The sequence below is a fragment of the Prinia subflava genome, chromosome 3, assembly GCF_021018805.1.
Source record: "Prinia subflava isolate CZ2003 ecotype Zambia chromosome 3, Cam_Psub_1.2, whole genome shotgun sequence".
Classification (NCBI taxonomy): domain Eukaryota; kingdom Metazoa; phylum Chordata; class Aves; order Passeriformes; family Cisticolidae; genus Prinia; species Prinia subflava.
The window spans coordinates 2848010-2920098 of record NC_086249.1 but is presented as its reverse complement, the minus strand read 5'-3'; positions in this window follow the sequence as shown (position 1 = coordinate 2920098).

Sequence of the window (72089 nt, the reverse complement as noted above, 5' to 3'; positions counted from 1 at the left end):
TGCGACATCGCTGAAAATGAAGTAGGACGTATGGTTCAGTTTAATCAAATTTCATGCTCTGTTGCCTCCTTCTTATGGCCTCTGTGCTAATTGATCAAGTTTTCAATTAAAGTCCTCCATCTTTGTTTTAATTCTTTGTTAAGGTTTTTATTCTATTACATGGTTTCATGAGATCTAACCTGTTTCAAGTGCAACCTGCCTCTGCTTTTCCAACTTTCTAGCTACAATAATTTAGCTATATACTGAAAATTTAGCTATATAGTTCATGTCATTTCACTTTTCTTATTATTAAAACCCTCAGTGGATTAGCTTCATCTGTTGGATTTAGACTTAAAATCCAAAAATTTGACTCATTTGTCAAGCCGATATTAGTTTACCTCATGAATTGTCATGGCTAAAAATCTCTCTGTATCTCAGCAGTTTCAGCCATCTTGCTTGGCCACAGTTAAGCAAATCGCTGTTCCTAAAGAAATATTGAAACAACTCTCACTAATAAATAGGGCTATGTCAGGCATGTGCAGAAAATTTTGCCTTATAGAGAGCAAGAACTTATCTTTAGCAAGAACTGATTCTGTTTTCATTTCTTTATTGTTTTTGTATGGATCAAGAAAATGATCCATACATTTTTACCATTAATATGGTTGATGTATATTGTTACGTGAGGTTGTTTACTCGTTCTCTAGCTCATACCACTGTTTCATCCCCTGAGTAATACTATATCAAGTGTTTTTTGAAATCCACTAACATGTTTGTTTTTAAAAATCAAATAATCTTTTGATTCAAATATTTTTTAAAAGGCCAAAGAAAATGTCCTGGCAGAATCCATACAACTACATTTTTTTTTTTCAGGGAGGCTTTGTTCAATTAGGGTTGGTTCATTTTAACTTGTGGACTTCTAACTTAAGCTGTAGTGCTTTCAATTCTGATAAAAATATAGACCAGATCATTCTCTGAAAAAAACCTGTGATAACTGTCAGCAATCTTAAAAGGTTTATGGTTTACACTCCTTGTGGTATGAAAAAATCTCACTTTATGATAATCTTCAAATAAAGTGTGAAAGCCTGTAAAACATTTTACATGCCTCTCCTTAAGATGCAAAATCATGTTTGCTTTCACCTCTGGGTGTTAAAACAGAGCTATTGTGTTGATAAGACTGACTGTAGCAGACCAACTCCAGAGTCACTGTGCTCATGTGTATGTATAGTATGCTTTATGCTGTAATATAAAGTCCTGTAGCTCTTAAACATTTCTCTCAGGCTGTGTTGAAGAGATGTGTTGTGGTTTAAGCCCAGCCAGCAACCAAATACCACACAACCACTCTCTCACTGCCCCACTCACTGGGTCAGGAGAGGACTGGAAGAGTAGAAATGAAAAAAAAGCATGGGTTGGGATAAAGACAGCTTCATAGAGAAAGCAAAAGCAAAGCAAGGGATTCATTCCCCACTTCCCATGGACAGGCAGGCAGGCAGCCATCCCCAGGAAAGCTGGGCTCCATCTCGTGTAACCGTGGCTAGCAGACGAACGCTCTGAACATTCCCCTTCCTGTCTTCCCCCAGCTTTCCACGCTGATCACGATGCCATAGGGTGTGGGGTATCCCTTGGGTCAGCTGGGATCAGCTGTCCTGGCTGTGTGCCTCTTGTGCAGCCCCAGCCCACTCTCTGGCAGGCTACAAGCAGCAGAAGAGGTCTTCACTCTTGGCAAGCAGCGATTTCATCTCTGCATTATCAAAGCTGTTTTCAGCACAAATCCAAAGCACAGCCTCATACCAGTTACTGTGGAGAAAATTAACCCTACTCCTGCCAAAACCAGCACAGCATGCTGCAACATTCTGTGCTTTGGAAATCTTGTCCTTTCATGTTGACTATTCTGGCAGTCACCCGGAGAAAACCTGGTCTGTCGGGAAGATTTGAGTTTTGGGAGTCAGGCAGAATGAGATAAGATCCTGCTTCTACCACAGGGAGTGCCAAAATTTCTGCTGATTTCAACATAGTCAGTGTTTCGTCCTTGCACCCAAGAGGAAAGCATTCATAGATGTTGGTATCCTCTGTGGCATCAGATCCTCTGTGATCCATTGGGTTTCTTTGGGCAAGCCCACTGACCACAATAAACAACAGAAGTATCTATATCACCAAAAATAGTTCTGTTTGTGGGGGCCCCCTTCAGACCACTGAGGCATCTTTTAGGGGTGGTAAGATTCATCTAGCTGGTAGCTGGTAATCAATAGTCAAGTACTGAATGCTTGAGAAAGTCACAATAACAGGGCAAATATACAGTGATGCCTCCCTGGCATGTTCTGCCTGCTTCCAGCAATCTGTAGCTTAACAAATTATTGGTTATAAACATTATTTTTGGATTTAACATACTTGGTGGAATAATTTCCATGAATTGGCCCAGTTGCTTTTTGAACTGGTAAGAAGAAATATTATTTAGAATAATCTTGGGCAATAAACTTCTCAGTTTAATTGTACTGCCTACAAAAATGCCTTCCATTTGTTTGTTTTCAGCCTGTCACCTGATAATGTCATTTTTTCCCCCTATTTCTTGTGCTCTGAAAAATCAAATAATTTCCTAATGATCCTCTCAATGTTATTGACATTTCTATTAATTTGTGTCAGATCTAGCCTTGGTTCTCTCTTTTCTCTGCAAAAGAGTCTTAATCTAGTTTTTTCTACATTGAACATTATTCTTGTCTGTGTGATACCTCATGTGAATGTTTTCTCACCCTTGTACAGCTTTTCTGAGCAGAAAGTCAGAACTGCAGGCAGTGTTGAGCTATGGGCACACCATGGGTTTATAAAAAGAAATAATTACATTTTCAGCCTGATACTGTATTAGTTTCCTGGTATTTCCACACATCCCCAGTGTTTTTCTTGGGCCAATTGATGTTTTTGTGGAATCAGCTGCTGTGACTGGGAGTTCTCACACTGGACACAGGGCATATAGTTCAGAGCCTGTCCTTGCACATATCAGGTTAAATTGTGTCTCCTGGTGCATCACTGCATATTCACTGACACTGCATTTTGGCTTTTATGTTATTCACCACTATGGTGCTACATTTCTGGGTGCTTTTACAGCATCCTTTCCTTTCGTCCTCTCACTCTTCCCTCCTCTTCTTTTTTGAGTACTTTTGAAAATATTTATTAAAAGCCCTTTAAGAGGAAGCTTGTTGAAAGCTTTTTGAAAGTCATTTCACTGTTGTGAAAAGCCTTTGAAAAGGCTTTGTACTCTCCATGCACGATTTCTACAAGTGGAATTACCTCAAATAGGCAAATGTTTCTGCCTGAATGTCTCCGCCCTTCACTTCTCTTCCGCAGAACAACGGGTCAATAATGCCCCTCTTTTGCAAGTTATTTTAGGGTTTTGGGGAGTATAGACCATACACATGCTAGCCATTAGTATTTTCTAATCTAGCTACTTCAGTAATGACTTACATGGTGAATGCTTGAAGGGAGCCATAGGAAGAACACAAGCTGTTCTTTAATTGCATCTGGCAGCCATAATAGTTAATAATTATAAAGCAAACATTGTCTATATTTGAAATATGCAACTACTACAGTGAAAGAAGATTATAATGTCTCTTTGCTTTTAAAAATCCCTCAAAGCCATTATGTTCTTTAATAAGCATATTCCGAAGTGTATTTTCTTATGCAAGTGGGCAATTCAAGAACTGCAGAGATGAATACACTGCATTATACATTTAAATCAAGAGTAAAATAAATTCAAAGACAATTGAAATTATTACTAAACTTAATAAAGCAAATTCCTGTATCCTTCCCATGGTTATTCAACACTGCTTAGCTTGCAAGAAGAAGAATAAAATAGTCCATTCTCCATCCTAACAAATAAAGATGGCAGGAATAAACATCTTTTATTGAATGCTTGATTATTTTAAGAAAACCTGCTTGTTTTTTAAAATGTATGTTCTGTTCTCTCTTGACATGGTGAGCCACAACACATAATAAATTTTAAACCAATTTTGTCTGCGAATGCACACAATCGATTTAAATAGCATTTACTTGCATTGGATTGTTTTAAGAGGACAGTAGCTCAGCAAGTAGGAAACTTTGTGAGCCTCCACTTGGTATCTGCTGAATGCTAGGCCAAACTGAGCTGAAACTGATCTGGTTTTCTCGTCCCAGCCTGAGTAAAGTAGAATGTTCAGCTATTTCAGAAACAGATTTGGAACTGGTCTGACATCCGGGTCATAACCTGGAGGGTGCTCCCCAGCACCCCTTATGTACCAGACGTAGCAGAGCCAGTGTGGATTATTTTCAGCCCTACCTTATTCCTTCACCCAGTCACATGTGAGCTGGAAAGTGCTCTGTGAGAGCCATCCACCCTACAAATCACAAACAAAGCTCTCGAGTCTTCTTTGGCAACCATTAGCATCAATATCACCTCTTCTGCAGATAGAGCTTGGACAAACTCCTAATTCTTTCTTACTTCCACCTTTAACTCTGCTATCACTCTGCATTCTGTGTATTCTAGATCATGTAGGCACTGTTTTCTGATCATGGTAAATCCAACATGCACAGATGGATTTACCTTTTGCTGGAAAACTATAATTTATTTACTCTATCACCTTTGCATTGTGCATGCTTCTCTTGCCCCTGGGATTCCTCCCTTCCTTGCAAAAGAATAACAGAAAGGTAATGATTAACCTTTCAGTGCCCTGGTGATGTTTAAGGGTTTGATTAACCGTGGCCAGAGTGCAGTGCCTGCAAGTCTCAGGTGACACAGAACGCAGAGTTGTAACAGCAAGTGCCATTCACACCAGCGACTTTGGATGTGGACAGGAAATCCCACTGCATTTAAGGTTAATACTCTCATTTGGTAAACACATTTGGCACTGGCTACCCTAAGTTATCTATTTATGGTGACTCTTTTAAGCCTATTTACCACTAGTAAACTACCAGAAGAAACCATGATTCTTTTTAACAGCTGAAGGATACACTTGTAATCTCTGTTTCAGAAGCTGCTGTGGGACACAGCCTCATAGCTGTTTCTTCTTCAATCCAGCTGGATTCTGCTAAGCTGATTGTTGCTGTATTAAAAGACAAAAATTGCTGTTCTTAAATTTAGGTTTTATTGAATTTAATCATTCTATTTTTAAAGCTGCACTTCAGTTAATAGTCCAAACAGATCAATATTTATAACCGGAGTTGTGGAAATGAAATACATTAATAGGTAAAATATATACACTTGTATTTTCACATAAAACTTAATTAATCTGATGTGATTTGTACACTTTTTAATTGGAGTTATCAGCTAAGGAAAATAAAGTATCTCCCTCTCCCTGAAAAACAGGAGAAATTCTGGTCGTTTCCAAAGAATAGATACCAGATTCTGATTTAGTAGTGTTGTTTCATAAGTTAATTCAGCTCAATTTCTTCAAGCAATGCCTTCAATTTAAAGAAGGGAAAGACCAGTACCATGCCTTTAGGTACTGGTATCAGTAAAGATGGTCCTTCTGGTAAGGGTTGGCAAAGAGTCAGCTGAAGGTACAGTAACTTCCTTTCAAAAATGAGATCTTGTGCAGTACATGAGAAAATAACCCTAAGCACCCATAAGACTGAATTAGCTGCAGATTGGTTCTGGAGTTAGTTAGGTCAACCCCAGCTCTGCATCCTTTGCATGGTGCTCTTCCAAGATGTACGAAAACTAATCTAGAACAAAATTGCCCTTGATATGTTTGTGTAGTCACCCTCTCCTTTAAGATATGTAAAGGTCTTCCATAGACATGATAAAACTATCATTTATTTTAGACTTTGCAGTCTAAAATAAATGCATATTTGCCATATGCACATGTTTATGGAGAGTGTTCTTACTCTTTTTGTTAGGTAGATAAGAGTAAATTTCTGTAATCTTTCTATTCTTCTTTTTTTTTTTTTGACTCCTGGAACAAATTTGTCTAGTCTGTAGGCTGCCTTATTTAGGCCAAGGATAGCTGGATCCCAGATGCATCCCTTGCTGTCCCAGACTGTCAGAGTTCTCTCTGTGTCTTGGAAAAGAGAATTCAGGGGCACAGTGTCAGGTCATCAACCCTAGTTTTATACAGTCAAAAAATCTCCTATTGAGTGTAAAATGTGCTAGGGATGAGGATCTGGTCCCATAAATAAAATATCTCTATTCTATACAACCAGAGTTATATAAAACCACATCTCATTTGCTTTTGTGTCTAGGAAAGCAAACATGTCCTGTTTTTTTTCTCCACCTGAGTTGTTAGATCAAGAACGTGGCACTAGTAGCTGCCATGTTGTACCTGTCTTTATAAACTAGGCAGTCAACATGGATCTTTTCCTAAATCACAAGCATAGGTGTCTTCATGGAAAGATTTAATTTCTTCCTAACTGTTTCAGATGCTGTTTGATCCATGTTAGACTGGTTTCACACACACACACAAATTAAAATTAATTTCCAAAAATAGTTGTCAGCAAGAGAATCCCTCCCTTTTCACCTATCCTCAAAATTTGTTATTAAAAACAGCTGAGCAGCTAATGAAGATGAAACAAATCTCTGAGACCACTTCTGAGAATACATTTGTAAAGCAGAAATTTAGACAAGCTCTTTCATGAAGGAGTATGCAGGGACCTGCTGCTGTAACAAAAAATGAAAAGTATCCATGCTTGTCTCATGCCTGTAGACTATCAGTTCCCCCTATGCAAAAAGGAATATGGACATCACTCCTTCCCTCCTTGTTTTCCTTTAGCAGTAAAGCACTGGCATCTTATTAAGTAATTAAGTTTTAGATTTCCTATGCAGGAAAAATCTTTCTCAAATTTACTCTCAACTCAAATTCATTTCTGAAAAAGCCATGTCTGGGATGCTGGTAGAAGGCTGGACGCTGTAAGCCTTTTTGCAGTTCTGAATTGTGCAGCTGGTGTTGTCAATTCAGTTTAGACAATTTTAAAATACCTGAGAATCCCTGGGGGAAGTTGTTTCGTGGTTCAGTAGGCTTGGCAGGGGTGGCAGTCCCGTCCAGGTTGCCAAATTCCTTTTGCTTACTCATGGGGAAAGCGATGCCCATGTGTGAAGTGTAGCACTTGATTTAAACTAAAAGAGGGTAAGCATAGATTAGACATTCAGAAGAAATTCTTTACTGTGAGGGTGATGAGGCACTGGCACAGGTTTTCCAGAGAAGCCCTGGATGCCCTATGCCTGGGAATGTTCAAGGCCAGCTTGGCTGGCATTTTGAGCAACCTGCTCTAGTGAAATCTGTCCCTGCTCATTGCAGGGGAATTGGAACTAGGTAATCTTTAAAGCCCCTTTCAACCCAAATCATTCTATGATTTTTCCCACCAATGGCTAGATAAACAGTAGTTACAGACCAAACTCTGCATGGAACTTCTCCCTGTGGCAAGCTTTGCCTCTAGGACTATCCACCCAACGCATCCTTTGCAAATCTCCTCTGTTTTGTCTCCATTTCTCGGTCGAACACAGAAACCCAAATGTCTTGTAATCTTGCAGTTTTCAAGATTTCATTTTCAGCTCTTATGTTTTCTTCAGGAAAGCCTGACTCTGCTGTCTCCACTTTTAATTCTTTATTTCCATTGTGTTTAAATCCAGAGAGAAACTGGTAGTACCTGTGGATTTCAGTGTGACTCTTATATGGCAAATGGGACAGAGAGGAATCGCATCTGTGTGTTTGGTCCTTCATGACTGTAACTGCTTGTTCCTAGAAATGAGGAACAGGTGCAAGAAATAAAGAGGCATGCAAGGGCCAAAATCTCCCTGTTCAGTGCAGGTTTCTGTGGGAAGTTTGCAGAGACTTGCAATGAACTGTTCTGTGCTTGGCTTTCTATCTTCTGGGATTCTTCAGCTACCCAGTGACATGGCAATCTGACCATGTGGCAAAATTTAGCTTTAGAAATTGAACTTTTGTAATTTTGCTTAAGTTTCCACCTTTTCTGGTTGCACAGTATCTGATCTTAGTGTAACCCAGTGCTGTATTATCTTTCCCAGCCTACGCTCTGACAGCTTTTAAAAGAGGCGTGAATTTTCTCTGTTATCTCTGTGGGATGTGTAATGCCCTACACCTAAAATTCAGCTTACTAACTATTTTGCTCCTGCTCCTTTCAGCTAATGGAGACAGCTAATAAGGTTCTTTTACTGTGTGTTCCCAGAATATGTTACATAGCCCGTGTTAGACTCTCTGCATAATTGATGCAGCTACTGGAAGGGTGGGAGTGAAAGAACAGGTTAGGAATTTCAGCTTATTTAATGAGCTGTTTTTACCTTTGTCTGACAAAGGAGGTAAAAGGAGACCCTATATCACAACTCCCTTCTGAAGATCAAGCCACCTACCTTGTTCTGGTTTGATTAGTCTGATCCAATGTTCCCATTTCTGGCTTCCAAAATTGAATTACCTATTTTTTCATGTGATTTTGCAGCACAGTGGTGACAGAAAATTGATTGTGCTGAAATCCTGAAATCCTGAATCCTCCATTTCAAAGTAAAGTAAAGGTAAGAGAAGGTGACTAATTAGAGACATTTTCTAAGAATGTTTGTTGAAGATGCCACAGATGTCACTGTTGCACAGGATCCTCTCACAGAATTTAAGTCCAAAGACTCAGAGACAACACCCACATTTCCCATACTGTAGGAACCTGAAGCTTTGTCTTGCCATATTAGACACTGGTCTTCACTTGGACTCCCTCAGGTGTGGTAATAAATAATACCATGAAACAATAAAATCATGAAACCAGGGCTACTGCTGCCCAGGAGGACTGTGCATGTGTGTGTGTACTCTTATTGCTGCAACCAAAAGAAATCACAGCAAACTTTATGACTCTCTAATCTAGTTATACTAGGTGTTAATACTGGGAAAAACTCAGGCCCCTATAGCCTTTTCACAGTGTGAACAAAGGCACAGTTTTCTATTTTCACGTCTCTTTTTTCTTTCTAAAGATACCCAGCCCAAAAATCAACTGGGTTTTAACTGACATAGGTTCCAATGTCACCACATAAATTGTAGTACTGTTTTCTGAGACGTGAAGATGTGTATTTTCTTTTTATTTTCAACAGTCTTCCTTTTCATGCAAACAATTGTCAGACATCCAAACTGAGAAAAAGGTTTCGAGTATGCTGTTCACACCTACCAGCAATTGGCTACTTCCAGTCAGTGTTAAGAGCTGAAAGTCTTCAGAGCTCACCTGACTCAGTCCCAGCTGACTGGTAGCCTAAGTAAATAATTTTATTTCAAGAGGTCTTGGAAGATTTGATTTCATCACCAATGTAAGGATTTCTGAGGGCATGCAGAACTCATATTCTTTTTACGCCAATCATAATTGCTTTCCAGGAGAATGAGATTTTGTATTTTGCTGTGTTACTTATAGCATGGTTTGGATGATTCAGAATGCAGAGTGTGCCTTTGTTTTTGACTTTTCTTGCTCAGAAATTCCCTTTGCAATGAGCTGCTTACTCTTATTGACTGTAATGGAAGGAAAACAGTCCTTGACACAGAAAGGAGTAATGGGAAAGGTCAGATGAATGAATCTCTGGAGCAGAAGCTGAGTGTGAGGAACAGGGTAAAGCAAGACACAAAGCCAGGACAAGGTGAGCATCCCAAGAGGGATCTGGCATCAGCCTGTAGCCTAATGCTGCTCTGTTTCAATTTCCAGACCAGGCATGATTATTTGAGCAAAAGAAAGAGATCCCACCAAACCCTGCTGTTGGTAGAGAGGCCTTTTGAGTCAAAGGTCTGACAGATGGTTCTCGCATCTTAAAGAGAAGGACTCAAAGTAGGAGCAAAGTGGCTTTTTTCATTCCTATAGTTCTTTCCAGATCCTAAAAAGCAAGTGAACATTTTCTACCCAGAGTGAGCATCCTCAGGGTAAGGAACTGACTGACTCAGCCATGTATCAACTTGCAATGTGTATATCCCTGCAATACAAGTCAACAGGCATTTGTTTCCTGTGCCATAAAAGACCAAGGAAACATATCATTATTATTACTATTAGTTTTATAGTCTTGTATTTTAGGCTTATATAGGGGGACTGTGAAGTTGTTGGGGTTTTTTTTAAGAAGGAACTGGCAAAGAAGATTAAGTGATCTAATAATTTGTAATAATGAGTACTGCATTTGTGGGTACTACAGGGTGTTATATTATGGCTTTTGGGACCATGCATGCATTTTATAGGGAAATAAATAAATAATCATTTGTGACTTCAAAATGTACCAGTCTTCAGCAGGGAAGGACAGAGAAATGAAGGTTGATTCAGAAGGGAACTGCCATTCCAATTTGCCATAATTTTAACAAGATCTGTTGAGTACTTACAGGAGAACAATGTGTAGTTAATACTTCACTTTAAGTACTGGATTGACTTTTTTCCTCTTTATTCTTGGATCCAATTATGAGCAATCTACAGAAATAATGAGAAATTATTGCAAGTTTTCCAAATTTCAGACCTTTTTTAAAGTGATAAGATGGAGCCCTACTTTTTAATACCTTTATATCTTTGTTCACTTTTCAAATCTGCATGAACTTCCCTATACAATTCACCTCTGAACTTACACAGTAAAATCTGATTTATTACTACAAATTATGGCCCCCTGGATATTGATTTACTCACACCAAATGATAATATATGCTAAGAGCAGTCCCATAGGGCATACTTGTACAGTAAAATGCAACCTAGATTTTTAAAGTCTGGACTTATAGCAATAAAAGGGGTTAATTTGAAAGGCTTTATAGAATTTAAGAACTATTATTATCCCCTATTTTGAGGAAAACTAGGTTGAATTATTCATCATGAAAATATTGTTGTAACTTTTGTTGGAAATGAGAGCTTGCTATTTACTTTGGATGTTAAAGAAGATTGTAAGTATTCTACCTTGCTTTCTGAGAAGCAGTAATTCACAAGAATAGCTAGTGATACTGCTCACAAAGGGGAGCTGAATCCTCTTTGGCCTTTAATAATGATAGGTCATATTGTGCCCCTGGCTGTAAAACAGGTCCTCACACTTCAGGAGGTACATTGCTGACCACTGGTGTGAAACTCAGCTTCCAGCTGGCATAGTTAGCTGTGTAAGAAGTGAGAGCAATTATAGAAATCTTTTAAGGGATTTTTCGGGGCCTTTTCTAGGCATGGAGGGCCCAACCTGTAATGCAGAGAATTTCTGGAGTTCTATGATGAGTGCCAGTCTAGATTCTTTGGTCCCAAAATTGCTCCTAAGACAGGCAGAAAATCCTAGCCTAATCTATGAAAATTATGTTGTCATGTTTCTAGTTCACACTAACAAGACATTTTTCCTTCAGTGAGGTTAGTAACACAGGCTGAGTAGCAAATCTGTATTCAGCTGCAGCAAGTTTTCTTCTCAGGAAAGAACCAAATTATATTCAGGTGTGGTACAAAACACATTGGGCTGATGTGGGAAAATCCCAGTGTTGCAGCCATGCTTCATCACGCGTGCTGCAGCCAGGGGAGTTCTGGGGGGTGAATCCTAATTACCCAGGGAGTGTTTTGCAGGACAGTGTCTGGCACTGCACCACCCCTCAACCACATCCCTACCTTTCAGGGTAAAAACTTACAATCAGAATGGTTTGGCTTGGAAGGCATGATCCAGTTTCAGCCCCCCTGCCTTGGGCAGGGACACCTTTCACTAGACCAGGTTGCTCCAAGCTCTGTCCAACCTGGCCCTGAACACTTCCAGGGATGGGACATCCACAACTTCTCCAGGCAGGCTGTGCTAGTGTCCCACCACCCTCACAGTGAACTTTCTTCTGGGTACACGAGCTGATGGAAAACCAGCACTGCAAAGGATCCTCTCATGTCAAAGTCAAGACTGGGGAGGGTGAGGTGCTCTAAGAGTTTGCCTGTCCTACGTTTGAGGCCTGGAAAAAACTGCTGAGGCAGACATTGTCTTTCTGATGGGTTGTGGGCTGAGTGCTCTGGAGCACATGTGCAGACAGCCTGCTCTAGAGAGGCAGGCCACCTCCAGAGGGACATGGGACAGTCTGCAATGCTTGGCTGGGGAGCTATGCCCTGCTCTCTGAGGGGGGAGGACCTTTAGCAGTGTGGGTGCAGCTTTTGATACTTCCCCAGATGCTAGGGTTCAGGTGTATGGAAGGTGTCCTAGCAAACCTTCTCGTTAGCACCACGGAGAACCACTCTAGTTTGGAGGAAAACTATTAACAACTGGGCAGATCCAAGGAGTGTCTGCCCCTGGTGGCTTTGTGTGATTTACATTTAGTTGCTTAACTGGTGCCTCATTGTAGCGTTTATCTGTATTTTTAAGAGTACATTGGTATTTTGTGGGTAAAGATTAGTTCACCGCATAGTTGCACTTGCACATGTCCTTCCCTCTTGAGAATTCCTTGTGGGATGTTAATTTTCCACTTCTAAGCTGTTATGTCACATTTTAAGAGAGAAGTATTATACAGGAACTGGTGGATACAGCCTCCAGGTGATGCATTTATCATTTTAAAGTGTAGAGAGCAAGGGCAATATTTGTTGAAAGTGCAAGATACAAGCCATTGAACAAGAAAATAGCAGTGGCACTTCCAGGGGGTAGACACACCAGAAATAAAAAGATTTTTGTGGCATCTCATACAAAGAACTGAGGGTCCTTGCCATTAGCTAACGCCCCCTCTTTCCAGGTGTCCAAAGAACAAGGGAGTCGGTGGGAATGGATATCACAAAGTAAGGACAAATGGCCAAACTCAGCTCTTCTGTATACTCAGAGTAATTTCATTCAGGCCAGGGGAAATATTCCTGTCAGTATTATTAGTAGCAACATTTGACTCCAACTTTGGAAAGCAATGTTAGTCTTTGACATAGTAAACATCCAGTTTTCTGTTTACCTTCTCCATGTTAATGTTCTAAAGTTTATACTGTAGTAAATAATATAATAGTACATTTTTATGAGATTGAGCAGACACTTTTACATTCAGTTATTAGCTATTTAGACATTGGTAAATGGGCTGTTCTCAGAGATGCTGATCTTTGGATATCCTTTTTCTCTCCAAATGCACATTTCAAACCTCATACCATTTCCCTTCTTAAATCTCGCCTTTTCAGCCTTTTTCACCCCTCGTTTTTATTTTTTCTTGCCTTTTTTTTTTTTTTTTTTTTTTTGCGTATGTGTTTTTGGGTTTGTGTTTGGTTTTTTTTTTAACTTAACAGAAGATTTTATTTGTATCTGCAGTTTTTCAGTGTGTTTGTTTTTGTTGGACATGGATATTTTATTAATGTTCAGATGCAGTGTTATTTATGATTCCTTATAATTCTTTCTCTCTTCCCTCAGAACACAGATCTGAATTAGTGGAAAGTAATATATAGGTAATTTTTTTTTGTGGTTTATGTGCTCAGTAGAGAGCTAGCACAGAGCCTTCCAGAAACTCTTGGCAGGACCCTGAGATGATCATCACAGATGAGTGGCTGATTGCAGAGCTGAATAAATCTGTGATTACATTACAATATAAGGGCCAGTTTCTGCAACCCCTTATTCATGCAGGCAATCCTAATGGAGGCAAAGTTAGGAAGGAGAAGAAAGCTGAAATCATCAAATTCCTTTCAAGCAGAAAAACCATCCTGTGGAGTGAAGGGGTTAATGCCTTGAAGTCTGCCTTCCCCCCACATTTCCCATCAGCTGTATACAAAGTGAAATGAAGAGAATAAATTTAATAGTTGCTAATGGCTTAAGCAGAAGCAACCCCTGTAAAATAGGCCCCAAAAATACAGAAGGTATTGCTGACTCATTCTGCAATTCAGAGGCTGTTTCTTCCAGTAATCTATTTAATTTTGAAAGACAAGTGAAAAGTTCCTCTACCAGGAATTGCTCCTACAGCTGGATATTTTAAGGCATGCCGACCTGAAACATTTATTTCAAAAAATATGTGTTCTGATGTTATGTTTTTGATGCCATAGGAAGTATAACTGCAATTAACACATTGCTATCATTACCTCTAGCCCAGCTTAAAACCACAGAGGTGTGACATGCTGAGTTCAGAAGGTGGAGGAATACATGATTAAAATGTAGGCACAAGAAAATATAGTGGATTGGGTAACATGCCTCCACCATTGCTTATTTCATTATTGAGAAAGGCATTTAAAAATCCACACTTAAACTGTGTTTTTAATAAAGCCTGCCCCTATGCAAAGCATTTAAGCTTGTGTCTATCTTGAAAGCTCTGGTCAAGTTGCACTGATATGAATAGAAAAGGCATATCCAAACCCATCTGAATGAAAGCAAATATGGGCAGATGCAAAGCCCACTGATACCCAAAGGGATGTATTTAGAGCTTTTGCCAAAATGGGATCATTAATTTGTTCATTCCACAGCTCTCTAATGTATTCCTAAACAAGGGCAGGGCAGTATTCAGGTGAAAAAAAATACAGGAGATGCAGTCTATGCCCTACCTGGCCTTAGACTTCTCACAGGGATTGGAAAAAGTCTTTGAAGCACCTTCCATCAGGAGAAGTATCTGTCATTTTCCCCCAATTTCTAGGCCTGTCCTGTATTATGGACAGTCTTTTTTCTCTCCAGGTTCTCTGCATTACTGGGGACTGTTTCCAGCACCCCTAACTGCTATCACTAACCAGCCCCACATGTGGGTTTAAGGGAGAAATTTCAGGATCATCTTTGGGGCCCATGACAGGTACTGAATAATCAGGAGATGGAAGGAGAGTGTAGGAAGACCAAGTTAGTTTAAAATTTCTACTTTTTTTTTTTTTTTTTTTTTTTTTTTTTTTTTTTTTTTTTTTTTTTTTACCAGGATCTGCATATACAAGAATGCAAAGGTTCACTTTCAGCTGTTAATGATGTTTTTTTCACTCATCCAGCACATAGCAGAGTTGCCCTGAGTGCACTGAAGAGTATGGCTCTCAGTATTTCCAGTGCTCTTTCATTTGAGAAGCAGGTCAGAAACAATTCCCACTGGACATTGGTCCAAGGGTTCAAGAGGGTTGTGTGTATTCAGGGATTTGTCCAATATATGTACCTAAGCCTGTGTTTCCAGTATTGGTCCTGCAAACTCTTATTGAAAACAATATAAAGCTTCCAGTCTGCTTTTTGAAGAGGAATTGAAGCAGACTTTTAGACATGCACATACTGAAGCAACAGAACAACAGGAAATTCAGGGGTTCAGGGCTGTGGTATAGATAAAGGGGTTTTTGGACCTGAGTACAGGGAGTTGAACAGCACACTTAAAGGAGTTTCACGCTGGAATGTTGCAGATCCTGTGACCTGTCCCAAGGTCTTGAACAAAGAGAAGTTATGAGATGCAGTCTGATTGAAAGCTATGCAAGTTAGTGATGGTCTGGCAGGCTCAAGACTGTGTTTACACACTACTTTGCATTTCTGTTCAAATATTGTCTCCCGAAGTTTTCAGTATTCCTGCAAAGCTACAGCAAAAGTGATGGTATATTTTCTGTAGGCTCCATGGCTCAATGGGAGAACCAGCTAGGCAGCCTGTCTGGTGTGAAGGGAATTCTGGCATGAATTGGAAAGGAAGAACGGGAAAATGTCACAGAAATAGTCTGTCCTTTGGGCTGGTGTAATTTTCTGTCACTGGCCAATAACTGGGGGAGGCTCAAGCAAAGATGACTTAGTGCCGTGCTTGATAAAATGCACTAATCTTGACCAAGGAAGTTCACCCAAATATTAATAAAAATGGAAAACTGTGAAATCAAGGCATTTCCGGGTGAGTAGGGAGGCCTCCTCTTCCTTCCCCCAATTTACCATCTGCCATTTCTGAGGCACAAATGACCAAAAATGGATACATGCATAAATTTCTGTTATCACAGCACCTGGCTTTATTTTCCCGTGAAATGGTAGGAGGAAAATTAATACAGAAACAGCATTCAGGTGAAAGCCACTGTAACAACAGCTATTCTTTGGGGTGTGTTGCATCCTAAGCTGATTTTTGCTAAATGTTTTCACTTGTGTATCACCTGTGTATCACTGAGAGGCATTCATGTCTACTGAATGATTTTGTCAACTGGTGCAGCCTGAAGCACCACAAGGCACTCTGAACTCTACCAGCAAAAGCTGATGTGTTCTCAGTGTAGGGGCATTGCACAAGACCCTTCCATCTCCCAAAAGACACCTACCCTGAAAGCCCCCAGGGCTTCTGGAGTTCCTGATGATTCTTCTTGATTTCATCTTTTTTGGGGAAAAAAAGAGGAGGTACAATTGAATACTGCACTGGAAAGGAAGATTTGTGTGGAAAAAATATGCTTCTAAATGTTTGGAAGGATAAAAATTACCTCCTTGTTTTGTGAGCTCCATGCAATAAATTCAGTCCAGGAATTAGTTATCCAAATTACCTCTTCCTTTTATCTAATGCAAAAAGCACTGTCACACTCTTAACTAATGTTTCATTTTTGTTTGTAAATGTGAAATTGGATACTTAATTAGGCCAATAATTATCCACACATTAGTGTGAACTTTTTGAAGTATAATGGTAACTTGTTAAATGTGTAATTATTACTGCTGATAATTAGTAACTTTTTTTTTTATGTGCATCACTGGTCCTGCAGAAAATATAATGTTTGCAGGACTGAATGGTAAAATTCAGGGGAATTTGCATCTCACAAAGCCTTGGCCCTCCTCAGCTAGAATTTTCCATGTCTTGGATACTCAGTTATACTCTACATTTCCAAGAAGCTGCAGTTTTGAATTTCCTGCTCTCTCAATAACTTCCTGTTGTTTTTGAAACAGGAAAATTGCATAATTTGTGTCATTATTATGAAAACATTTAACTCTCCTTTGATGCAACTAGTAATGTGTGAAATCCCTGCTTTTCTTTTCTTTGGAAGTTCAGATAGTAAGCATTTGATTCCACAGCTGAAATTCCCTGTGAGGAGGTTTATTTTTAAAGATCCAAGTTTGATTCATATTTTCCATTTCACTCCAGAATTTTGAATGACCAAATACTAAAGAAAACTTGAAGATTAAATATTAATTCCTGCTGAACACTTTAGAACTACTTCCCTAGCCTGACCTATTCGTTTTATTACCGTACAAGACTGTGTTACACATAAATTTTTATGTGTGTGTGTCCATATATATAAGAAGGTACCCATCTACATATGCTCCCTATATATACAATTTATATGCCCATTAAGTACAGAACTGTATGTTTTAGAAGACTGCGTCTTCACTATTATTCACTCAGAAGTTAAACATTTCAGAAGCTGAGGTAATCATAACTGTGGTCCTTTGCCTATGGCAGTCTTTTACAGGGTGATCATGCATTACTTCTCAAATAATGCATCCATGTGCAGCTTTATATTTTGAAAGATGCAGTATTTCAAACCCAGAAAATTGTCCAGACTCTCCCCCAGGAGCTTATCTTCCATGATTGGAAGTCAGTGAAAGGATTCTTACTGACAGCACGCAGAGCTCCACTCCTTAAGCCAGCCCATCCTCTGTGCAAAGGGAACTTTAACGTGGTACTTCAAACCCTGAATTGTCAAACTTTCCCTTCATTATTTCACAGGTATAGTAGCATTTACCTGAGTTTTATTTTGAACCATTTGTTGCATTTTTGAATAGAAATTATTTATGAAAAACATTTACTGGGACTGCTGATCAATTCTTTTCCAGTGATACAGAAGATTCCTATATCTCCTCATCTTTACTCAAAGGGGTCATAGTACAAAAAATTCTATCCAATTTATAGGGGAGGCTAAGATTTTTGATTTTTTTGACATACATTTTCTAAGGATACTTTTGATTCTAATTTTTTAAAAAAACCCAACTACAAAATTGTTCTAAATAAAAAATGTTTTTGTTGGGTTGATTTACCTTAGTCCTTAGTAGAAGTTGTAATTGAATCCTTTTATATACATAATTCTCTTTTCTGGGATTATCTTCACAGATGTAATCTTACTCATATTGTATTTTTGTAGTGTCTTCCGTTTCACCTAAAGAGAATCTCTTGTGTGCCAAAACCTGAGTATCCAGCTAGAGAGGTCCCAGTATTTGAAGCTACTTAGATCCAAGAAATAGTATAGACCCTTGGAAAAACACCAATTATAAATTTTGGATAAAGCTTCAAATTTGGATTGCTTATTTGAATGAAATTTAAAGGACCTCAGAGGTGACATCTAGATACAGTTGTTCCCTAACCAAGTGGCAAAGCAGATGAAAGGAAATAAAACCAAAAGAGAATGATCAAGAAGAGCAATGAAGAGCTAAATTGTTCCCTGTTGTATTAGAGTGGAAATAACTTCTGTCACTTTGATATGCAGCTTTGTAAATTGGGACTATCATGGCTGGTTCTGGTGTTTACACAGCACTTAACAGATAATTAAAATTGTCTACATGCAAGTATTTCAGCCATACATGGTATTTTTAATGGCAATACCTAGACATGCATATCAAAGCAGCATAAGACCACTTTTTGGTGCTTCATCTGTGCCAAGAAAGGATGTTTTCTTCAGTTTTCCATAACCCATTCTCTTTCCTCTGCTTTGAATGTATGAACTTGGAAGAGCAGAAGATGGAGCCATATTGGAATACCAAATACTGTATGTAGCCATTGGGCTGTATTTCTGGGTGTTGGTTTGTTTGTTTGTTTTCATTAAGGGTGATACACAAGCACAGAGGTAGTAGAACTTTTTTCTAACTCTTTCATCCGTGCCTGTTCTTTGGCTGGCTCACTCCTCTGGACAGCACTGTGCTTTAGGAGATTACTGCCTGTGCAAACTTGGCTGCAGGCAGAGCGCCCCATCACCACACTGAACTCAAGTTAATATATGCTGCCTCTTGGTAAACCTTGTTAATTTGAGTTCAGCACTGTGCTAACTTTAATTAAATGGCTTCTAATTCAGAGCTGGTTCATACCTTGGCTCCTATCCCCATTCATGGGAAGAGTCAGATTTGTCTGCCCATGGCGATACGACAAATCCCCACAGCTATTACTGAATTCTTTACTGAGTTGGTTCAACTTGGCACTGTAGCTGCAGTGGCCTGGCTTACTAGGATCAGTGTGAATGTTTATTTTCCATCAGATGTTTAGGAAATCAGGGAAATGTCCATTAAAATAGCTCATCCTTTATTCAGAAACATAAAGGAAAATATTGTATCTGTTTCACTTTTTACCTCCAGAAGCTACCAAAATAGCAAGACAAACTTTCTGATTAAATAATATAAACATAGGAGAAGAACAGCCAACAGTGTTATATAGTTAATAAAAGCATATTTTTATTTGGACTGGAAATAATGTAATTTTCCTTTCCTTTTCCTTTCAATTATCATTTCTGTTTTGAAATAAAGATGAGAGCAATCGACACCTGCCAAAAGAAAATGATGTGCCTGTTTATCATAAATTTCTTGTCAAGTCTAGGCAAGTGTAAAAATGCTAAATGTAACATTAATTGATCATTTTAACATACCAGAAATGTTAAATTGCTTCATATGATAAAAATTCTCATTTGTGCCATTCTCATTGTGTGTTTAGAATATCCTTTTCTAGGACAACTGCTTTACCATTGTTCAATGATCATGCAACAGAAATTAATTTCATATTTTCTTCATCATTACAAATTATTTTAATTACTTCTGCAAAAGGTAATTGGTACAATCATCAGAGGCTAGCAGATCATTTGGGAATGTTTATTTTGCCAATTTCTCTGTTCTTGAAATATCAATATTAAATTATTCTTTGTTACAAAAAAATATAAAAGAGTTGTAGTTTATGTGAGTGTTTTCTAGGAGAACCTGTGACCTCAGGGTTTGTAAGTTAATACATTTGTTTTGGTTACTAAATCTTAACTGGATGTTAATGCAACATTCCAAATACTGTAATCTGAAGGCTTTTGTAAAACCAATATTTTTGTATTGTACCACGGGACTGCAGTTATAAAATGAGAAAGCATACTGGGCTCAAAATATTGAAGTTCTTGGCCTCCTGCTGAGCATTTGATATCGAAATATACTTAGTTATAGACTTTGAAATTGATGCCCCTTTTCATTCTGGGTTGAATTTGCACCTTTGCTACAGTAATTTCACTTTGCATCTCTGCACATAATTATTGTGAGACTGATTCAACAGGGGAACAATAAAGACAGCGTTCTGCCTGAACATCAGACAGTGTTATTTTAATGGAACTTGAAAGTTTGAAGGACTAAAACAATAAACACTGCAAAATGCCCAAACCAGGACTTCAGGCAGTCATTTTTTTGGTCCTTTGTTACCTTTGCAGTATTTGGAGCTGTATTTCTGTAAAGTGAGGTGTAAGTGTAAAAGGCCTCTGTGATCACTCCTGCAGCAGAGCAAGGAATCCTGTATTAAGCATCCATCACCTGTAGCCTCCAAGCACTTAACTGCTGATACGGACACCTGAACAAGGAACTGCAGCAAGGGTGTAAGAAAGAGTTACATCTTCCTAATCCTAAACTCAGTATCAATTTCACTTTATGTATTTGCCCTGCTGAGAGCTCCTAATTAACTCCCAAGGCAAATGGACTCAGGAAAGTGACTGGCTCTTTTCATTCTGTGCTGAATCCTCACTGTCATAAGCAGCTACAATCTTTTGCTCTGTGAATGTGAGTATATTTTTAATGTTCATGTCAGTGCTGAAGTGCCCTCAAAACATTATTATAGGGCATTGGGATAATGAACATCTCAAGGAGACACTCACAAGCTGAGCAGATCCTTAGCCCTCTCAAAGTGTTGCAACTTGAGCACTTTGAGGACATGCTATTTTAGCAAGACTGAAAGTTGGGAGGGTTGTGCTGGTGGTCTCCCAGAAGACCTTTATTTCACTTTGGCAGCTATCTCAGAGAGCAGTTTGCACAGACTGTGCCCACAGGACAGTCAGACCCCAAGAATAGTCCTGTTGAGAGATTCGTTGGCATCAGGCAAGATCTTTCGATCAAGGTAAGAGCAGTGCATTCGTCACTCATTAAATTTTGGTCCCTTTGAAGCCAATAGGTGTCCTGCTGTCATCTTGCAGTGTGAAAGGTGTTTAAGTTCTGAATCTTCAGTAAGCTAAGTGTTTGAATCGGAAAGAATTCAAATTACTGTTCCACAGAAGTTGGTGGTCATATAGGATTAGTCTGGGGTTTTTTTTTGGGAGAGAGATTTTCCAAGATACTTAGGAAGTTACCCCCATTTCAGCTGGTTCTAGCTACTGAGTTTCTTATTTGTATAACAGCAGATCTCTCCCAATGTCCTTATAATGGTTCTTTTAATACAAGAACAAGAAAAGTGTACACAGAGGTCCAAGTCCCGCTACTTGGCACTGTCAATCCACTGACATCAAGATCTGCTGAAAAATCAAACCATGCACAGAGAGGTCTTCAAATTTGATCTATAATTAACTTTAAAAATTAAAAAAAAAAAGCCTGCCGGTTCAAATCCTCATGCTGCAAACTGACATCAGTAAACTGACATGCCAGCACTGATGTTGCCAGACTTTCATCAGTCACCAACCTGATTATCTCATGCATCGGCCTGCTGATGCCAGAGACATAAAATGAAATTCCAGACAGTGAAGTTTTTCAGTGCAGTGAAACCAGAGCCTTTCCAATTCTCATCAGATCACTTTCTTAGGACACATCACCTTTCAAAATTTAACTTTGATTTTATGACTTGGCTCACTAAGAGGGAAGAGTGGCCAATGTGATGGTGATGGATTTTTATACGAAGTCAGTATCACTTAAGGCTATCATTAACTCTCTCTCTCCCATCCCTTTAGACATTCAGGTTTCCTACAAATATTTCTCTGTGATATAGCTTCTTTAGATATTACCAGTCCTGATAATGTTCCACAAAACATGTTTCCAATTTCTTTTTCCTCAGCTTCAGAAATGTTGTCATCAACTTTCTATGGAAAAATATTGGGGGTGATATTCGTTTCAGGTATATCCCTGCACCAGCAGCTGTGATGTGTTGTGAAAGAGAGACTGGGTTGTTCCACTCACTGTGGGCCTTCATTTGGCCCTCTGACTCATAAGGAGCTTTTGATAGCATTGTTTTCAAATTGCAAACTTTCAAAAGTCCTCTTCTTTTCCTTCTTTTCCCAGTGCAATTTCTGTACACTGGCCTACTGATTTGGTCCTCTGCAATACTTTTCCCTCTGCATGAATAAGGGGTTTATATTGCTGTTGTATTTTCCCTGACTTTGCGTTGCTGTCTTCACTGCCCTTCACTTTGTTGAACCCATTTACATCTCTGTAAGCAGCGAGAGAGAAATAACACCCTTCAGTGCCCCATTTGCTCATCTCATTGCACAGGTGTAACAGACAAGATATGAGATTGTCAGGAATTAGGTCTGGCTCAAGCTACTCAGCCACTGAGTTATGCTTGCAATTTGAGGTTTAGAAAACATGGAAACCATCAATTTTCATTTTATGCTGTTGTGCAATGGTATGGAATAGCATAAAATCTTACTTTGATCCACAGTCACTACTTATTTCTGTGCTGTAGCAAATTCTGAGGCAATGTAAAATTAAATGCAAGTTTATAAGCCCTGAATTGGGCAGTATGTGGTCTTTGAGATACCAGGTTTAGCTGCAAACAATCCATGCTACTCTGTACGTATTCTTTTGCTTGCAAACAGTTCAGTCTTCTGTAGGTTCCCAGGCATAGGTTAGCACTGTGGGTGTGAAAAAGTTTTCACCTCAGCTGGCCATTCTTCCCTCATTACAAGGGCATTCATTTGCTCCCCTCAATTTCTGAGCTGTGCAAACAACAACCTGATAGAAAGGTGGGAGCCTGTTCACTGTGATGGTTTAGGAACAGGGGTCACCCAGCAACTGCTTTGAGAGCACCTGAAGTTGTGTGGACACGGAGGATTGGAACCTGAGAGAGAAGGAAATGGACAGCTGAGGAAGGCAAAACCCACACCTCTTTCCTGTACACCATCTTGCCTGTGCAGATCCTTACATGTGTACATATTTTGAGATCATTAGCTCTTTTGAATTCATTAGTTGTTCTGTGCATTTATCCAAGCTTCTGTTCACAAATCCAATTCATCTGAAAGTTTTGGGTTGATACTGGTTTATGAGTAAAATTGTTACCCTGAATCACTTAAAACACTGTAAGAACTTTGCTCTCAGACTAAGCTTGCACAGTGACATAAGTGACATGCAATGCCTTGTCCTAGTCTGAAATTTATCTGCATTCTGTCTTTGGAGACACTCAGACCTGGGTCCTGTGCAGTTCATGGCATCACACAATGGTCGTGGTTAGGAGGGGGCCCTGGAGCTCCTCTGCTCCAACCTTCCTGCTCAAGCAGAGCCATTCCAGAGGCTGATGCCCAAGGAGGCAGACTCCACATCCTTCCAAGGGAGGCTCCACCACCTCTCTGAGTGACCTGTGCCAGTGCTCAGTCACCCTCAAGGGAAAAAAGTATTTCCTGATGTTCAGAGAGAACCCCACGTGTCTCCATTTGTGCCCATCACCTCTTGCTCTGTCTCTGGGCACCACAGAGAAGATCCTGGCACTGACTTTTTTGCACCCTCAGGTATTTGTAGACATTGATGAGATTCCCCTGAACCTTCTTTTTTTCAGGGCTACACAGTCCCAGTTCTCTCAACCTTTCCTTGTTGCAAAGGTGCTCCAGTCCCTTAATCCTCTTTATGTCACTTTGCTGGACTGCCTCTAGTAGCTCCAAATTCCAGTCACCTATACATTTTTAGGGTAAAATTTAGTCCTGCGGCTTTTTGGTTTGTTTATTTGTTTAATAATTCTGGCTATTTCAGGAACACTTAAAGTGAAAATGTAATGAGAAAATAAGAATATCTAATTTATCTTCAATTTCTTTTTTCCCGCTAAATCTGCTTAAGAGGCTGTGGTCTTGTTCTAAGTCATTTAAGAAATGAACAAAGGAACAACTTATATGGGAGATTAATGAGTGTAAGAGACTTTGGTAAGATGGTGGGAAGTACAATAGAAATGTTATAAATACCTAAAAAATCAGCGCAGAGAAGTATGGGCAAAGCTCCAAATGGTTGTCACTGTTGTAATATGGAAAATAAAACCCTTAATGGGCAAAACCTCTGCCTGTTATTGGTAAGAAGCACTAAAAGTAGCCATTCTTAGGAGCACTTGTGGTTGACTAGCACTTGTTATGCTACAGGAGAGGAGTAGTAGTCCTGAGGAAGAGGTTTTTCTCTGTCATATCAGCAGTTTTAAGTAGAGCACAGATGCTTTATGCTTCCAGGCTTGATTACATCAGAAGATGTACTGAGCACTGTGCAGAGGGCTTTTTTAAAGTAAGAGATGTGCCGGAAATGAATAGCATGACTAGTGAAATTTTGCTTCTTTCATTTGTGAAGAAACACGGCCACTTTTTACTTTTGCATGTCTCCAGTTAAGAGAGGTGCAAAGTCACCTCTATTCCCAGAAGTAAAACAGGCCAGAGTGTGCAATAGCAATTATGTATTGAGTGTGCATATGACTGATTAATTAGTGCCATGAGTAAACATATGTTTTGGCTTCTTCCTGGAGCCATTACCACATGCCTGTGTTCTAAGGCAGAATGAGAAGCAGCCCCATGCTGAAATAGGAGTCTGTTGCAGAACAACACCACAAAGAAGGAAGGAAGGATGTGCTGACCAAGCCAATGGGTACAGCTACAACAAAGGAAAAAAGTATCTAGTAAACTTCTGCACTGAAAAAACCCTCAAGCTGCCTTCAAGGGATAGCTTCAGATCATAGGTGCATAACTTTTTAATTAATGTACAATGCTTAAACATATTCAGCCCATGGTGGAAACAATATACATATAAAGCTGGAATGGAGATAAGCTTTAATACTTCCATTTTTGCTTGTTTGAGTTCATATTCCTGTATTTATAATGTCCCTTTAATTCTCTCCGTGTTCAGTCCTGAACTGTGCTTTACATGGTTGCCTTTGCAGCCTCAAAACATCTCCTTCTTCCTGAGAAGGAATCTGAGGAAAACTGAACAAATCTTTTATTCAGCATCAGTATTAAGAGATGCAATGGGCTTTTGGCAAGGATGCTTTCAAGGATTCAGCAAGCCTAGGCTCACCAGCTGACCCAGAGGCTGGGGTTTACTCCTTTTTGCACTTCTGAAAGACAGCAGAAATTTCCCAATTCTTTCTCACTTTCAAAGGATGTAGAGATGGTCCCTTTGCCAGGCTTTATTCTGCTGGCATTTCATTATCCTTGGAATATTGTCTCTTTGAAAGATGCTCCTTAAAATAAGCAGAGTTGCAAAAGTCAGGCGCAGTTATATGTCTTGGTTACATCTGCCATGTAAATTATTTCTCAAGCAGATTAAAAATAGCATGATCACAGCCATTGGGAATGTGGACAGAGCTCAGCTGAAGTTTGGTAATGGAATGCTGGCAGAAACTTTGTGCCATATTCATTGAATATTTGCACAAGCTGGGATTATGTCAGTAACAATGGCACAAATTTTTAAGCTAAATACAGGAATGTCTCCTAGCAAATGACAGAGTGACTGGTAATGCCTTCTAACTCCGTGATTTGCTTCAGACTTAGGTATTATCTTATCCAACTCCTGACATGAAGATGTGGCAAGTGCAAATATGTTTAAAATAAATAAATGTCTTCATAATTCTTTATGTTTCCATTTCCACTTGCATAAAGACACCTTACCAAAGACATTGTTCATCTGTGATACTTCTTTCAGACCTAACTAAACAGGATTAAAAAAAAAGCACTTCAGTATGTTTGTCTTTATGGTGAGAATATTCATGAATACAAATCTATAGTTTGCTCACACCTAGCCTAATCCAGGTACACATTTTTCCTGTGCATTGATTCATGGAAAATGTAACAAAGATGAAAATCCCATATAGAACCATGGTTTTTATTTTTGACCATCTGTGCTTCTTGCTGCCAAGAAAATGTCCTTTGCCTTTGCTCCTATCATTTTATTGGCACTCTTGGCAGGCAGGGCCTTTTATGACCATTTTATTATTTTACCTACTTTCAGTCCTTGACTCCCCTCTTTAGGCCCTCTTAGATTGAAGTATTTAAAGAATGTGCCCCCCTATTTCCTGCTGCTTTCTTACAACAGAGCATTCTGTTCACTCATTTTATTTCTCATCATGACAGATGCCGTCCCCTCTGGGTTTTCTGCTTCCACCTTGTGGCTTGTTAAGATCGCAGCTTTAAACTTGAGAGCTCCTCACTTCCTCCCACCTCCTGTGCATTAACTTTGGGAGTCTGTTTGTCCAGCAGCCAGCCTGCTGAAGCTGTGGGTCTCCAGGGATCACCCTGCTGCACTAGAAGTCCTCTCCGTGTTTGCTCATGGCAGCAGTGCTGGAATGTGGCTCTGCCCTGATCTCCCTGCCAAAAGGGGCAGCAGCTCAGTCACAGCTCAAAGAGCCAACACAAAGAAGCAAAGGACTGGCCATCAGTATCTAGGATTGACACTTGTTTCTTGTTTCTGGGTCTGTGGAGGGCCTTCTTGCGTTTTTGTGAGCACATCCCTCCTGGATAGCCCAGAGGAAACGTAGCTCAGGCAGTGACCAGTTCTTCCCAGCAAAGACACTCATCATCTCTCTGGTGGGGACCTCTCTTCTCAAAGGAGGGGTCTCTGGACATGTCCCAGGCAGCATGTCACTGTCTAATTCCTACACTGACCTTCCAAGGACAGACAGGGGTGCCTGATGGCTTCTGAGGGCTGGCTTTGCTGGTGCTCTGCCCAGGTCAGCCTAGCTGTGGTGCTGGGCAGGTTTCAGTGTGACCAAGCTGCGCTGGGTAGGGTCAGTGCTCACCTGGAAGTCTGGTCCTTAAGGTCAGCTCTGAGCCACCCCCACCCCTTGGCTTCTCACATGCAAAATGCTGCTAATTATGCTCCTCAGCTCTCATTTTTACTTCCAATCTCCACTGGCAGGGCACTGCCTTGTGCATTTTAAGATAAGCCTCAACAAGGTATTAATAATACTACATGAAGGTGCTGGACATAATCAGGAAAGGCTTTGGCTTTCTTTCAAAGAATAAAAATTCAGTTTTGATCCAAACCCACAGTCGGTACTTACAAAATCATCATGAAAAAAGTTGCCCAAGCTCAGATCCATATACATTCTCGTACTGTTTCTTGGTACATCTGTAATCAGAGGGATGTAACAAATGGGTAAACAATATGTCACATCTTTAATAAAATGGACAAAAGAAAAATCAAGATCATGTTCCAAACCCATTTAACAAAAACTCATCAAATTATTTAGTGTAATTGTGGTCTCCTGGATTTTGATTTGTTGCCAGACTATATTATTTAATGTACTCAGAAATGAAGAATTGATATTCCATTGGCACAATGTATCAGAGCAACATCAAAGACATTTATAGCTTGTGTGACTGAGTTGCACATGAGTTTTAGGAAAATATTCTATTTAAAAACACTTAGTTGTGGGGGTTTTTTATACTGAGCATTATCAGGGATAACAATATTTCATTGGAGGCAGATGACTATCCAGAAACATAATTAATCATGATTATTTATGCCATACCTAATTATCAGGAAATAGCCCCAGGGATACTCTTCAGTTATATTTCAGAACCTTCAGAGTATAATTACTTTGCTTTGTATTAAATATTCCTTCCATACTCTTGAAGAAATTTAGAATGTATTTATTAAAAAAAATAAGGTCACAAAGATAGAAATAAACAATGTGCAAGCAAATAATGAAAATATGTGCATTTGGGGAAGTTCTGAGTTATTACAAGGAAGTACAATAATTTAATTCTCTTCATTATTAGGTAAAAGAAATAGCTTTCTACTGTATTTTTTAATATGTGAGCACACTAACATAACAGCAAGGACTTTAAACCATAGGCCTTTTAAAATTCTGTTAATGTGGTGCAAAGTGGATTAAAAATTGGAAAAAATACAACACTACCTAAGGGTTTGAATTCTCAAAGACTTTTTATTTGTAAATTTTGAAACCTATTTTTCAGTGAGGACTTTTCATATTCTAAGGAGTTTTATAGCTTCTGGTGCTGCTGCAAAAATATTTAGATGCATTTCTGTCTTATTATTTATAACCCATTGTATGTAATTAAAACATTTAATAGGAGTTGTAAAATTAGTAAGGCAATGTACATGAGTGTGTATGTCTGTAATTTGCATTCCTGGCTGTTAACAATATTGAATACCTTTAAAATGAAGAAACGATAACATTCAATATAAGACCTCAAAACATGCACACACTTGCGGACCTAAGCTATAATTTTATTGAAGGGCATACCACACAACAAAGTCATTCCTGTATAAATGAAAACCTGGACGTTTATTTTTACAAAAACAAAGCTTTTTCCTGGTGTCTTTTTTTTTTTTTTTTCTTTCTTTTTTTTTTTTTTTTTAATAAAAAAGACAACAACATATTTTCAGCACCACTATAGCCAGAGGCTGTTTTTGGGAACATGGTCCTTGCGTAACAGATTTGCAGAACTATGCTGGAATGCATGGCATTAGACTCTGGGTAAGTAGGCTGGGGGAGGCGGGTTGGCTTTGGGGATTTTTTTTTTTTTCTTGAATAATGCTTAGGAAAGTTATGTATGTATGTATGTAATAACTATTACATTTAGTTATTATATCAGCTGGCAGAATATGAGCTTGGAGGTGCTCGTTCTGTACAGCGTTTCAGACTGTGCTTAGTGCTGCAGCTGGTGTTCCTGACCTGAGTTCAGGTGGTCACGCTGATGTCTGTGGTTAAACGTGGCTTGTACCAGCACCAAAAAGCTCAGCACAGCCCAGGCTGCCTTCAGTGAGCTGTCCTGGAGCTGTCATGGAGTGAGTGCACTCCTTACAGTGAATTTAGAGGATTATGCTCTTTGTTAAATTATTCAACCTGCTTAAATATTATGAAGAAAAATAAAAGTGGGTATTATTTTAAAATGCTAAGAAGGAATGCCTCAAGTTAAAGTTGAAAGTCAGGAATTTTCTTTTGACACTGGGCATACAAATACAGAGATTTGCTAGAAATTAATGTAGAGACAGCCCTCAGATTAAGTCCATTATAGTTTAATGACAGCACAATGTTTATCTAAACCAGTGATGAAGAGCAATGTGTACATGTGAACTGCCACTCTGTTCCTTCTGTGAGTAATCTTATGGGAAACTGAATGTTACTTGGTGAAGTATTTCCTTAACAAATATCTGATGTTTTCTTATCTCCTATCCCAAATTTTTATTCCCTGTTTGCTTCCTGGCCTCAGATGGACTATTTGTTGCTGTTGTTGTTTTTTACCTATTATTTGAAACAGCATTAGCATAGAAAGCAAAGTGTTTTGGTAATTGAACGCTCAGTTAATTAAACCAGCTAACACTGAATGCCAGTGTTATGAACTGACCGCTTTCCCTTGGCATTTTCTCCCTGTAAATTTATCCACTTCCCTGAGATTTCTAAGCATTACTGTCCAAGTGTGCTCTGCTTCTTGATGCTGATGAACAGAAGCAACCTTCCTTTAATAAGGCACAAAGGTGGAAACAGTGATCTAGTGGCTTTTTAGAGAATATTAAATGCTTTATTTTAATTTATTCCTCCCAATGTACCATCCTCCAAAGGCAAAGGAGATGCAGCAGAACTTATTTATCTGATGTTGATTCAGCTAACACAGAGGTGAGCTCAGGTACTTCCCTGAGCAAATTCCCTGAGGTGGTGAGTGGCTGAGGTGAGAAGCTATCCATCTCCAAAAGGCTTAGGGGAGTTCAGCTGCCAGCAGCATGTGGGAAATGAAAAGAGAGAGGAAAAAAAAAAATAAACCAAACCAAAAAAAAGGAAGAGAACTCTAGGAAAGAGAAAGTGATCTTCATCTAATCTTACCATGCTATTTTTTCCAGAAGGAGCCATTTTGTATTTGTGTAAATCCCTACCATCACATGGCTGGCTTGCTGGTTTGATCCAGGGCTTCAGCACAAATTCCTGCGCCAGGCCAGACACCTCAGCTTTGGCCACATCTTCTCTCCCCAGACTGAAAAATATTTCTTTCCCAAGCACCCCCCACTGATTTCAAATGTGTGCCCTAGCCACAAAAAGCCTCAGTTCAGTTCTGGTTAGAGAGGAATGGTGGGCAGGATAGCTGTGAGGAAGAGGAGTTTGCCAAGCTGGGAAAAATGGATACTGGAGATTTGAAATTTCTGAAGTTTCGATCTGGCATGTTGGAAAAAATGGGAGAGGTCAGGGCTGCTTTTCCCCAGGACACAATAGAGGAAGGGGGATTATTATTTTATGCATGGTGCACATGAAATGATCCTCAATAGAAGTTTTTCATGAGATAGATATGGAACTCTTTAGATAAATCATTTCCTCACAGAGAAATTCTCAGTATTGTTCTAGTGTTGCTGTTAAGAGCCTATGGCACATTGTCTAGTGTAAATAAACACACACTGCCTTCCACTGAAGGTTTCAGAAGAAAACAGCCTTTTTTTTTGCCCCCTAGAAGCCTTGTTTGCCTTTATGTGGAATTGTGAAGGCAGCTTCTGCATTGTTAAAATTAATTATTCTGTGACCATTAATTTTTCTCACTTTCCATTTATTGTTTTACACCTTCTCTATCTCCCAGGGTTTTTCTGCAGGAGGAGAGATTTGGCTTACGGTGTCCATCATGTGTAATTGATCTCTGTGGTTGTAGACCCTGGAGTGTGACTTCAATGAGAAACCCACTCCAAGCATAAACTGGGAAAATAATCTCCTTTCTTTCAAAAAGCTGCAAGCTCGGTAGGGAAAGAACGACAAAATTCTGGCAAATACTCTGCTGTTTGTATACATATTGTTTCCTGGCATTTTATTTCAAATTTTTCCAGAGTGGAAGTCCATCTTTTAGCAGACAGCTCTCTCCTCCTCCTCCTTGCCAAGCCACAGAAGAATAGAGTAACTATATTTAAATTACCATCTATTCAAATTGTTTGAAAACCAATTAGAACACTACATATACAATTTGGAGATAATTTAAAAATCTTTCTGGAACCTATTTACAATTGCTGAGGTTCCAATGAAACAATTCAAGGGAAAACTGCTTTTGTACAGTACCAAGCTGCGTATTTCTCACAGCCATTTTTGCCACTATAGATAATCTCATATTTGAATATTCAGTGCACAGGAGAGACATCAGTACAGCTCTTCACTGCACACATCCATCTCAAAATGAAGGAATAGGGAAGCTTATAGAAATGAGCACCTTTGTAGTATCGTTCTGGTTTTCTGCCTTGTCTTGAATTCCACAATGCCCTTGATTTATTTGCATGAGTGCATGGCAGTAATGACCTTGACCTCCAGAGTCATCCCAGTTACCTCAGGTCGTTTGCAACATGAGGAACCTAAAGGTCATGGAGTCTCATTTAGAACCTGAAGGTCACAGAGCTGTGCCCTTCAGAAAAGGGCTTAGGTTTCTCTGTAGGAATCCTCACTCAGTGTGTAGATGTCCTCTGAGCCTTTGATTTTAAAGACTTTTCTGCAAGGGCTCAGTAATGGTGGTACACTTTCCTACATGACCACATTTCCACTTGTTTGCCCACACACCTCCAGTTATTTGGCCACTACAGGCACCTCAGCTGTAAAGATAGAGCAGGAACAGTAATCCCTACAAATGGCAGCTGAAAATTTCTGCAGGAAAATGCAGATAACAGGGCCATGAATATGAAGGTAATTAAGGATGACCTCTACATCCATGCCACATGTGAGAATATGAAGACACCCATCACTGTGACTTTTCTCAGTTGATAGCTGACTCAACTACTTTGCTGAGGTATGTAATATTTTCCTTTTTTTTTTTCCTTTTTAACAAGAGAGGCTCATCTTACAACATCAAAAATATGTGAAGTTCTTTTTTTTTCATTTCAATAACAAGAAAACAAGGACACTGGAAAAACCTAGACATTTACTTGTGACATTTTTAATAAACCTTTCTCTTAAAAAAAATCTTTTAAAATGTTAATTTCCATTAAATATTAATTTGGAACTATTTTTTCTGATTTATATAGAAGGATTAGAAGCCTTTTATAAAGTTCTTGAATTGAGATTTAAAAATCCTGGTTTGGGTAAAATGAAACATTATATTAAGTGATTTTTTTATATTTTTGAACTCTTTGATTCACTACAAATTGTCATCAAACTGTCAAGAACAGCAGCAGCAAGAACATCAAAGATAAGAAACAGCAGCAGAATTTATCTGCCAAAAGCTGTTTAGTGTCTTTATTTCTAAGGTGTCTAGACTAGGTTTTCACTTTCCTTTTTCTTACCTTTTATGCACTCATTATTAGTTGCATATTTTGCTAAAAAGCCCTAAATGCTGATTTTTCTTTTTATTAGTGTTAAATGCAAAACAAAACAAATCAATAATTCTGTCTGCTGTTAAATAGATCTAGACTCTGGTGTTGTTAACAGTAGAAAAAATGAGCAATACAGATTAACAAGTATTTTGGTCCCATTGTTTGTGTAAATTCAGCTAAAATACGATAGCATTTTGTAGACTTGAACAGGATTTTTTTTTTAGAAAAATATGCATCAGAGATCTAGCTTTTGCTTTTTGTCTTCTGTCTTTTTAATTTAGTATCTTTGTAAGTGTCACTCTTTGTTTTCACATAGCCACTGCAATCATCCATTTTCTGTATTTGTTCAGCATTAGATACAGAGGGTACTCAGGTAGTCAGTGCAATAATTTTGAAGAGCCTCACCAAAACCTCTTGAAGTCAAGAGAAGGTCCTACACTGACCTCAGCAAACATGTTGTTTAGAAAGCAGTTAGAGATATTAACTGAGCATTTTGATAAAGTCTTTCAAGTGTAAATTCCATAGCTGCACGTCCCCTTCTATTCATGTCACTTCATTACATCTGATTGCAAAAGGTCCAAGCAACAGCAAGTGATACATTTCCTTTTATTAGGGAGCAGTGGCAATGAGCTTTTGCTTATGTTTGTTTTGTCATGATTGTTACTCTCAAAGTAACTGAAATACAGCATGGAAATTAAAATACAGAAAAGAAAATACAGTAACTTTTCTGTCCTTATCTACTGAATAGTGAAATATTTCCAGAAGCTGTGTTCCCTGTGGCTGGTGACAAGCTCTGCCTGGACATGACTGAACATTAGAAATGTCTTTTATTTTTCAAGCTGAATCTTCATATCTGATTAATTATGAAATGTCCAGAGCAGGGAATTCTTCCAATCAAATATGTGCATGAAAGGAAAATATTAATCCCACAAACATGACACGAGATAGCACATCAGTGTGTTTGTAACTGGCTCATTTATAACTCTGCAATAGCCTGTTCCTGACTCATAAATGTCATTCAAGAACACAAAGTCTTTTCTACTTTCTAAAACATAGAAACTTTACATCCCTATATCTGAAAGCTTTAATTTTTATAATTCTATTACAAGTGGCAGTAAAGAGCTGAAAATTCAAAATCCCCAGTGAAAAGGGGCACTTGCACAAAGTTTATTGTTAAGTTAGGAATGACACTATTCTTTTTTTATAAAACTGAAGCACTGTGCAGGAATTTGCACCACTTTTATACACTATGATGTTATGTAATAATGAACTTACTCTGAAACCCAGCCTCAAAGCATTTTTTTCTGGAAAAAATTAAACCCTCTAATTTTACTGTGTCAAAAAAAGATTTTTTTTTTTTCAAAACTCAAAGCTCTTCTTCAGAACAAGTTTAAGGGACCATCATGTGCTCCCTCAGGTTATTTACTAGTGGGTCAAGTATTTTGACTGCAAAAGTCTTGCACAGAAGCTGCAATCCTGATCTGGATTTTAGATGCTGCCAGAGTGTAAATAAGGAATAGTAACAAGGAATAACCATAAGCAGAAAAAGTAAGGAAGAAACAAGGAAAGCATGAATTTGCTTTAGTGTAGGCAGCAACATTGCTCCACACTTTGAATTCCCTTGTGGCCAGGTTCCATTTAGCACTTAGACTGCTTTCATACATGTGTATGTTTTTCCAGAGCTAACAAATCTTTCCTCTTCTCCTTAAGGAAGACTTTTAGGTGTAAATGAACATGAAGATTGTGCATGCGAAAGGTGTGACTTTGAGGGCTGTTGAGCCCTTTAAAACAATTTAAAAAGTAGCTTAGAAAAGTAGAGGTGGAAAAGCTAGAGCAGTAATGTGACACTGGGCAGCAGAGAAGGCTTGGAGGGCCTCATCTCAAAAGGAAGAGTCAGCTAAAATTCCTTATTGAACTAGCAGGGAAAGAATGCTAACGACAAAGAACAAACAAATCCTGCCTGGTTTGCCAATGTCCTGATTTATGTGCTGCATCAGGACTCTCCTTTTGTTTCTCCTCATCTTTCCAGATCTACTGCTGTAGATGAAGAAGATTTCTATAGAGGAAGTGAGCCACTGGAATTAACCTTGTGCCCATGAATTAAGAAAAAAAAAAAAAAAAAAAAAAAAAAAAAAAAAAAAAAAAAAAAAAAAGAGAGAGAGAGAGAGAGAAGAGAATGTGAAAAAATATACTAAAGTCGGTTGACTCAGGTCTTTAGGCAGAAACCATGGTGATCATTTAGCTGTTGGTATTTGAAATGGAACAAACTAGTCCTCTACAGATCAAAGCACCAAGGAGAGAAAAGCAGCAAGGAAAGCAAACGTTGGCATTGTCTAGCCAGTGAAAATGCCTGCCTTATCTGAACATCTACCCAAAGCTTGAAACTAGCAGCATTACAAGAGTGGGAATAGGTTTATTTTCACACTTAAAATAGACATAGGTCTTTGTGATTGCATGCAACTCTTCCTGCAGCCAGCTGGCAGGGAGCAGCCATCCCCCAAAAATGGAGTGTGGGATATCAGCCTGACCACGTGGTGCCTCACATGGTTCCACGATGCTCTGTCATCGTGCCAACTCCATGAGTGTTTCTGAGCTGTAAATTGATTTAAAAAGACTCATAATGACCTGCTTGCATCAAATCAATCAAAATTCATTACTAACGTAATAAAGGTGTGTTAGAAACTGTCATAGATTTTCTTAATCACTCCCTTGGATTTCCAGGTCTTTGGTTTCAGACATTTTCAGCAGCTGAGCACTTCCTAATATCTGCGTAAAGTAAGTGAGATGAGGTGGGTCAAGAAAAAGCACAGAAATATCACACACTGACTATTCAGCAGGCTGCTTCTAGATTACAAAACAGCTATCTGAAAACAGACTCCATGGTGCTGTGCTACATACAAATGTGTATTTAACTGGTGTGGAAAGCCATGCTGAAAAGAGCAGTCCCTCTGAGAGCATGCTGGTGATGAGGAGTGCTGACCTGACCTCAGCACATGGTGCCAGCACACGTAGCATTTACTGATATTGACACAGGGATGCTCCTATCTTCCTTGTCTTTTTCCTGAGCCTGGTGATATTGCTGCTTTCAGCCCTACACAGGTCAGTAGAAAAAACCTCAAAACCAAATCCCCTCCACCTTCACGAGCTTGTTCCATTCCTTCCTTTGAATGCAGTCTGGTCAGTTCTCCTTGTTAGTGGCAACTGCCAGCAGGCTGCCCAATTTTACTGAGGTCACGATGCTACAGGATTAGGACAAACTATTCTTTTCTTTTTGGCCTGACATTGAGCTCCCTTAGGAGGGCAGAGCTGTTTCTAGTTGCTAGAGTTAGTACAAGAAACCTGGAGGTGAAAAAAGGAGTCTAGAATGGTGAGTGACTATGGGGTGGCACTCAAAATGTGGAGGAGTATGAACACAGGAAAGGATAAGAGGTAGGGAGGAGTTATTGTAAGAGAGGAGGGTATAGGAACAAGCAGAGAAGTCTGTGTGTGTTTGAGGTGTCTTTTTGAGAACAACAGGACACTGAATATCTGTGTTTAAAGGTCGGGAGTGCGTGGTGAGAGCTGAGGAAGGTTTGAATGGCCTAGGATGGGAGGCTGAGTGAGGAAAGACCGCAGGGAAAAGCAGCAGATGTAAACTCAGCTCCTGGCTCTCTTATCTGCTCCTGGCATGGACCAAGACACATTGTTTAGACTTCTCATTACTTTCCCACTTCTTATGTCCCTGTTTCGTGTTTGCTGGAGCAAGAAACATTCATCAAAGATTATGAGATCTTCAAAGGCCTTGGATGATAAGACTCATACACACAGCAGCATAGGTGAGACCTGTCCATCCACAGCTCCTGAGGCACTGGGTCAGTGCCTGTCTCTGAGGAGGAGGCAGAGGCCCGTGGCCCTCATGTCCTGGCTAACAGGTCTGGAGCTTGTAGCCCAGGCAGCAGATGCTAAGGTGATCACAATGGAAATCTTCAGTTCTGAGGACCTAAGCTGGCTCTGGAATTCTGGAATTCAAATAACACAAAATAGGGCAGTCAATACCTTTTTTTTATCTCTAGACAGAAGGGAAAAGTACATGAGTCTGAGCATGAGTAAATTTGGTGGAAAGGGAGTTTGCAATTGTGAGTAGGTTCTGGGACAAAGCAGTAATGCCTTGGAGAGAGTTTTACGTTTTTAGAGAAGAAAAGGCTGCCAAGAAAGGAGAGTGTGTCTGAGAGGAGGCAGGGATCAGCATTTCTGAGGCTACGGAAAGGGATTATATGAGAATTTTGGTAATAAAGGAGATAAGGTAAGAAAGAGAGTGAAGTGCGTTAGAGAGGGAGTAAGCACAGGGAGCCACAAAATGGGAACATGAGAGCAGAAAAAGAATTCTGTAAAAGGAGAGAGAAGTGTTGAAAAACACTGAGGAAAAAAGAGAAAGTAAAAAAAGTAAGATAGGAAAAGAAAAAAGAACAAATGGCAATTAATTCTGCATTGGATAGAAAAAAAAATGACCTTAAGGAAAAAAATAATTAGAAGGTATCTGCAAAGATAAAAGATGATGAGAAAAGAAAAAACAGAACAGAATGAAGTAGCAAAGAGAAAGAGGGAGACAAAGTACATGTAAACGAAGATTTTAATTAGCACAAAGGATAAAGATATCTACTGAAAAAAAAGCATATGGCTGAAATATGGGGCACTCATTTATGTAGGTTCCTTCAGGCTCAGATTTTTATGCCTCTTTTTCACTACTGACATTTTAAAGTTGAACACAATTCTCCCCTCTTGGTCATTCTGACCATTTTATTCCCCTTGTGACTATATTATTACTTCAGTAACACAGAATGGTGTAATACACATTTCCCACATTTGTATTTATGTTTTTTATCATTTTTTATCACTGTTTTCTACTGACACTGATTTCCTCATTAAACAAGTTTTTTCATATCTATACTGACTGTGTGTTTCTGGATGACAACTCTTTTTTGTGGGGAATGTGTTTTGGTAGAGCTGTTGGTACCCAGTCACTGTACATTTGCAGTGCAGCTCTCAGCATCACTTACCATGTGCACCTCTCAAGCAGTGACGTATCTTTCTGAGGAAACAGCAGTGGTGAAAACTTATTCAGGCTACATTTGCCACGAGTTTCTTCATGGACAATATGTTTTATGAATACTATTGCGGTTATTTTTCCACACAGCCGACTCCTATGAATTGGCTTTTGTCAAACAGACACAGAGTCACAAGCTCCCATTCCAGTCCTTGATACTAGCACAATCTGTGAATTTGAACTCTTCATTGCAGAAACTGGATGATAAAATACATCTTTCTCTGAAAGAGGTTTAATTAATGGTGGTAAAGTATAATGAAAATCTGAAAGCCCTGATAACTTTTTATTCTGTTTTGAAAAGCTTGACGTGCTGTTTTGTATTGTAGCTTTCTTTGATTCCCTGCTCTTGTTAGGAAAGCTAGTGTAGTGAGGGAGGCAGAAGGGTGGATGATAATCCTGCTTTAGCATCTGGATGGCACCATAGATTTAAACATAATTTTAAAAGGGTACCACAAGTTTGCTGTCTGGTTGTTTATTATGCTTTTTAAGGCTCTGAATGAATTTCGCATGCACTATGAAAAACTTCTAAAGTAAACTTCACATGGAAAGGGTATAATGAAAGAACCATTTGTCCCATCTTGTTAAACCAAATGGGAAACTTTGGATCATAATTTTGTGGACCTCAGCACTAAATGGGTCCTGGAAACTTTGTCCAGCTCATGGCAATGCTTGTGTCACCTTGTCTTCACTTCTTGGATCCTGCACACAGTTACACATGGAGGAGAAGCTGTAATTAGCCATGAATAGAAGATAGGATTTCCAAATGGCCATTCCCAGTGTTCTTTTTCCCATGGTGCTCAGAGGCAGAGAATGATGCTATCCTGAAGTGCATGTCATGCAGAGCAGGCTCTGCTTCTGCCTGGGCAGGTTTTAACAAAGAATGGCACCTTAGACTTCAGCTATGAGAAGTGCTGAACATGCATGCTCATGCAATTCCATGCCCTTTACTTGGGGCAGAAGGTTCTGCTCCCTTGGGAGGGTGACCCAAGATCATGGAAATACCTTGGCTGTAAAACCTTCTGCCACCACCAGCAGCCTTCTTATGTGATGGTGCTGGAATTTTTTTCCATACAGGTTCAACACCTAAACCATGCCCCTCCAAACCAAGAGGAAGGAGACTCAGGACTGCAGTAAACTTGGACAAAGCTTGCAAGGAGTTTTCTATTCTGAATAGGAGGACTATGGATTGGAGAGTAGATGGGAAGGAAAGCAAAAGTTCCAACCAGTCAGCTCACGGTTCAGGTTTTGAAGCATTGCCAGCCAAAAGAAAAGCCTGGAAATACAATCTCATGTCAAAGATCTCCCACAACATCATGGTTTCAAATCTCCTTTCCAATCCACAGTAGATGGTCAGCATATTTGGAAGGGGATAATTTCTTTTTCTACTCATAGGCTTGTTCTGTGTGGGACTGGTGAGAGAGACAAATATATTAGAGGGGGGAAATGAGTCTTCAAAGCTGCAGGAGATGGGTGTTCTTTCTGTCTAGGGTTTAATTACTGACAGCAATAAGTACTGTTAGATTTGCAAAGAAATATGGACTTGCTCATCATGACCACAGGTAAGAGGACACATGAAAGCTACTTGAAAACTGAAGCAGGTCTCTAGGAGTAATTCTGCATGTCACACAGAAAACATCCTTACATATACATACACATATAAAACATCACATTAGGCTAAAGGAAAGAAATTATTGTTTCCCCATTTCTTCTAAGTATGTAATTACATTTTTACATAAAAGGAACAGCAAGTAGAATGAAAAATAAGTGTAGTTGGTTTTGCATGTGCACACACACATATATAGTGTGTATGTCTGTGTATACAAAGGATTCTACTACAATAAAGCCAGCCTAGCCAAACTGTTTATCTTTGGGAGATTTTATATTAATTCTTGTGTTTTTACTAGTCTCACAATGATCTCAGATAAGGAAACTGCACCTTTGTGAACAGAACAGAAGAAAAATCTATTGTTCTGATGTTTATCTATTTGCATATTTGGAAAGAAGTGTGGCCTCATTCTCCATTCATTGCCCTGTTTAATTCTCTAGTTTATCTCTGAATATATTTTCTTTGACCATCTCTCTGATGCAGATTACTTAATGAGTGGAAACTCACTAGTTATTATTAAAACTCTTTAAGCAATGCAAGGTTTGATTTTCTTTTGTAGGCTTCTCTTATTCTTAATTGTAGTGATCTTATTCCCTAAAGTATCTGTGCTTTCATTATTAACTCCTATTAATAAATTGTATTAATAATAGACCATACAAGTCCCAGTCTGAGCTGAAACACTGCAAAACAAACCCAGAGAGGAAGGAAACAGTCCTCATGTTTTGTTTTAAAAAGAAAGCAGAAGTGTTTAATTTAAAAGTAAAGAAAGCCAAAGACAATATTCCACTGAATTCTCCATTTTGCTGACACCTTACTCTTCTTGTCCCACCAAGAAGCACTAAGCATGCTCTGAATAAACACCAGAGAGACCCTGCTTTGAAAGGCTGACACACCTGTGGCATGAATTGAGAGTTAAGGTCAGACTGCCCTTGTGCAGTGCAATGCCACACCTGGAATCCTGACGGTGGGATCTTCAGTTGAAAAAAAATTGTGTCTGCCCTGAATTTCTCAAAGTTGTCTATAGAGCAGCACCAGCTTATAGAGCTGCAAAACTCAAAGAGCAATTGCATGGTAGGGGCCTGAACCAAACTGTCCCTGCTGTGCTGCTGTGGACAAGAGCTGCTGCAGCAAGAGGCATCACCGAGCTGGGATCAGCTCCCTGCAGCTGATGTAAAAATGGTTCTGCACACAGGAGCCACACTGGAGTCCTCATGCAGGAAAAGAGGGGAAGGGAGAGGGGCAAGAGGCCTGGAGGCAGCTACAGACTCCCTGCCATCCAGCCATGGCTTAAGCCTCCATCCAGATGCACATGACTGGACACAGGGGGAGGCAGAGCTTGCACCATGGGCAAGGTAAGAAGTGCTGGGCTTTGTCCTTTAGCCCCGTGAGCTCTCCAGCCCCTCAGGACAGCCTGGACAGGGGTGCAGACTGGGGCAGGAAAGAGGCATTGAAGCATCCAGGTGACAAATTGGCAGAAGGAAAGACTGAGTCTTTTGCTTCACTAGGACATAAATAATTCTGTAAATTATTGTTTCTAAAATTAACGTTTTAGGCTTTTTCCCTGTATTAGTTTTCCAGTTCTAAATATGTAGGTGGACCACTTCAGCATGTTGTCTTTTTTTTGTAGGGCATTTTGTAGTACCTAGTTTCCCCATGCTTCTTGTGAGGACTTGAGCCTGCATCTCAGTTTTAAGCAGCATTTTCTCAACATCAGCCCCTTTCAGCTTTGCTGCTGGTGATGCTGGGCAGAGAGAAGCAGGGACTGGTCCCACACAGTGGGGCAGCTGAGAGAGCCCTTGTTGAGCTCACAGCTGTGCTGATGCCTCCTGCCAGGGAAGGGCCTCCCTGCCACATCTCAGGGAACCTGGCTGGATGTGTCTCAGGGATGTGTTATCAGCTCAGGGCCCCTGCTTCCACTTCTGGCAGAGCACAGCCAGCACAGGGATGAGCTAAGTGCCAGAGCCTGTGCCTGGTGCAGAGATGATCCTCTTGGCTCTCCTACTAAATATTTCATCTGAACCAAGTTCAGGGCTCAGCCAGACTGGCTCCAGAGCCCTCGAACATAGCCTGCATGAATGAGATGACAAACTCAAGCCAGCTTAGTTTGGCTCAGCTCGTGCTTTCCAGCTTAGCTCATGCCTCCGAGACACTTGCCCCTCCAGCTCATTGGGAGTGAGGAATATGCAAGGGACAGCTTGCTAGCTTTAGTGGTGTCCCTAATAAGGCATTTCCTTCTTTTGTGTCAGCTCTTGCTTCTCCTATTGGGTCTTTTCCCCCTCCCTACTGCTTTTCTAGTTTGCTTCCTCCTGAGGCTTTAATAAGAAATGAGGTTGAGAGAGGCAGAAGCAAGAACATTTGCACAGAAGGGATATCAGGTATCTGAATTCCTCCTGTGTAGATAAGTACTTCTTAGCTAATATGGTCAAAAACATTTGGTGGAAGCAGCTTTATGTTTGATAGTATCAGCTTATTATAACTGGGACATTTTGCAGCAAATATTGATTATAATGATATTTCACTTTGAACAAAATGGAAAGTAATGAAGCCACCTTCTCACTTTCTGTAAGGCATCATTTCTCTAATGTTTTGAAATGACAAGCTGATCAGGCTGGAACCCTTCAGCTCCATTTTGGAGTGGTTTTCACTGCAAATTTTGCTTTTAAATGAAAAATTATAACTGACAAATGTCAAAATAGAAAGTAACATTTTAATTAAAAACATTTGTACGGATTATTCTGAAAATAAACATTCTGTTCTGATCTAATGTGGAAAGATTCAAAATCCTGGACTGTCTCTGAGACAGAAATTCTGGCTCCTGCATAGCTCTGATAATATCCAGAGCTGAAGCAAAGCATTGATCCTAGATTCCTTGACCAGTAAAACTGCTTTTGTCTCTGTGTGTGTGTTTTCTGCAGATGGCTTCCATCCGTCTTCATTGTAGCAGTTCCTAATATCAGCCAAAAATATCTGCACAAAAGCCCCTGTTATGTCTGGGTTTGAATTGTGGCCAATGTTACATATATGGAGAATAGAAACCCAGTATCTTGAATGGCTATCTTCTACATTAGACTGACAGAGCGCGAGCTGGGTGAAATGCAGAGTGCAAACTGAAATTGAATGAGCCATAAAGACTGAAATTATTCATTTGGGAAGTATGTTCTGAGTGACACCTTAGAGATCAGGGAAAAATAAATAAAAGCATTTTCCCTTTTGTTATGAGTTTGTATCTTTGCTTACTGAACTGTGTGCTGAGAAGCCAGAAAGGTCCTGCAAGGGACAGAGAATGTAAAATTTCCATTATGCTGTTGCTCTGTGGCAGCATTTGGTACAGGTGAAGTGCTTTCTAAAAGCAACCTCTGCACAGGGAATGCAAAGTATGAAGCAGCTTGCAAACTACATGGCTTTGTCTCTCATTATTGCAGAAATAAAACTTCCTTTTAGACATTGCCACAAAAACAGGGGTTCTAGATGCAGTTTTGTATTACAGACTGGCAACAACAAAGACATATATTTTCTAGAAGTGCCATTTCCCATTCCAATGACCCTATTAAATTCTATAGCTGTATGTGTTCCTTATTTTACAATTAATATATCTGGGAAGAGGATTGCTTCTCTGGATCCTCTACTGTGCCAGGGGAGAAAAGGTGCAGGTTTTTAGAGTAAGATGTAAATTGGAGCACCTAGGCTTTTCTAAGCTATATGCATTTTTAAGAAAACCTCCATCTAGTAGTCACCAATTACTTTCCATTGCCTGGAGTTCATAGGGAAGGAGAATATACAGCTTGAGAAAACAAAGCTGAAACCACCTATCCATTATTCTACAGATTTTTGCTGCCTTTCCTTACAATACCAAGAAATTTTCCTTGGCACGTGTCTCAAACACCTCTGCTAAGCCATGCAGGACAGTTCCTGCAGGTGGGCTGCTCTCAGCAGTAGTGCAGCCTGGTCAGCACACAGCTTCCCCAGTGGTTGGGTGCCCCAGCACCAGAGGATGTGGCTGTCCCTTGTCCCCAGGCCTCCACAGCTGTCCTGGCAGAGCAAACAGGTGCTTCTTGTGCAGCCCAGCAGTGGGGTGTGCCTAAAGGCTTGTCAGGGCTCAGGCACTGGAGTGCTAGGGACGATTACAAATTACAGCAAACCCTGTGTGGTGCCTGAAGCATGGGGGAGCATCAGCTGGGAGATCCTCATCCCTTTTCAGTAAGCTCAGGGGATCCTGGATCCTGCAAAGGACTGCAGAGTTTAAGTATTTTCATATCTCTGGATTATGTTTGGGATAGGAGGGTCTCATGTTGAAAGCTGCAAGCCAGCACAGAGGAGAGCAGTTTGGGTCTGGCAGCAGGAGGGGATTTGGCCTCAGAAACACATCCACGAGCCCCAGAGAGAGCCCTGTCCTCTGCCCAAACTGCAGTGCTGCCCTACTGGGAGCCCACTGCCCCCACCTGGGAGAGGCTGCAGGAGGGGATGGCACAAGACAGGTTGTCAGACATGAGGTTTCCAGCACACTGTAGTGACAGGGAATTTTTCTCTGTCATGGCATTGTGCGAGCAGCCACTGTCCCACCCACCTTTATCATTACTGAAACAATGGATGGCATATCTTGCCTGTTGTTGTCTGGGTGGCAAAAACACTTGCCTTCAGGAAAGGAATGAAAGGTGGGTGTGAAAAAGCTTGACTGCTATAATTGTCTCCTATTAGCTTGAACATTTCTTCCCCTTTTCTGCATGTTTCTCCAGACTAAAGACAAGGGGCTGAGTAAAGATGTTATCTGGGGTTGCTTCACTTCCATGTTTTGTGTCTTGTTTGTTGTTTAAATGTCTATTTTTTAAATTGGAAATGAATATTTATACTATCCAGAATCAATTGTAGTTTTAATGAAACAAAATCCTTCAATGCTTTTATCCTCGTTTTAATTTCTACAGTCCCTGGGAAGCTCCCCTCAACAGGCTGAATGCTTAGATTTAAATGACATTTCCTTGTTCACAAAAGCAATGATTTCTTATGTGATTCATGTCACTGGGAAAAGTGACATAATTCTTGGGAGGGATGGGATCTTGTAGGTTAGGTTATATTAGTCTTGAGTTATCACATGAATCTTATTATTCTGTGTAGGTTCCTCATCTTTTTTTTATGTTCTCATCATATTCCACTGAAGACTGATGTACATTCAGAAGCAGATTGCACTGTGGCAGGCAGTTTCCCCCTCTAGCTTCTGCCTTGCCCTTTTCTAGGAAACATCTGCCCCCAAAATATGGACTGTGGGGCTTCTCCTAAATCCGTGCAGTTAACTGCCAGGCTTATCAAAGGAGATTTTATTCTGTTTTGATATATGGCAACATACAGCCCTGCACAATGTGATGGTCAAGAGGTGGCTCAAAAGTCACCTCAGCTACAAGGACAGCAGCTTTCAGGAGGTGACAGAGTGGGCAGTGAGGGAGTAGAGATCATTTCAGCAGCAGGACTTCAATCTGACAGTAAAAGTGTGGCAAGATCCTTGATACCTCCCAAGGAACAAAAGTTACAGGACAGCAAAATAATAATATGCTTGTTCCCCCATCAATCTAATGTTTCTCTCCTCCATGTGCCTGCACAAGTTCTTGGTCTGATGGCAAGGATGGTGTGGAAAGCTTAAGCCATTGTCATAGAGTGACAGCCATCTTCAGCTCTTTCTTGAAATTTCCAATAATATTCTGGTATAAAATCCAAAGGAGGAACAGCAGCACTGTCTGCCATGAAAATTTCACTGCTGCTGTGAAATTGTGTGACACTAAAGCACAGGAAAGAAAACAAAATCTTGAAAGCTGATAATCCCTGCACTATGTTGGTTACAGAAAAGCCAGGTTAATCCCAAAATATTGCTGCTGTTTCTGGTGCTGACATACCATCTGCTCTTCTTCATGCTAGACTTGACCGGGTGTGAACTTCAAAACTCTTCTTGTAGATGACATTTCTGTCTTCAGACATTGTACCTTCATGTAAACATGCTTTTGCTTTTGCTTGTGGAAAACCATTTGCTTTAACGATGTGGCAATTACCAGCAGCAAAATCAGACATTAGGGACTGGTTTTTGAGTTCTTTCTGGAAGGGTTTTGGGGGAGCCTGATGCTAGTTCTCAGGTGCAGTAGTGTGCTCTCCTGCTGGCATGGCAGTGTGTTTGTCTTCTTCTCAAGCACAGACAGAACAAAGGCCTCTCAATTTTAGCAGCTACGAATAGGAATGGGTAAAAAGTCATGCTACAAACTGGCTAAGGTGCTTAGAGCAGCTGCCCCAAGAACTGATGGATAAATCCCCTGCAGTGGGTTGTCTTTTCACAGGAACTTGTACAAGGATAGTACAGGGCCATTTCAAACAAAAGCTAATATTAAGCCTAGTCAGACTGCAAGTAACCCAAAAAATTACTCTATTTCAATAGTAGGACACATTTTGAATGCAGCTGCCTGACCAAACTGGAATGGAAGTAAAAAAAATTCTTTCAGCTTAAAGGAAGCAAAATTACTTTCTGAGATCAGTACTGCACCTTGCTTTAGAAAGCATCTTATTTTTAAAATTCTCTATAGCAATGAAGCAATTTATTTAAACTACTTCTAGCAACCCACAACCCAATTTTCCTTTCTCATTACAAGTGTTTATGTCAAACATATCATCCAGGATTTTTCTGTGTATGCAGACATGAATACAGCTTCCCTAAGTAATTCAGGGATTGCCTGCTTTATGCCAGATACACACGTAACACATACATTTTTAATGCAATTACTGATGCAATGGATTAAATATGGAAAATACTAAACCCTAGAAGAAACTAATTTTCAGGCACTGATAGGCTAGAAGGATTCATGTACACTAGGAGGAACTAGTGCAACAAATAGAAAATGTGAACTGTGGCTGTATTGCTTGATTTATCAAAATTATTGGAATAAGCCCATATTCTGAAAATAGACCAGTTTGAAGCTGTATTAAACCACAATATTTGAAATAAACATAAATACAAGTGTGTGCAGAAATTATGTTAAAAGAACAGTTTTAAGATTGCAGAGTCACTTCACCAAAAAATCAGGAAGTGTCAGAATTACAATGATTATCAGGAGATAAATGTCCACTCCACTGAGTCTATGCATCATGGCACAGTTTTTATTGACACAGTTGCATATAGATTTTTTTCCAAAGGACCATACCTCATTCATCATGCAGGATGGATGCTGCTCACTTAATCAGCAGTTATTCAGTCTCTTGTTTACTCCATATTACACAGATGAGAAGACTCAAGCCTTATTTGCTGCACACTATTCAAAACCTTCTCTAAAGACAGAATTTTCAGTTGCCTCCTGGGCTTTTCTATTGAGCTCATCCCTGTGGTATCTGAGCACTTTGCAATGAATGCATTTATTTATACAAGACCCTTGTGAGAATGAGAGATATTATTAGCCCTATTTTACAGATTCACAGACAAAATTCTCTTTTTTCAGTCTGAGGCACCTATAGCCAGATTTTTCCAGTGTGCTCAGTTTTATCTGTTAAAGCAGACTTCAGGTCCTGTTGAGCTCAGCTGCAGCTGGAATACTCAGCATTTCAGGAAATCAGGCTCCAGAGTATGAAGTCAGATACCCAGAATATAAAACACAGAGAATTGCTTTCTGCTTTGAGGAACTTTGCTTTTTACTGTTCCTGATTTCTTGTCCAATCCATTCCTTCTCCCTGACCCCTTCCCCTATCCCTGAATGCTGCCCTTTCTCCTCCCAGGCACAATGAGGGGAATCAGGGTCAAGCATGGCCAGGAGATTGCTGGGCAATGCAAAAGGCAGAATTCAGAAGGTGGACAGCAAGAAGGGATTCGAAGGAGGGATTTAGGAACTTTGTCTGGGCAGGAAGGCATGGTGTTAGAAAAGCAGTGCTCAGCTGGAGTTGGTATTTGTGAGGGATAGCAAGGAAAACAATAGAAGCTTCTGTGCTGCTTAGCAGTAAAAGGATGAACAAGAAAAACTTGGACCTGTTGCTGAACGGGGCAGGTGCTTCAGTGAGACAGAACATCAGCCTGGATAGAAGAGAAAAGGTTTCCCAGTGAGAGCAGCCAGGCTGTGGAGCTGGTTGCTGAGAGAGGCTGAGCAGGCTACATCCTTGGAAGTTTTGAATTAGGTTCAATGGATATAGCCCTGATAAGCTTGATCTGACTTCTTCAGTGACCCTGCTTTCAGGAATTTGGAAATTCCTAGTGTCTTTCCCACAGGATTACCCTGCAGTTTCATCACCACTCTATTTCACAAGCATGCTTTTCCCAAAAAGCAGCAACTCATCTAAGATTTCACTGTGTTCTTTTTAACATTTGAACTACAGTACATTTTCAGAAACTTAACTGCAAGAATCACACTTTAGTGCTGGGCTGCCTCATTTTCCCTGCTCATATGAACTGAGAGATTCTCTTTTGTTCTTCCAATTGGCTACAATGAAGTGAATTTTATTTGTGGGAGGAGGAAAATTACATTCCTGGTGTGAGGACCACAGTTTCTTTAAAATAGGATGATGCGTGTAGTTTTCAAATTGAGGTTGGGTGAAGGTGCCAAAAAAAAAAAAACCAAACCAAACCAAACCAAACCAAACCAAACCAAACCAAACCAAACCAAACCAAACCAAACCAAACCAAACCAAACCAAACCAAACCAAACCAAAAAAAAAACCCCAAACCAACCAACAAACAAACAAACAAAAACCACACAAAAGAAAAGAAAAGAAAAAAACAAAAAACAAAAAACAAAAAAACACAACCAAAAAAACCCCCAAAAAACCCACCCCCAAGAAAAACCCAAAAAACCCAAAACAAACAAACAAACCAACCCCCAAAAAGCAAACCCAGGGGAAAAAAATGTTTCTCCCTAAACTGAGATAAAGAGTAATCATATTAACCACAAATAAAGAAAAGCACTAACCACTACCACCACTATTAGAAGGAATACTTCCACTAAATAGTTGTAGCCTCACAAAACTGTAAGCACTACCTGGTGTTGAGAAGAGTCCTAAAATATATTGTGATCACCTAGGACAAGGGGTTCTCTAGGAATATTCTGCACATGGCTTTTCCATGATAAAGATGCAGCAACCAGTAAACACCCTGCCAGAAAAGAATGAAAAATCTAAACCTGCCTCAGCTGTGGTTCTCTTCAGTGCACAGCCTGAAATATCTCCTTGTTCTCACAGAAACATTTCTGCATATTATCTCTTTGTGTGCAGTACTGTGCATCATATGAAAATAAGAAAACTCTTTAAGAATTTTTCCATATATAAGTGGATTTCAGAAATTTCAAAGTGCATTGCCAATAAAGATGTAGTTTAAAGGTTTGAAAATACAAAAGATTGCAGAAGTGTCAAGTTGTACCCTATGGATTCCTTGCTCATTTTCTCTCAACCAACTGAATGGTTTTAAGCTTCTGTAAGGGCAGAGGACATGTTATTTTGGTATGAGTGCAATTTATATTAGTTATGTATACATAAACATACACACACACACAAACACATGTGAAGAAGCAGTTACACTAAACTAAGAGAAGGCACATTTACCTGAGGAACACATAAGTGCAGACAGATTTCCATCATTAACTAAGCCAGTTTTAAACCCATGAAGATTTTTCACCCTTCAGTAGATGCAGTGACGTAAATATTACTTCTTTAGTTGAATGCTTATTGAGGTTGATGCTGAAATACCTATTAGGCAGTTACCTCTCTTCCAGAGTGGGGGTCCCTGCAGAACCAGTGTTGCTGCTGGGAAGCTGAAATCCTCCTCTAGTGTCAAGAACCTGCACATCCCCTCTCCACTCCTCTCCTAACATTACCATTTTTTTGACATGAGCAGTCAGGGGCAGTGCTCTCGAAGTGGATGTACATGACTCCAGTGAGATTGCTGGGATCTGGATGGGGCTGCTTAACCCCAGCTGCTCAGCAAACAACAGAGGTGTTCAAGTTCTGGGCAATATATTCTTCACAAACTCCCCAGGTATTAACATTTACAGCTTTGGTCACTGTGGGCAGTGACAATGCCCTTTCTAACCCACAGGAAATAAGTTGGGAGACCACTTTGTCCCCTTTCTCAGATGGGTTCACAATTTCATGCTGAGCCATGGCCTGCAACATGACTGAAGTTCAGGAGATGAATGAATGAATGCCTAGATGTCACAGCAGGCTTAATCCCTGTAACTTAAATTTCCTTCACCTTTATAGACTGGCAAAAGGAAGATGTAACTTTTTAATTTGTTTTTAAGGGAATGAATCCTGTGGCTGTAGGGGATGGCCTCCATTGAAGTAACTTTCTATTTACTTTCAAAAAGAGAAGGCTTTTGGTTTATTGGAATCATTCAGTGAAAAAGCACAGAAAGAAGAGGTCATCCTCCTATCTCTCATTTCCTCTGCTTCTTTTCTACCCCCTCATATGATTTGAAGGGGACTTTTTGACATCTGGTCTTCAATTTGGGGCTGCTTTCGGCACTAATTTTTAGTTTCACTGGGAGCATTTGAACTCTTGAATAGCTTTTCTCTTATCTTCACCACACCAAGTAGTTACTGCAACAAAAGGGGTGAGAGACAGAAAGAGGTGCCTGGTACTTCTCAGCTGAGGCCACTGCTGCTACTAACCTGCTTTTTGTACTGAACTCTGAGTCATGCATTAGGGTCGAAACAAGATTTATTTATCTGAGTTAGAAGAAATAAATAAAAATTGACAACAAACAGTAGTCATTGACAGTCAGTTGGTACCTAGTGAATTATATTCTTGAGTTAGCAAGGATTCATATGTTCACTGAGTAACTTTTTTCCTAAATACAATTGCTCTTGGAGACATGTGTGATGGTTCTAATTCTATAATTATAACCCTTCCTGTCTCTTAAGCCCCTTCATTTCCTGCTTGATAATTTTGCTTATTTGGAGAAGTCTACTAAAACAATCTCTTTTTCACAAGAATAAAGCATCATGTGCATCGTGACAGTCTCACTGACATGAGGCTTGTTAAACCTGTGACCTCACAGTCTGTTTTTGATTTTGGGTGGGGCACATGCAGTTTGTCAGACATTGCTGGTGCCATGGTATGAACATTTTTCTGGGTTTTTGGTTGTCAGAGCGCACTAAAAAGATGAAAGCATTTAATTAGCAATTATTTGTTCCAATGCTGCTAGGTGTTTGTGGATCCCACTTGGCTCAAGACCATCAAACCAGGGACAGGGCTGGTGGGATGTTGCTCTGAAGATGAAGGAGCTGCAAAATCCCGTGGCTCTGTGCTCCCAGGGAGCTGATGTTCGGGAAGAGAAAGGAAAAATGACCAGGCTAGGATGGTTTCTTCAAATGGGAGGTAGATAGCTGAGGAAAGGTTTGTAGGGGGAAGCTGTGCAGTGAAGGGAAGAAAGATTCACAGTAGTTTTCAGTGGTAATCTTGTTCATAGTTTTTTAAACAACTGTCTTTGTTCCATTAAGAAGAAAAGATGAAGAAGAAAGGGCAGGATGGTAGTATAGAAAGCAGTGAATGCTAGAGAAAAGGTAATTCAGTTATGCCTACTTACTGTAGTACAAACACGTAAGATAAATGGATATTGGAAACGTGTCTATCAAAGAAGCCAGGGAGAAAGGCAAAATACAAGTGAGAGTCACCTATTTTCTGAGTTCAATATCCATAACAGGCATTCATGAACAAGCCTAGACTGTTATTTTTAAGGTCTGCAATACAGTTAATGCACATCACATTGATGCCAGGGCAGAGGTGACTGGGATTTGTAAGGGGACAAAAGTGCAGGAGCTCAAGGTGACAACTCAATTGTCTAGACTCATTCAAACATGCTACAAAGGCAAAGAGGATATGAGTGACACCTTTGTACCACGGTAATCCAAGGTCCCTCTCTCAGCTCTTTGAGGTACAGGGAGGGCCCTGGGCTTGGCTTTGTGAGAAGTGTGTGCTTCAAGGGGGGCTGCTGTGGAAGCTGGAAACCACCCCGTGCAGTCAGCAGTCCCACAGGTCCCCACGAAAGGCTGTTCTCGGGCAGAGAAGAAAAAAGGTCCTAACCATGGAACAGGGAGGGCAGAAAGCTTGCTTGGGGTTGGGCTCTGCCTGCATGCTGCCTCATGCACCAGTACAGCTCCTGAGGGATGCAGCACACAGCTCCCACAAAGCCCCTGTCCTGTTTGGCAGCAGCAGATGACAAAGGGCAGAGGGCTGCTGGGGAGTTACTGCTTCTGCAGACCCTTGATCTGCAGGGAAGTGAGTGAGATGCTGCCCAGAGGGCCTGAAAGGGAGTAGAAGTTTATAGAGATGGCATTTCACTTTATGGGAAGCAAAAGGAAGGACATGATGTATCACCACTGGATATTATCTTAAAGGCTCCTGGACTCCAGTGGAATGTAGAAAAACATAGTCATGTCAGAAGTGATTTGGTGGCGTTTACAGGATATCACTGCTGAATCTGGCTGGGGAACGGACCAGCACAGGCATTTTTTTTTCTGAAAACTCAGATGAGAGCTTTAGGATGTTCTTGAAATGGACACTCAGAGAAATAGAGCTCAGAAATTATGCTACTTGGGAGCTTTGATTGGAATAAATTACAATCAGGAACATTATCCTTCATAAAACAAGCTCTTTTTGGTTCAAACCCTTTCTGCTCCTTGTGAAGCATCAGAGAGCAGTAGAATTACTTTGGTGTAAAGTTATTTATTTCCAGACTTCTGGTTGGCTGCAGTGAATTATAGTTACTGAACCAGCTTTTATCTAAGGTTCCTGCAACTGAGCAATTAACTTTCTGACTTTTACACCAAAGCAATTCATGTAAACAGATTGTGGGTATGAAGCAAAATGTTTAGCAAGTCATAAATTGTGAATCAGTTGTTGATTTGTCCTTTTTTTGTTTCTTTTATTTTCTGAACGAAACATAAATTTTCTGTCTGTAGTGGGATAATTTTTTCCTAATGTATTGAAATGTGCATATCTTTGGGATGTAGAAGAATCCCCAGAAAGACTCTCAACCCCTGGCAGTTTACCATGAGGGGTGAGAGGATGCCTCCAAGGAACAGGCATTTGGGGAATCGTTACAAACAAGATTCCAGTGGTTATGATGGAATATAAATTTATAAGCAGGAATAGATTACCTTGCATTTACCACAAACAAGGAAATGTGGCTGTGCAGTTAATGTGAAATAGGTTGGGCAATATAAATTAATCTCCTTCCTTATCCTTCCTACTTCAGTGAGTAGCCAAGCCTCCAGGATAAGTAATGTATCTCCTTTGCATGATGATACCTCCAATCCTTCGTCCTTGCTTTGCAGAGCTCAACAGTATTGCCACACAAAGTGTCATCAATATCATAGAAGCTTGCCCCTTCTGACTAGATGGGACACCTTCAGAGTCCCTGAAGATACAGGCCTTGTTGAATTTAGACTTTGGCTCACAGCTGCAAGAGCTACCTCGGTGGAAACTTCTAGAGAATGGTAATATGCCTGTTGACTTCCTCTAAGACTAGTCCTTGCACCCTCCCCAGAAGATATTGCACCATGAAGATTATGGAGCAGAACATGACAGAAAGGACTTCTCTGACTCCTTTGACTGCTTAATATTTAATTATATGACCTCTGTTTAGAAGAAAAGCCAAGCTAATTAATGCATACTTCAATAGATTGTATTGTCTATAATACAGCCATGATGTATAATGTAAATTTAGGAAATATGAAGATTGAGTGTGGATAAAATGTCCCATTGTGCACCATCACAAGGATTATAAGAGCATTTCTTTGCAAATGTCTTCACTCATTCATTTTATGGCACTCTGCATCACTATGTAATAATTTATAATTGCTTGAAGAAACACTTCTGGCCCCTTGGGGTGCAACTGAGCTGGAGAGAGACAAAAAAAGGTCAGTGCTGGAGGAAGGACTGAAATTTTCTGAAGTAGTAGAGCATGTTCCCTGGAAGTGTTTCTGCAATACCTCCTGCAGGACGGCTCATCCCAGTGGTCTACATCCTATGTACTTTTAATCCAAATTATATAGCTTTAATCCAGACTTGAAACATTTTCTGGCACATACTGAATTTGCATTATTTGTGTCTGGTTGTCTGAAAAAAAGTGCTTCTAGTCAATTAAAACTCAGAACTGTCTTCTGTCAAGTTTCTGAAAGTAATTTAAAAAAAAAATCTTCACAATGTCAAAGGGAGTAAAACAAATGCTGTCATCTCCATTTTCAGTGTAGAGATGAGGAGGGAAAAGTGGAATTAGTTTTCTCGGGTGCAGGGTTATTACAGGAGTGAGGATAGTCTGGGGTTGTTGAATCTTGCTTTGGGTTAGACCAACAGCCATGCTCTTAAACTCTCATGTTAGTTTATACATTGTCTCCATGGCAGGGTGGGCTTTTTTTTTGCTTTTGGTATTCTTACATGCACAGAATTGTCTTTGATGGTCAGCTGGAGCCTTTTGACAATTAACTGGATGGTTAGTGTAGGAAGAGAAGGTCCTTTTCCTTTGTGAATCTTTTCACAGGTGTGGACTATCTCATTAGTTAACTTTGTTATTTGACAGTTGTGAAAAGTGTCACGAGGTCTGAATGACTGCAATTACTACTCACCTTGTTGTCTGTGCCTTGACTGAGATGCCTTTGGGTAATTTGCAAAACCCTGAGATAAAGGCTGATATTCAAACACCATTCCTGAGATAAATGGCAACAAATGTTCTCCATGACATGCTGTATTTGTGAGGCACTCAGATAACACAGTGATTGGTGTCTGGTTAGACAGATGGGGTTTTATAATTTTTCTCTGATCCTTTAAAGTTGGGTACTCTGTTTTGAAAACTGATTTGACACCTGGTCAGGCTGCTCAAAGCAGAGGCTTGAGAGAGGTTGTAGTATTTCAGTGTTACAAAGGCAGGCAAAATGCACAAGAGTGGTGAGGTCTAAACTGCACTTGCCTCGAGGAGTGAGAAATGACATGCAAAGTCTAGACCATACAAAGTCCTGTTCTGGGCAGTGAGTAGTTAAAGGTGTCTGTCTCTTGGCTGCAGGTCCCACCAGCCAGTGGTGACCAGGGCTTTGTGTCAGCTTTTGGACTACTGGCTTTTGCCTTCATCAGGTGCCTGCAGCCCTGCCACGCTACAGAGCTGACCATGACCCCGAGACTGCACAGGAACCACCCTGGTAACTGCAGACAGGGGAGAGCAAAGCAACACTCACACCATCCAGCCTGGAATGTGGGCAGGCTGTGCATCTGCAGTCCCAGATCAGAGCATCCCAGGAAAAAATGAAAACCGTTTCAAGGTCAGAGCTCAGTCGTTCACAATCATACCATTCACGTGGTGAGAGGAGTGGTGAGAATTAGCTGTGTCTCAGATGGAACTGCCTCTTTTCTTCACCCAGCTTTGGAAGACATTTCTCAAGTAGTGTTTTTGTTGAGAATTGGGACTGACATCCCAAAACGAGGAAACCACCTCTTAAGTTATTCCTGGTTTTCTCTCTAGATAAACAATAAACCCATATTTATCCCACTTTTTCCTTTCCTGTTCCCACAGAAGAGTAGTCTCTAACTTTTTAGTTGCAAATCCAGATCTGAAATCTATGGCAAGGTCCTTTACCCACCAGACAGTGGTTGGCCCTGTAGTGAAGTTCAGTGTTGCATGATTTGAACCATAAAATATTCTTTCGTCCATGAGGTTTAATGGTCTGAAGATATCCATGGTAGGCCAATGGTGATGAAAAGGTTGCAGCATCATCTGTTTTAGTTCTGGTAAAACAGTCAGCGGTGTCAACCTAGATGTGGGTGGAAAAAAACATGTTTTGGGTTCAAAAATTATAATAGGATACTAGGACTATGCTGTAAGTTTGTTATGTCCCTCTCCTCTCCTCCTCTCCTCTCCTCTCCTCTCCTCTCCTCTCCTCTCCTCTCCTCTCCTCTCCTCTCCTCTCCTCTCCTCTCCTCTCCTCTCCTCTCCTCTCCTCTCCTCTCCTCTCCTCTCCTCTCCTCTCCTCTCCTCTCCTCTCCTCTCCTCTCCTCTCCTCTCCTCTCCTCTCCTCTCCTCTCCTCTCCTCTCCTCTCCTCGTCTCTTTTGAATAAAGATACTTTTTCAATTTCATTGAGACAGCTCCCTCCACCCTTTCTGTTTCTATTAGCCTACAATAATTAATTTAAGCAGAGTGGCACAGTTTTAGAGGTCACACCATTGAATTTCAGACAGCTGAGACATGTCTAATTTGGCCTGTCTATATAGGCCTACTGAACAATCAGTGGAAGCAGAGATGCTTTTGCAGGGTGTCCTGGTTTTGGGCAAATTTTGGAGAAAACCTCTGAATGGACACAGGGGCAGCTGAAATTTGAGTCACCTCCTGGAGGAGTTGTCTTTCTGGGTTAGTTACACTGAGGCTTATGAACACTCAGTGCTGATGAGCACCCTAATTTCACCTGAACATGAACATGCTTCTGTGTCCTTCTTGCCAGTTATTTTCTCTTTTATCATCCTTTTCTAACATTTTGATCAAATGAAAAGCAAACTCTGATAGTTAAGAAATATTGATATACAATATTCCATTTTGCTGCATTTCCCTCTATTTTTCTGGCTAAAATTATTTACTGTACTTGATAAAATTTGTAAAAGGTTTTTTGTTGCCTTGGAACATTGTTTTCTAGCAAAACTGCTGTCAAAATATTCAAGGTTAAAGGCAACTTTGAATTAAGCAGATAGCTTCTGTTTTTCCCATGTCTTTGGACAAACACAAATTCCAGTTTCTCAGGCTGTTAACTTGGCATCTTTTACCAGAGGGGAATTCAGAGAGGATATGAATAAATTCCAGACAAACAGAGGAGTATCTTCCCCCTTTTAGGATGCCAACCACACCTTAGTCAATCTCCTGTGAGGGAAGAGAGTTGAGTGTACTAATGACAAAATGGCAAATGTGCAAACTCCCTCAAGGAGCACTTAAAAAGCTGCTTCATCACAGCTGTCTGACACAGACATGAACAGAGGATTGTTCTCTTACTTCAGATTCTAAGCAGCCATCAACTTTACTGCACATTTCTACCTATGTGAATTACAAATTAGTGACAAACACGTTTGAAAGCTAGTCATTACCTCAATCAGTCAATTGTTCAAAAGATGTATCTGTGTGATTAGTTGTTCTCAGTTAATTACAGGAACAATAATTAGCTAATAAAAGAGTACCATCATTCATATAATATTGATTTTCATTGTTTTGGAGGTATTAATTTTAAAAGTCCTTTGAATCTATATATGTGAGAAAGCACACAAGAATACTTTAAAAATAACATTTCCAGGCTACAGGCAGTGCTTTACTCTCTTCTAGCTCTTCCAGACAAACTTATGCTTCTGCTATCTTCTCAGCAGTGTTGAAAAATAATGAAATGATCTTCAAATGTAGTCTTAGTAGTGAATTGCCTTAAGAAGGTTGACTGAAGGATGATTAGACCACTTGCTGCTTTTAATCACTTCACTCCTGTCCAAATCTAAACTGATGCCAAAAACTGGCAAAGAAAGATGGGTATATCAAAGACATTGTATTTCATTCCTATAAAAACACAATTTCCTCTGAAATTACAGATGCAATACTATGGGATATCAAACTTCTCCTCCCTAAAATTAATGCCTGAGGGAGAATGTATAGTGAAGGCATCTTTTTAAACAAGATTGTGCCAGTTAATTCCTTTTATTTTGTATACCTTGTACATTCAAAAGACTCAGAGGTGACATTATCACTCTCTACAATCTCCTGAAAGGTGTTTGTAGTCAGGTGAGGTCGGTCTCTCTCTCCAGGCAGCAACCAACAGAACAAGAGGACACAGTCTGAAGCTGCACCAAGGGAAATATAGGTTGGATATTAGGAAAAAAGTTGTTACAGAAAGGGTGATAAAGTATTGGAATGGTCTGCCAGGGGAGGTGGTGGAGTCCCCATCCCTGGATGTGTTTAAGAAAAGACTGGATGTGGCACTTGGTGCCATGGTTTAGTTGAGGTGTTAGGGCATGGGTTGGACTGGATGATCCTGGAGGTCTCTTCCAACCTAATGATTCTGTGATTCTTTTCAGGACCTTCAGCACAACTTGTTAAATCTTTATAGCTCTGTCACCTTCCCAAGTTTGAAAAACTCTGGGAAAAGAAGCAGATCCTCATGGGTCAGAAAAAGCCACGGTAACACCCCAAGAGGCATTTGCAAGTCCGGCCCAGTGTGTCTGGCTTCCTCCACAGGGTCAAGCTAAGGACAATAATCCAGCATTGGATGATGGAGCCACTAGAAATGGCCTTTTAGAAGACTTTCCCCTTCTCCCCAGTTCTCCTGATATTTTAAAAACTATATGATTATCTAAGGCTTTTTTAAAAATATATTTTCATTTCCATTTCACCTCTATCTTTACTCTGAAAGTCTCTCTTGATTCCTGCTCCAGTTCTAGCTGCCCTGGGCAACAACTCCATTAACATGTCACTAATACCCTCCACTTACCTATTTAAAACAAAAAAATTGAAAAAGTTCAGTTAAATCTCAGTAAACTATGATAATCTTTAACTTAGCATAGTCTAATGGTTAAAGCAGTATAACAGAAGGCAGGAATGTCTGCATCTGACAAAAATTCCCTCAGAAAATGAGATAAGCTCTGTATCACAACTTCTTTATAGGTAAGATTTATACCTGACAAGGTGTTGTGAAACATCTGTATATGGTATGCATTATTTTGGCCCTCTTCATTTCCTTATTATGGCTGCGGGATACTAATTATGACTTGAACTCATGGTTTTGTGAGTCCCCTTGCACGACTTCAGAACAAAATCACCCTTCATTAACTGTTTTTCTTTCTCCATTGTACCTGATAAATAAAAAACATTAGAGGAACACAGAAATCCTGCTGTATTGAACTAGTGGTACCTAGTACCATTAATGCTTTAATCACCAAAACATAGTGGATGTATAGTTTTGAGACTGATTTTAAAGAACTCTTCTCAAAATAATGAGAGGAATATAAACCCTTGTACATTCAAATTGATGTTCTTCAATGATCAAACCACAGCATTGCACTGGATTCTTTGTAAAAATGTGTAAAGGTCTTCAAGTTTTATCTGCATAAAACACTGCAGAAAGTTATAGGACTGATTTGAACATTTCTGATCATTTTGTTTGGATGTATGTGACACTTTATCAAAATTGCACCACCTCTGATTTTACATTACTGCTGTTGCTGCTTTGTTCTTTCTTTCTCTTGCCTTTTTTAAATTATTTTTTTTATTTTTTAAATTTCATGAGGCTGGCATGGAAGGACACTGATGGGAGGAATTAGTCAAAGGAGGTATTACTGCTGCTGAGAAGGTGAAATACATGTCACTGCTGAAAAGAGGGACTGATAGATGTGAGTGGATACAGCACCATCTCTGATACTGGGTAGATGGGGGGTAGAAGAATATGGTGTTGTAGATGATAAACTGTTGTGGACACAACAACTTGTACAACTCCCCTTGTACACCAGTATCAGGAAGAAGGACTAAATTAATTCATTTGGAAGCTAATGTAGTCAGGATATGGACAAATTGGGGTAGCCAGAACCAAGTTACACCCTTTATACAGCACTTCAGGAATCACCACACCAATGAGACTCAACGTCTTCCTCCTGGCTTTACAAAAGTCCCTTTTCAGGCCAAATGTATTGCCTCCTCACACTTCTTCCTGTTGGCACACTCCTGAGGCAGAAGTAGATTGTTGAGTAAACACTAAGCTCAGTCAGTGCAGTTACTGTAAATGCTCATATTTGTCATGACAGTGATTCAGTGGGATTTGAAATGATGACATATTCTGAGCTCCCTGAGCATTTCTCTTGCCCAGGCTGTGTGACCTGACTGAGACCAGCCTTACTCACTGATTTTACTGCTCTGTGCCCAGAAGGCTTTACACCTGTATGACCAAATGAAATATTCATTTCTGTTTCTGCAAGAGCATACCTTCTTATGCTGGAAAACAAAAGTGATTGGATCAATTTGTTTCAATTACTTTGTGTAATCTTGGATTTGAAGTCATTCAGAGAAACTTAAAAGAAATTCTGAATTATTTTTCCTTTTTCTTTCTTCCTATGCTCAGTTTTGACACTGGAAAGAACTAATTTTGTCTCTTTCACCAAAGAGTTACAGCAAAAATACTTAACCTATTTTAAACACATCTGTATTTATTTTATCAGAAGTTCCTCTTCTTCAGGATGCATTTACAAATACATACAAAACTCTACCCATTTAGTATGGTCTAAACAAATACTCACAACATAATCTTCATGTGAAGAATCACAGATGAATCAAAGATTCCCTATAAACCAAATCCTTCTTGGATATTAGAACAGGCACTCAGGTGAAGAGAAAAGAAAATAAGGAGAGCGTGTGACATAAGAAACTGAATAAACATAAACTCTGGCATGCTAAAAGACAGAGAAGTGAGGAGAAAACAATTCAAAGGCCTCTCTCTTGAAATCTCTCCTAACTGGCAAATCACTTCTGCACCACCATGGTATTGCAGCACCATGAGGAGACAGATACTCCCTAAAGCAGTCAGCCTCCAAACAATTCAGTATATTTCAGGCCAAGGCAAATAACCTGGCTTCTGCTAGAAAACTACCCAAACCCCAGAACATTTCATGGTAAGCACATCATCTGCTTCCTCTACAATGCCCCATGAAACAGGCAGGAAAAAGAGGGGATTTTTACCCTTTTTTCAGAGAAGAACTGTATAACGTGTATGATAATCACTTGATCTTTTAGATTAAAAATACCTTTAAGATCATCAAGTACAATCATTAACCTGGCACTGCCAAGTTCACCACTAAACTGTGTCCCTGAGCACCACTTCTGCACATCTTTAAAATATTTACAGGCATGGTGACTCCACCACTTCCCTGGGCAGCCTGTTCCAGTGCTTGGAAACCCTTTCTGCAAAGGATTTTTTCCTAATATCCAATCTAAATTCCCCTGGTGCAACCTGCAGCTGTTTCCTCTTATGTTGTCACTTGTTACCTGGGAAAAAAAGACTGATCCCCCACCTGACTACAATCTCCTTTCTGGTAGTTGTAGATAAGAAGGTCTTCCCTGAGCCTCCTTTTCTCCAGGCTAAACAGGCACATCTCCCTGAGCTGCTCCTCATCAGCTCCTCCAGACCCTTCAGCAGCTCCATCGCTCCGTAGTGCCAGAGGCTTTGCTGGAGCTGGGGTACACAACATCCACCGCCTTTCCCTCATCCATCAGGTGGGTCACCCTGTCATGAAAGGAGATCAGATCAGCCAAGGAGCCTTTCACACCCCTGTGCAGGCTGGGCCTGACCCCCTGGTTGTCCCGTGCATGTATGTGATGGCACTTGAGATGATCTGCTCCATGCCCTTCCCCTGCACAAGGTCATGTGGACAGCCATGTAGTTCCCCAGATCTTCCTCCCACTCCCTCTTGCAGATGAATACCACATTTACTTCTAGTGTACTGGGACCTCCCCAGTTAGCCAGGACTGCTGGTAAATGACAGAAAGTGGTTTTTCAACCAGCACCCTCAGTACTCTTGGTTGGATGCCACCTGGCCTCAGAGATTTGTGCGTGCCTAAGTGGCATAGGAAGCAGCTGATCATTTCCTCTAGGATCCTTAATTTTGCTCTCTTTCCCTCTCTTCCAGCTCAGGGGGCTGGGTGCCTGAAGAACAACTGGTCTTTAATAGTAAGACTGAAGCAAAGAAGACATGAAGCAACCCGGCCTTTTCCTCAGCTTTTGTCGCTATGTCACTTTTGTCACTTTTGTCACTTTTGTCACTTTTGTCACTTTTGTCACTTTTGTCACTTTTGTCACTTTTTGTCACCCCTGCAGCCAATAAACGATGGAGATTATCCTTAGTCCTCCTTTTGTTGTTAAAGTATTTATAGAAACTTTTAAATTTCACTTTTACAACACTAGCCAGATTAAGTTCTAATTGGGGTTTGATCCTTCTGATTTTCTCCTGGTATAACCTCATAATATTCTTGCAGTCCTCTCATGTTCCCTGCCCTTTCTTTTAAAGTTCATTAGTCTCTTCTTTTAAAGTGCATTTTTTTCCTGTTTAGCCAGCCTTGTCATTTGGGACGTGGGGGCAGCCTGCCACTGTACCTTTTATGTTTCCTTCTTGAAGAGTGTCTTGCCTTCCTGGACTCCTTCTCCCTTCAGGACTGCTTCCCAAGGAACTCTGCAAACTACTTTTCTAGAGAGGCGAAAGACTGCCCTTCAGAAATCTAAGGTAGTTGATAACTCCTCTCCTTACTTCTCCAAGAATCAAAATTGTGGTTACTATGCCCAAAGAGGCCCCAAGCACCAGCCCTTCCCCACTCACAAACAGCAGGTCGAGTGGGATGCCTTCCCTAGCTGGCTCACTCACCAGCTGTGTCAGCTGCACACAGAACATTTTATCTGTCTCTTCATCCTGGTTATCGGGTCTATGACAGACTCCCAACCTGATTCTGCCATCCTGGCCTTCCCTCTAAGTCGTGCTCATAAACATTCAGCCCTTTGGCCACCGTGACTCTTCTCTAACAATCAAAACACAGGACTATAGGACATGAACAAAAGACAGGACTCCAAATATTTCAGAATGCAAAAGGCATAAAAAAGGCTTTAATTGTCTATTTTTATAAGTTGTTCCGATACAGACTTAACAAGATTGGTGAACAGGAATGACACCTCTGCAGTCCCATCAGTTAAACTAGAGAAACAGTCAAAATGTTTTTGTCTGAGAACCAGAAAGGCAAAACACCACCTGGAGAAAGAATGTTTTGGGAAAAGACAGTTGTTGCCAAGATTGTTTTGAGAAGAAGCCTTCTCAAGAAATTTTCCCTTGGGAAGAGAATTAGCAGCTGCTAGCAGGCTAAAATCTTCCAGACCCCAAAATATCAGGCCCACAGCTACCCCCCACCCTTCTTTCCTTGCCTATCACAGAATCACAGAATGGTTAAGGTTGGAAGGGATCACTGAATGTAATCTAGTCCAGCCTCCCTGTGGGACATTTCCTATGTTGAAGCTAGTCTAGAAGAATTTCAGTAAACTCTGTGAGTGAGAGACACCTTTAAAGACCATTCAGTAGCATTCACATGTCTCTCCAAGCTATTTAAATTACTGCTGTCATCTAAATGCTTTAGCAATCATGGAAATATTTCTTTATGTTGATAAATTTTGGCAGTTGTAATAATTAATGCCTCCAGAATAAAAGGTGTGTCTATAAATTGCTGTATATTTTTGTGTAGGTAGCTGCACATAAATGCAACCGCAAGCATTCAATAATCATAAAAAAAAGTGTGAATGCTGAGTTCAGATCCAATGTGCCTATTGATTAAAATGTCAGTAACAGCTATGTATTGCAAAAATTAGGGGCAGATTGAAAGATTATGCATGGAGCACACAAAGAAATTACTTGTTTAGATTATGTTATTATCCCTAGTGAAAGGAGTCCACATAATTTTTCTGTCAAGTTAGAAAAGTGTGGGGAAACCTGTTAACCCCACTTGTCTGTCCTGTTCCTGCCAGAACTATCTTTAGTTGGAGCTTCAGAATGAACAAACCACATAAATTCTATACCCTCTTTCTAACATTATTATCCCCCCCGCTGGTTTAATTTATGTGTTTAATTTTGGTTTGCTGGGTGCAATATGGCTAATTGCTTGAGAACTGTGCAACCTTACAAGTGAAATTTTACTTTTATAATTTGTAGCACATCAAGTGTAATAATGTTCATTTAATTTCTGAAAAAGATAATTATGCTAATAGTATTATTTGAATAAAAATTCACACTCTAAACAGGATAATGTCCTCTATCTCTTAATTTATACTAATGTAGGTCTGTAAGGAATTTTTAATAATGTACTTCAACCCAGGGCCAGGAAGGGCTAGACAGAAACAAAGGACTGACAGGTCTTAAATGGGACAAAAAGGCTTCAGAGGTCTTTGCAGCAAAAGCTGTCAGAAGTGATGCAGGTATTTGATTTGGATAGATGCTACAAGATGCAGTAAGCAGCCCTGGTCACGTGGGGGGATGTGGTCTTGCTATGTTTAGCTAACAAAGTTAAAGTAAGGGAGGAAAAAAAGACATCAGCAATTGCATTTCATGCAAGGCAGGGCTTGTGAGGTGTAAACCTTCAGGCAAATCACCCATTGCCTCCCCAAAATGTGTGGCACCTAAGGAGGGCCAGCACTGTGTGAGAGTGACCTTGCAGAAGCTGCCACCCAAAAGGAGGGGGCTCCTTCTGTCACCCTGGAGAGGCAGCCGGCCGGGAAGCACAGTGGCAGGAGAGGAACAGCACCTCCCTCAGTCCCAGAGAAATGTAATCTGATTTTAGAGCGTCTATTAGGCAGCAGTTGGGCTTGATGGCTTGGAACTGGCTCATAAGGCAGCACACATGCTGCCCTCTGATGCCCAGATGTCCTCCATGCTGCACAAACTCTGTTTCAGCATTTGGGTGGTGTCCTCAGGGGCACGGTTGACCTACAAAGAAGCTTTTAGGGCTGAGAAGGGTCATTCTGGGGCGGGGTTAGCCAGGGGGTCTGCTAAGGTGTAGCCCAGCACAAGGCAACATCTCATCTGACCATCAGCCTGAGAGATGCACTGCAGGCTGCTCCGTGCCCCCAAGCCACAGCTGAAGCATCCTCAGAGACTCCTTAAGGCCCTTGCTGCTCTAGGGTGGACATCAGTTTAATTTTCCTGGAGTCACTAGGACTGCTGCTTGCAGTGGGGAAGTCATGCCTTCAGCTAAGCTCTCTTTGTGTTCAGCCTTTAGGATCCCTATGCAAATGAGGTGCTAATGCAGCGTAGCTTGCTGTATGTTATTCTGGACGAGATCAATTATCAGTGTGGCCAGTTTAAAAACTTGTGAACCCCATCTCTTCCCGGAGTAAACTTCTGTCCCCTGGCTCTTGCACGTGTTGCTCAGTGGGAGGCTGGTGTCTGCCAACATTTAACCACACTAAAATCTCCTGCAGTAATACAGTTCTTGCTTCTAAAATTGTGCTGTTGGGGGTTTCCAATGGTCATTGCATTGGTTGCAATTTCCTAGACTTGGAATGAGGAAACTGTTGCAAATCCTCTGTGAATGGCTTAAACAGGGAAGCATGATAAATGAAAGCATCTAAAGGTGGTGACTTTCATACTAGATTATGAAAAAATACTGTGATTAATGCCCAGGGTGTCAGTTCATGTTTTCTCCCTGAAATATTTCAGGAGGGTTTTTTTTACATGCTATTTCTATATTTAGAGGTGATAAAAGAGCAGGATTGGCTGTTTAGGAGCTTGAAACAACTGTTTAGCCATGGAAAGGGTGTTGTTATGAGTGGCAAGTTTTGTACAACTCTGTGTTTCCTCCTTTTGCCAGTGTTCTTGTCCTCCTTCTTCTGCAATAAGTTAGTAATTCACAGAGCTGGTGATTTCAAGGTCACAAATGAGACACTTTTTGCAGCTTCTCGTTTTTGCTGGAAAAGAGAGGGGACTGAGGTCAAGCCTATTCATTTCACAAATGCTGGCTGACATTAATATCTGAATGCTTTCTTGATTTCCTCTGTTGAGTACGGGAAATAGCTTTAATATCTTGTATACCACAATGTGGTAGCTATTGCCTTTTAATGTTGATCCCTATAGACCATCAATCCCTAACTAGTGTGGCTGCTTACTGAAACTGAGATGGTTTCACACTGATTTATAGGTAAAAGGTTCCTTGTCTCATGACTAATTCCCTGAGTTGTGTGGTTCCACTTAATTTTATAAATTCCTTTGGCCATCAACTACCACTGATTTTTAGGTAGAACTCTTCAGTGATTTGAAGGTGGAATACTTAAGAACATTACTGGATTATATGGCCACATGCTTTTATGGAGCTGAGTCACTTTATGATGTCAGAACCCTAGTTTTTGAGATTTTGTTTTGCTTTATTTTCCTTTGATAGCTTTAAATACACAGTGCCTTATAACTTGGGAAGAACAAGTTTGTATGAAATAAAAATGGCTATGCATCTTCACTGAGAGCACATAGTGAGGTTATTTTTACTTTCATTGCTGAATTTTGCAGAATAAACAGATAGCATTATTATTATTATTTATACAGCACCATAAATGTGCATTCTGCTTAACATACAAATAAAAGATATCTCTGGAGATCACTTCAAGTTCGACTCCAGCATAAAGCTCAACTTTCTCCTGAACATTTCCCTTTTTTCACAGTTGTTAAGAACAAAGATTTCAGACTGAAGTGCATTAAATGCAGGAACTGAAATCCTTACCTAGGCCCAAAAAGAATGTAATTTGATCATTCTGCTTAAATGTATAGGCCAAACTCTGTGATAAAAATCTTCCTGACTGTATGGAAGGCCAGAGATGACTCAACATTCCCACCAAAGCTGCCGGAATCCAGGAGTGCTCTGAACTTTTGAAAAGTAAGAAGATTTTTAATGTTTTTAAAGGTGATGCCTCACTGTAGGACACCTCACAAAATTATTGCAATATGTCAAACTCTGTATTAAGCACAGTGCTCACTTTCAACCAAAACCTTAATAATTAAAAAAAAAACCCTCTTATTTTTTAAAGAGAATAAACACTGAAGTGATTCAGGCCTAGAGAAGCTCTGTGAGGAAGGAAATGTTGGCGACTGAATACATTTAGAAACCCCAGCTGGAGCACTGATCCAGGTGATAAAAGGCAGTTGTGTAAGCTCACCTCCCAAGGTGTTGAGAACATGTACGTGCACTGTTGCTACCCACAGATATGAGCTGGGAGCCACAGGGGTGAAGGGAAAAGCTCCCTCCAGAGGAACAAAATATTCCAAATGAACAGTTTTAAGGGAGAGTTGCTGAAAATACTAACCGAGTAACACAACAAATTAATTGAACATGGAGCATTAAAAATACTAATTAAAATAAATGTCTATATAATACAGTGTTTACAGATTTCAAAGGGAGGAAAGACTGCTTGTCAGACAACTTTGTAATTTGCAAGGCAATAAGAGACACTGGCAGGTTCCAAGCCCCTTGGGGATAAATCATAGCCAAGCTTCAGAAGTCAGGAAGGAATATGAGTTTCAGTGTATCTGCAGCTAGGATCTTTGGCAGGATGTGATGTTTTGTGTGCCAAAGGGACACCTCTTCAGAACAAATTCCTTCTTTTAGAACTTAATTGTTGATGTAAGACCCCATTAATACAATTGTGGCAAGAAGATTTATCTAACTTTAATATCTTGACAAACTGGGTAGGACTTCTAAGTAGCCTTTTTTTTTTTAACACCTGTGGAAATCCACCCAATCCAATAAACCAAACTCCATCCTTTTTGAACAAATAAATTGTGCTGCTGTTGGGCCACTGAACATTTACTGCAGCAACAAGCAACTAGAAATAGTGTCCCAGTAAAAGTACCACCCTAATCATGCAGCTTTTCATCATGACACAAAGATAAACCCAAGTGAAAACCTTTCCCCTGCATACAAATATTCAGAGCAGGTTCCCAGAGCCATCTTCATCTGTTGTCCCTGTTTTCTCACACAGATGTCACAGGAATGCTGAGGCTGGAATTTTGTAGCTCCCCTAAACATGAGATAATGCTGTTCTTTCTAATCATCACTGTCAATTAGCTAAAAACTGCTGAAGTGCCAGCTAAGCAGTGATGGAGAATAGACTTCAATATATTCTAAATCTGTTTCAGAGAGCAGGAATACTAGATTTTTCTCTGTGCAAGAGTTTGTTTTGAGCATATGCACTGTCCATGTCCCGAACTCTTCATAAACTGCAGCAGTAAACAGAGTGCTGCATTACAGTGTTGAAAAACTCCTCCAGATACTTGTCTTTCAGTCATGAGCAAAACTGATTTGTGAAGTCTCTGTTGAATACTGTATTTTCAGTAAGAACCTGTGGAAACCTATTTTTTAAGAAATGGTAGGGAAAAAGGCAAAGTCCTTGCTTTCAACCAAGTAAGACCTGACACAGTTTCAAGTAAATGTGAGTGGTAAAAAGATGTTCCAGCACTGCATTACATCCTCAAGATGGAATTGTTAATAGACTGGAAATGTTCATAATTCCTAATCTGAATGGATGAAATGGCCTTTGGTTCTCAAGGGTTTGTCCATAACAATTTAGACCACGTTAGAGTTTGGGAATTTGTCCTTTTCTATTAGTTTGACCCAGGGGTTAGGAAATAACTCTACTAGAAAAAAACTCTGTACTCCTGTGAATTCAGTAGAACTTTTGTAGTCAGCCATGTCTGGAGTGGGATTTCTTGGTTGTCGAAAACAACTGGAAGCAAATAGCACAGTCTGAAAGAAAATTTTGTAAAACCAAGGAGAAAATTTCTCTTTCAGGCATTAGAAAACACAGAAGCCAGTTCTGCTGAACTGAAGCCCATCTTTACAGTCCTTCCCAGTGTGATAATTGATTTTAAATACCTTTTGCAAACAAGGGATGGCATCCAAAAAAAAAAAAAAAAAAAGCTCTCTGGTATACCTGGCTGGCATTTATTATTACAATCCAGTTTCTGAGGAAATGTTTTTGGATGCAGTCCTTCTTCTGACCTGAAAAATAAGACCAGGAAGATTATAAAGTAATTTCAATGAGGGAAATAAAATTTACCTGGATATTTTGTTTTAAAAGTCTCAATCAACAAATAGCTGCTAATCAACAAACAACCCCTAAAGCTGTTTAAAAGTGTAATACAACATTTCTGTTGAAGATCTAAAGGAAATTCTCTCTTGTCTGTGGAAAAGGGTTCAGCTAGCATCTCAAGGTCTGTTACAGATTTTTTAAATCTGCATGTTTTAAATCTGCTTTACCTTGATAATCCTTCCCAAGACTATCCAGAAAGAGGTCTGGGTGCTCTGAGAATTCAGAAATAAAAAGAACTCTCCAAAGTGATCTTAGTGCTAACTTCAGCTGCCTCTGGCTCTCATCCAGCAAAGCACTTAAATCTGTTCTTCTCTTTGAAATTGTCTTGGCAATGTCAACAGGGCTTCTCACATATCTTCAGTTAAATACCAGCATAAATGATTATTTAGATCTAACCCCTCTCTATCAAGGCTTCAAGTACCCACAGTAGTCACTGTAAGGGAGGGCCTTGTTTGATATTTCTGTTGATCATGTTAACACCTTACTTTTCTCTTTCTACGGACTCGTTTGACTTGCACACACTGCTCTGGTTCAGGCTCCAAAGCTTCTTTGTCCCAGATTAATCTCTCTCAACATAACCATCCCCACACAAACAATTCAATCACCTCCTTGGTACCCACACATAGCCACTGCAATGGCCTGTGTCCATTGCTTGGGAGTGCTCACCTTCAGTAAAGCCAGCAGTGGCTTTTACTAATTGAAGAACAACTCACCTTCTCTAGCCTTGCCCTTTGATTCCTCCCAGAAATCCTTTTCTCCTTAATAGAAAAACGTCTGGATGATGGAGCAAAGCACGCTCCTCTGGTGACCCTTGATTGCGTGGAAATCTAATAGCTGTCTTGCAAGCTGGGGATCCACCTTTCCTTTCTTTTCTCCTGAGAACTCTGTGAAAGCTAATTGGAAAGCAATCACAGCCCAACACTTAATAGACTTTCACATTTCAATAGCAAACATTTTTTTTCTGTTTTCGAGAGGCACACTCTGGGCAATTTGCCCCCTTTCATAGGAGGTAGGTAGTTTGATCTTGGCTAGGGAAGAAGGCTACAGTGTATCACTTTTATTACCTTCTTCATATGAGAATAAATGTTTTATAAAAGTTCTGAAAATAATTTCTTATGTCAGGGAGGGAGAAACTTACTTCTAGTAGTCAAAATGCTTTAATTAGTTTTCCCTGAGTCTGTTTTCTCTGTTATCCCACTTCAGCTGAATCAGTTTTATTACCCTGAAAAAATAATTTGCTCTTATTAAGACCAAGTACTCTGTTCAATAATTTAATATGTTACATTCATCTTTAACATTAAAAGGCGAGAGACAAAGTTCACTGAAATCAATGGAAAGTCTGCTAGGGACACCAAATGGCTTTGGATCCTTTTAAGTGAGTTTTAGTCTGAAGAAGCATCTATATTGTGGTTATTACGTGCAGCATGTCTAGCTTAGATATTATTAGAGGTGTAATTATGGTAGTTGAGGGCTCTGTGGGGCCAAATGGTAAGTATTTATGCAAGTCTTGAGCAGGTGGAGCCTTTTTTATTCTGAGCTCTTTGCTGCCATGGTTACACTACTACAAATACCTGCCCTTGTTAGCTTAAATTTAGTTTACTTATGGTTACGCAAGTTTAAGTCACTCCAGTATAGCTGGATTTACTCTCCCTTGAGGTTTCTTGTGTTACAGTGATTTCATCCCTTAAATCAGAGATATATCTCTGTCTGGTTTTCCTTCATCACTGGCTTCATCACAGCTTCAGTACTGCTTGTCAGCAGTCACCCATAACAGATAGTCTTCTCCAGCAGTATTGTCATTTTCACTTACAATCTATTTTCTCTTTTCATTACTCAAAAAGGTTTTAATACTCTTCCTTTTCTGATAGGTAATTTTTGTTCCTAGCCACCTGTGTTTCCCTCCTGGATCTGTTAATGGCAATAAATTAATCCCTAGATGCATTATAGCATGGTTGAGCACCATTGTATTGACAATTGAGCCAGAAAAGCCCTTCTTGCTCAGTTCCTCAGAGACTGAATATAAAAAGCTATCCTAGAACATCCTACACTGGTATTAGGCAATATAAAAATCGTATTGTGTGCTGGAAATATTATTGTGTGCTGATAGTGAAGCCTAATGGTTATCAAATGAATTTTGGAAGTGTCCAGTACACTTGCTTATCAGTCTGAGAATCAGGAGCATCTATTTTAGTTTCAGTAGAAAAATTAAAATTCCACAATAAGCATTTTAAGCATTTATTTAATGAGAGAAAATCCCTTATCATATTCATTGATATTCAAGAAGGCAAAATCTGATGTCTGTAAGTAATCTTATGTATCAAATATATATATATATGTATATATTTAATGGTCTTGTATGTCCAGCTGAAATTCCTTCACCATAACCTACTGGGAGACTATGGGCCAGATTCAAAGCTGGGTCAGATCAAGATTAATGGCTGAACTCAATCTTAGAAGCCTTTTCTATCCTAAATCATCCCATGATTCTAAGAAGGGGCAGTTTGACACTTAGAGTTTCTTTTGCCTTGTACACTATTTCAAAATATAATGGAAATTCCTGCAGTCAGGCAATTCTGTATCCTTTTTTTTTTTTTTTTTAAGCTTGTGAGAATTTAGGCTAGACATAAATAATTTCCTCTAAGTTTATTTCATAAGTGAGAAATCCTTTATTTCTTAAAGAATGCCCTGAATCATGGAAGGGAGGCAAAGAGTAATCTGGCTACAAGAACTGGTATCTTGAACCCTGTAATTAATTTCAAAGTCATGGTACTGGAACCCTTCCACCATCTGTGTCCTCGATGCATGCACTTCATGAGAAGTACTGCTACAACCTCTAAATGGAAGGAAAAATGAGGGAGCAAATTGAGCAGTGATTAAAAAATTGAGCTATTTTCCTGATGATACATGACTTATGCTGACAATGGAGATTCAAAGTACTCTGCAGATTTAATAGTCATAAGTAATATTTCACTGGTGATAAGTAATGCTTGAGAAAGATAAATTTTGAAGGGAAAGAAATCCCGCCGGAGCTTTTTCAGACACTTGTGTATCTTTTCTCTTGAATACCTTCACCACAACATCTATAAGAAACCAATGCCTAGGCTTTGGGGATAGCTGAGCTTAATTTCTCAGCCCAAATATCTATGTATGCCCAAATACACTGGAGTTTTGTTCCATACTCCTTGTACCTTTTTTTTTTTTTTTTTTTTTTTTTTTTTTTTTTTTTTTTAACTTCAGAAGAAAAAGAATGTAAGAATATATTGATATCTCTGCACTGATTAAGGGAATGGCCCCGATAAAACCAGTTAATAATGTATATTCTCACTTATCTCGAAGGGTTAAGCAAGACAGCTCTTGGCAGGCAGATTTATAACACTCAAAATACCTGATGTGAAAGCATGAGCTTGGAAGCTAAAGGAGGCACAGGCAGACTTTGTGTCTTCCTGTCTGTTCTTCTTTGGGAGGTTCTGAAATATGATTCAAAAAAAGCTCTTATCATTACTGTTTGTAGGTGAAGATAGGACTTATTATTCGTTAATTATAATCCACCACAAGACCATCAGAAGGCTATTGCTGGACCAAAGAAAAATCCCACTTTAATGTAATCTTGCTGGCACACAAATCTATATCACAGTTCCTGCTATGTATGTAAGAACAAGTGTATTACAGTACAACTCTAGTGAAGCAGGTTTTGCAAAACTTCTCAGATTTTCCAGAGGGTTTTAAAAGCTCATATCAATGTTGATGTAATATAAAAGAAAGATTTTGTTCTCACACTTTTTAAATGTGAAGTGCATGTTTGATATTCTTTATACAATACTGGTTTTTAATGAGGTAAAATCTGTACAAAGTGTCTGTTTCTTGACTGATGTAAAAGCAGAAGAAGAAATTAGTATTGTGAGAGGATATTATTTGCTTCTCTTGGCACTATATTTTTGTCTTCATAGCAGAACTCTTTGTTATTTTCATCCTTGCTCTATTGAAATCTTGGGGCAGGGAATACTTGTGGAGCAGAATATACCTCCAAGCACACACAGGTGTACTGAAAAGCCTTATGTGTGAGCTCCTGCAGTGATTCTTTAAATCCTTAAGCTAATCTATTGTCCATCTCCTCTATACCCATTGCTCTGTTCTTCTTTTTCTCTGTTTTCAAGTTGGACAATTCTATTTTCCGCTTCAGCGAAATGAGAGTCAAAAGCCTTTGATTTATACCCCCAGTTCTCTCATTTACAGATAGTACCATTACGGGCATTTTTCACTATCCATTCTGCTTTCAGGTAAGGTTAGAAGTGCTCTGGATCTTGACAGCTGTGCAGCAGCAATAGACTCAGGAGAGCTGCAAGAATGAGTCATGTGTTCTCCAGTGGCAAGTGGGGAGGAATTTGTATTCTCGAGCTGTAAGAGGTGGTTTTCTCCTCCTTTCTTTCAAAACAAGACTTATTCCTAGGTGTTCTAGCCAACTAAATTGATCAGCAAAGCCACTACTTTTAGGTCAAGAAGGAAATAAGTACGTTTTGAAGTGCAAACAAATGCATCACCTCCTTTCCAATATAAGGACAGCCACAATTCTGTCAGAGTTTCTCACAGGCTGTTTCTCTTGTTTCACCCCCACGGCCTGCTGGAAGAATTTGCTGTT